The 71,733-nt window shown below is 44.8% G+C and overlaps 7 protein-coding genes across 7 annotated transcripts in view; 6 read left to right on the forward strand and 1 right to left on the reverse strand.

Moving 5' to 3' along the window:
- The window catches only part of MYCGRDRAFT_83209 (uncharacterized protein), a gene marked incomplete at both ends in the record, with an annotated part of 628 nt that extends 235 nt beyond the window's left edge, over positions 1-393 (forward strand). The window contains one exon of the mRNA XM_003847052.1: positions 1-393. This exon is cut by the window's left edge and continues 235 nt beyond it. Within this exon, the coding sequence (XP_003847100.1) occupies positions 1-131 (131 nt within the window).
- A 2,110-nt stretch (positions 394-2,503) lies between these two features.
- On the forward strand, positions 2,504-3,427 carry MYCGRDRAFT_97901 (uncharacterized protein; the record flags this gene model as incomplete). The annotated part of the gene is made up of 3 exons (XM_003847053.1): positions 2,504-2,547; positions 2,709-2,995; positions 3,075-3,427. The coding sequence occupies 3 exons, from the start codon at positions 2,504-2,506 to the stop codon at positions 3,425-3,427; spliced, it is 684 nt and encodes a 227-aa protein (XP_003847101.1).
- A 23,696-nt stretch (positions 3,428-27,123) lies between these two features.
- Positions 27,124-27,303, forward strand: MYCGRDRAFT_19703 (uncharacterized protein; the record flags this gene model as incomplete). The annotated part of the gene is made up of 1 exon (XM_003847054.1): positions 27,124-27,303. A coding segment is annotated over one exon (180 nt), but the record flags the coding sequence as incomplete, so codon positions are not given.
- A 5,570-nt stretch (positions 27,304-32,873) lies between these two features.
- On the forward strand, positions 32,874-33,602 carry MYCGRDRAFT_97902 (uncharacterized protein; the record flags this gene model as incomplete). Its single annotated transcript, XM_003847055.1, has 1 exon — positions 32,874-33,602. One exon carries the CDS (start codon positions 32,874-32,876, stop codon positions 33,600-33,602), a length of 729 nt encoding a protein of 242 aa, XP_003847103.1.
- A 1,318-nt stretch (positions 33,603-34,920) lies between these two features.
- MYCGRDRAFT_97903 (uncharacterized protein) lies at positions 34,921-35,535 on the forward strand (the record flags this gene model as incomplete). The annotated part of the gene is made up of 1 exon (XM_003847056.1): positions 34,921-35,535. One exon carries the CDS (start codon positions 34,921-34,923, stop codon positions 35,533-35,535), a length of 615 nt encoding a protein of 204 aa, XP_003847104.1.
- Positions 35,536-39,216: 3,681 nt separating this feature from the next.
- MYCGRDRAFT_97904 (uncharacterized protein) lies at positions 39,217-40,678 on the forward strand (the record flags this gene model as incomplete). Its single annotated transcript, XM_003847057.1, has 4 exons — positions 39,217-39,245; positions 39,751-39,790; positions 39,853-39,968; positions 40,039-40,678. The coding sequence occupies 4 exons, from the start codon at positions 39,217-39,219 to the stop codon at positions 40,676-40,678; spliced, it is 825 nt and encodes a 274-aa protein (XP_003847105.1).
- A 10,943-nt stretch (positions 40,679-51,621) lies between these two features.
- Positions 51,622-52,348, reverse strand: MYCGRDRAFT_97905 (uncharacterized protein; the record flags this gene model as incomplete). Its single annotated transcript, XM_003847065.1, has 3 exons — positions 51,622-51,635; positions 51,837-52,052; positions 52,267-52,348. 3 exons carry the CDS (start codon positions 52,346-52,348, stop codon positions 51,622-51,624), a joined length of 312 nt encoding a protein of 103 aa, XP_003847113.1.
- Between the last annotated feature and the right edge of the window lie 19,385 nt (positions 52,349-71,733).

The raw sequence follows: 71,733 nt of genomic DNA on the forward strand, positions 1-71,733 counted from the left end.
TTCCTCTCACCGCCAACTGCAATAATTTCTGTGCTCGCATTGCGATCCCTCTCACCGCCAGCTGCAGTGAGTTCTGTGCTCGCATTGCCGTCACCTTGACTTCCACCCGTTGTCGAAGCCCTTCTCGCTGAAGTAATCTCGTCATGCCCATGAGTCTGGTCCGAAGTGGCAACGGCAGAAATTGCGCGGTCCCTTGGATTGTTGCCCACGCTTCCTGCATCCTCGCCTCCCTCACCTCCTACACTGGCCACCCCTCTCCTTCCAGCTTTCCAGCGCTTTGTTGCCTTTGTGCGTATCTCCCATTCTCTCCGCTTCTTCCCACAAATCGTTGCAAGCGCCCCTCGCACATCCCAAGCTGTGAAAGGCGCCGTCTTGCTTAGCCTTGGAAGCACCACTCCCGACCTCTTCCTCTTGCAGGATCGAATCTCCGCCATCGCGACCGCAAAGTCCGGCGCGTGTACGTCCAACGCCAGCACCCGCAATGCGTCCAGAGCGAGTGAACTTTTGCTCATGTCTGAGCCAAAGAGCACGAATACGTCCAAGACGTCCAGATCCTACGCCACTCCTTTCGACATGGCTCTAGCGTGCGTCTGGGCCTTGTCGGACATGGTGTGGATGCAGGCATTGAGGAGGATCGAGTGTGCGTTGACCTTGTCGCGTGGGTAGTTTGTATTGATAGACGATGTGTCGGACGACGCGTCGGTGCTGAGGGAGCGCCATAGCGTGCCATATAGCGCGAGCGAGTGGTCGAGGCGGGCGTCGGAGTTGAGCAGGCTGTCAATTTGTTGCGCGAGGTCTGCGGTGGGCGCTGCCACGGCACGCACGTTTGATTTACCCGGGCGGAGTCGGACCATGGTGAATCGGAGGCACGAAAGTGGAAAGTGAAGCATAGCAGTGTGTCGTGTCAGAGGTGGTGGCCACCACTGACGTAGGTGTACTAGCTGACGTAAGCAGGACCCGCTTGTCAAAACTTGGGAGGGAAACTCCCAGATTTCGACATCACGTGACGCCGTCCATTTGACACGCAACAGCTTCACCGCACGTCACCTCGTCTAGCCGCCTCCATCTCTTCCTTCCATCGATCTTACCCGATCACCACCATCGTCGTCGGATCATCATTGCCAAGAAGAAACCTGCATGATCTGTACCGAGTCCGTCTCCTCCTCCTCCGCGTCGAGCGAGAAGAAGGTCTGCTTCCAGTGCAACAACGTCGTCCACCGGGAGTGCTTCAATCGAAGTCGCGAATCGATATCGCGACTTCGAGGACTTGAATCAAGAGGCCACACGAACTACGGAGCATTCGGTCCTCAACCTTCCCTGCATCTACTGTCGATGCATTGTGCTTTCTGTGCCGCGCAGTCCGGCGGGGAAGGCGAGTTGGTCGGACAGACGGAAAGCCCCTGAGCGTGCGGACTTGGAGTTTGCGAGCTCGTTGGCGTATGGGGAGGAGGCAGGGGCAGACGATGATGGAGAGCCGTTGGTAGTGCATGATCCGGAGGTTGAGCTCGATGACTGGCTTTGGGAAGAGCGCGTGTAGAATCTTGTATGGGCACTATTTCCTCACGATCATGGGCTGGGTTGGGTTGGGAGGTTAGGTTTGGTTTGGTTTACGGAGGCAGGCTTGCTTGGATGCTTGTGGAATCATCGGTTGTTGGACGGTCCTGCCAGACGACTATATCTCTCGATATGCCCTATATCATTACTTGCTTGTTGACTTTCTTCTTCAATCCTCAACCTACCTCGGCTGTGAACGTACACTTTCCGCTTTGATGCTGGAATGTTTTCTCGAGCTCCTCTCTCTCTCCCGCGGCGGAGGTCCTCCTTCCACTCGGTCGGTGGGTGATGCACGTGAAGTCTTCTCATTCCTATGAAATGTCCACCGAGTATCCTGGTGTTGAAGGCAAGGACTGAAAGGCAATGACTGGACATCTGCTGGGGCCACCTGCCCTGCCCCTTCAAACGAATGCGAGGTCTTGCGAGTGTCCGTGTTGCCATGCCTCGAGAGGGCAGCCGTGTGCAGTCTGCACGGTGTGGCTTGTGCTTGTGCAGACTGCACGGTGTCAGCGGATAATCCCGAAGGGTCTCTGAAGGGACAACAAGTTGTACAAGAACAAGCGGGCCCGAAGTTGCGGACTTCGCGAGTTGACGAGCAGACGACGACGCAACGAGGGAAGTGAGTATTACTCCTAGTACTCACCGCTTGCGAGGACAGGACGGCGTGTTTCTTCGGACCCACTCCGGGAGACTTTCGAATCGCCCAAGTTTCCTACCTCCTACCACCACACCTCAATCTATTCCAAGCCCAACAAGACTGACTTCAGCGACTCCGCCGAGCTGTCATCTTCCCGACTCCGACCAATATGTGGTTAGATCTGACCGAGCTGTGGTTAGATCCGACTAGTCGCCAGCCCAACTACTTTGTAATCTTTCGGCCCGCAGAATCTAGCATCACCACGAATTTGACTGCTGATCTCCCGAGTTCCTACTCGCGCGGATGAAGAAGATGGCACCTTCGGTCGCCAGCGCACAGGCGCACACAGGCGGGCGGTAAGTTCGACGAGCTCGCCCAGCTGGCACAGAAGCTGGCGAACAAGGCTAACCTACGGATAAACTGCTACAAGAGCGAGCGCAACGCAGAGAAGCTTAAGGTCGAGGATCTTAAGCATAGGCTCGCTCAACTAACAGCAGCGACGACCTCACCACCACAGCGCATCCAAAACCGAGCGCATCAAACACGAGCACCAGCACGAGCTCCTCAACCGCACCACTCGCACTGTCAAAAGCGAGCCCACCGACCGCATCAAAACCGAGCGTTCCGATGGCATCACTCGCAGCGTCAAACTTGAGATCCTCGAGCCGCAACAACGCAGTCGCTACACTCGCTACAAGCGCAATCCCTTCATCGCACCACCGCCATTCTCAGGACAAGGCAAGAGCAGTGATACAGATGAGCTGCCCTACTCGGATTGGAAGAGCCAGATGAGCACGTACCTCAGTCACGAGAAGCCTCACGACCACGTTGCTCTTGTGGTCAACAACACCTGCTCTTGTGGTCAACAACACCACCGGCACAGCGTACGACCGCCTCATCCCCGATATGGGTCGCTTCACGAGCAGCGCAGAGGTTTTCACCGCGATGGACGACTCGTGGGGTGACCACTTCCTTCGTCAGCGGAAGAGGAGCGAGTTTGGTGCACTGCAACAGGACGACAACGAGGGCTTCAGCGACTTCTGCGCTACGTTCGACGCCTACCTGCCATACCTCGACCTGAAGGACGACCGCAAGAAGGAGGAATTGCGCGACAAGCTGAATGCCACCTGCGCAGCAGAGATCCGAGGCAAGCGATTCAACACCCTCAATGAGATGCGTGACCAGCTCCGTGTCTTCGAGGTGGAACACCGTGAGAAGCACCAGCATCAGCACTAGTACCAGCTCCGCCATATTGTTTTTATGCTTTGGTTGTGCAGTAACACCCACTGCACACATCAATTCTGCCTCGGGCCGTCAAGCAATCTCATCAATAGAACTGCCTTAATTATGTACTTCTGCTCCAACTACTGTTTCTGTTTCGCCACTATGCATCATGCAGTCCATTTTTGTTACACCGACGGTCACATTCATTGTTGATCTGTCCGTACACATTTGAGCAGGCGTACACATTTGTGCAGGCGTCCACATTTCAACAGGCGTGCACATTTCAGCAGGCGTACACATTTCAACGACTTGAATGATCTTGCTCTTGACCGCCTGATTTTCAGCTGTTTACGTGTCAATTTATTTAAGCTGCCAAGGTTGATGAAGAAGATGGAGGTAGAGTTCCGATTTCGACAAAGGCGGGCCGGCGCAAAGGGCTTGTTTCCCAAACCGCCTTCTCTCTTAACGAATTGTGTTCCAGAAGGGAGGGAAAGGTAAGAGGCATGCACGTGTCTCCGTCGGAAAATGAGTAAGTAGGCGGGAGTTGGGAGAGGCTGAGCGCTTGGCGGACAGGAAGGGTTTCCCTCCTCGTCTGATTGGCGCTGAACTTTGGAGGAGACCTTATGTGGCGAGTAAAGAAGAACATCTCGCGAAGCTGTGCAGACAATCAATACATTATCGGCCATGGCAGCATTGCAGACGCCTCTGCTTCTATTACGACAACCGGCGAATGGAAATGGATGGGCGAATGGAGTGCTGCATGCCGGGAATGGTGGGCTCTTCTGCGGTGACCTCTGGGTTGGCTGAGGGTGGTTTTTGATCGAGGAGTCAACCAATCAAGCGGGAGAGGTGTTGTCTCGGAATCTGCGATGGTTCTGTTCATCGTTCTCGCCGTATCTCACCCTACACTCTTGACACTGACGTTGACCATGCACTGTGCACTGTACACTACCGAGTGTCGTTGCGGAGGAGGCGGAGAGTGTTGGTGGTAGTAGTACTACGCCTGCCACCTCCTCATCGTCGCCGAGTGTTACGAATAGTGGGGCTTGTTTGGTGAATGGGACGATTACGAGGTGTGCGATGCCGAATAAGGGGTATTGGGGGTAATGTTGACAATTTGAGGATTGAGATTAAGGTTGAAGGGGATCCCTAGGAGGTTGGAGGTGTTGGATCGTAGAGATATTAGAGGGTGGAGGAAGAGGGTAGAGGGAGAGGGTAGAGGGAGAATAAGGTGAGGTCAATCTTGGTTCATCGAGGGGTTGCAACCTGAGGCTGCATCCTGCAAGGGGACTGAACTAAGGTACCTTACACTCCTGGAATGTGCAATCAATCAATTCCATCAATTGACATCAAATTCTTTGTCCGTCCAACATCAGACGCATCCGACAAGAAACATGCTAACTGCAATAATATGCCCATCGACTCACCGACCCAACTTCCGACTTGGACACCACCACCAACCACCTCCGCCAGACGACATGACATGACCCCAGTCGCAGTCTCCTGACATGTCCGCCAGCACTTCTTCCTCGTCCCATTCGTCCTCGTCCCACTCGTCCTCCTCCTCGGATGCAGACTGGAGCCCAAGCTCGAGCACATCCTCCGACTCCGACTCCGACTCCGACCCTCGTCAGATCCGCATCTCGCCCTCGGAACTGCGCCTCTTAAGGAGAGATGAGTTGTACTTTTCCAGGCTTGCCTCGAGGCCGCCACCACCGGCACCCAACTAGGACAAACGCGGGGATGCCCGGGATATGGCTATAACAAACCTTCGGCAATGCCCCCCAGGGTAGGAACCTCCGGAGGATCCACCGTCCGTGCCCTCACCAATATCGCGTGTGTGTCGCGACGCGCTGCTACTGCCGTGTCCACACCATGCAGTGTTGTTCAAACTCTAAACGATAGTAATAGTAATAGTAATAGTAAGCTAGTTAGTCCAAAAACGGCAAAGTGATTATGTATAGTAATAGTTAGTCTCCTAAATATACGGTAGTAATAGTAATAGTAATAGTAATAAACCTTAAGTAATAGTAATAGTACTAGTAATAGTAAGGCTATTAGTTACTACTAGAGTAACTATACCTATTAGATCTCTTATATATAGAATGTATAGACTTAGATCTAAGTATATATAGAATTTCCTCTCTAGATCTAATATATTACTTCCGTAATTAAAGATTCTAATATATAACAAACATTTAATTTATAGTACATATATAGCTTACTAAAGTAGTTTATCTAGTTATTAATAAGCTCTTTATATAGGGTATATAATATATAAATTACATATATAAATAATAGTTATAAAGTCTAAATATTATAATATTTAGATATAGGTACCTTTAAAAAGCGTTTACCTTTATTATAGAATAACTACTTATACTTATAAGCTATAATTTTATATACGTTATGTAGAGCCCTTATAGTATATTACATAAAAAAAAAAGCACTATAGCTAGACGTACGGTTTTACTATCGTCTAAGTTTAAAGGCGCATTTAACACGCATAAAGTACTTTTACTTATAACTTTCTTATTTCTAGCTGTATAAAGCTATAAATTTAAAATCTAATAGACTATAGACTTATCTTTCTACGTAGAAATATTTTATAGCTTATAGCTTATAAAGGATAATATTATAGCTGTTTAAAGTATAGAGTATAGTATAGCTTCTTTTAGAGCTCTTTTTACTATTTTTTTAGGTAAAGACTATAACTTAAATTCTTGCGCAGCTTAGATATAAGTATTTACCTATGCCCCGACGTCCTTATCGTCCTTTTGCTATACCCGAATACTTCTATAGCTCGAAAAATCAAAAATCTCGAATTTGAAAAAACAAAAAAATGCCGGCATAATTCGATCTCGACCCGGATATTATTTGGATGCCCGACGGGGGCGCGAACCCTGTTAATCCGAGGCACAACGACCGCCGCCACCTCCTCCGCAAGCCGATGCACTTGCGTACCCCGCCGAAGAACAAGTAAGAAGAAAGAAGAATTCCGAAATTTTGTCCCTTACCCTTCCGTAGGACAACGCACCGTCGCGACTTCGATGCCCTTGTCGAGCATATCGCCGTTGTGCAAGACCTCCGCGAGACAATTGCGCGCCTCGAGGCGACAATTACGGAGCTGCGTGCCGAGGTCGAGGTCCTAAACGCGAGTATGTCCGAGGAAATCCTTTCTTTTCCGGCCTTTTCTAACTTCTTTTCGAGTCTTGTTTCCCGTGCAGCCTACCCCGGCTCCGCCGACTCCCGAGCAGAACCTCGATATCGAGAACTTCGATTTCGGTACCTTCGATATTGCGGGGTAGGACTGTAAGTACCTTTACTAATACTAAAAAGCTCGAAAAACTAACTTATATATAGTTTGTAACCTGTCTCTTAATGAGTAACTAGTACTTATTTAAGTACTATATGTACTTTTAACAAGTACAATTTAGGCTATATATAGCATAGATATACTATAAATACTCTCGTTAGTTGTAGGTTAGCTAAAACCTTCTAAAAAATCTAATTTCCGACTTTTTTCCTTTTTACTTTTATAAAATACTTTTATACTAATCTATACCGGACTCTAGGATACTATTCTATATATATTTCTAGGTCTAATTTACCCGTAGAATCGATCCCCGGTCTTAGTTTTTCTTTAAATTGTTCTATAGAAGAGATATACTAGGTTATATATCTAGTATTATATTTATATCGGCCTAGTAAGTCTATTACTAATAAGGCCTATCTAACATCTTTTTTATAATAAGTTTATACTTAGAATCAATCCTTAGCCTTAGATTTATAGTAGAACGTCTTACTAAAGAGATATAATAGGTATTACTTCTATTAGTCTATTTATATTTTTATAGCTTAGAATTTAGTAATTGGCCTCTTATTTAGGATTAACGAGGCAAGCTACGCTAATTTCGAGCGCGGGAATCGATTCTACGGGTAAAATCTAGTTAAAAACATATCCTATATGTCTCTATTAGTCGTACTCGATTTAATACCTACGCTTGCTCGGCTAGATAGCTCGTCTAGCGAACGCCTTCGGATCCCGGGCTAACGAGCTAACCTACGCTAATCTCGAGCGCGGGAATCGATTCTACGGGTAAAATCTAGTTAAAAACATATCCTATATGTCTCTATTAGTCGTACTCGATTTAATACCTACGCTTACTCGGCTAGATAGCTCGTCTAGCGAACGCCTTCGAATCCCGGGCTAACGAGCTAACCTACGCTAATTTCGAGCGCGGGAATCGATTCTACGGGTAAAATCTAGTTAAAAACATATTCTATATGTCTCTACTAGCCGTACTCGATTTAATACCTACGCTTGCTCGGCTAGGTAGTAAACGCCTTCGAATTCTAAGCTTATAAGGTAAGCTACGCTAATTCTAAGAACGCGATTTAATTCTAGAGGTAAAGCTTATAATATATAATATTTAGATCTTAATAAAGCGGTCCTATTAGCGTATACTATCCCGCTCCTAAGGTCTATAAAATAAGCCTTTTAAAGTAGATATTTTTAAATTAAACAAATAGAGACTTTGCTAAGGCTCGTAAATTATACTAGGCTACTATACTAAAGTAGCTTTATAGTATTAAAGCCCTTATATAATTATTCCTTATTAGACTAATAATAGTTTATAATAGATATTATTAATTAACCTAGATCCTATATCTAGGTTAATTCTCTTAACTAATAGACTACTAGATAGTACTAAGTACTAGCTAGATCTAGGTAGCTTAAGCTACGATAGTCGAGCGGAACCTCTCTATCTAGATCTATATCCCTATCCCGATCTAAATCTAAATCTAAGTCCCGATCTAGATCTAGATCTAGATCCCGGTTCCGGTCCCGGTCTAGGTCTTCGTCTCGATTAAGATCTAGATCTAGATCTCGGTCTAGCTCTAGCTCTCTCGTAGAGTCCTCGATCTCTCTTATACTACTAGTATAAGGAGAGGATAGAATATCCTCTACTATACTAGTAGTAATAGAAGATAGCTCGGCTATTGTTGCCAAACTAATATACCGATTAAGGATCCTTTTATCGTCCTCGTTATAGGCCCGGTTAAACATATTAAGCTTCCCTAAGTAGAAGAGGTCGTCCGTAATATCCCGGAAGTAATAAGTAAACTTATCTCGGAAGAGATAAGCCTTATAGGTCTTATAGTCCGTATTTGTAAGGATCTCCTTATTTAGGAACGTCTTAATAAGAGCTATACTATTATTAGTAGTACTCTAATATTTAAGTATAGTAAAACTTACTTAGGTCTCGGAAGTATAAAGAGTATCTTACTAAGTAGGAGTTAATACTCCTAAATAGCCGATCTCTTGTCGTATTACGTCCGGTATAAAAGGTAATATAGCTCTTTATATCGAGATCGATAGTATTCCGATAGGTAGTATTTTCTCCGGAATAAAGAAGCTCTACAATCTATTAGTAATATTCTTATTAGTTTAGTTTAATAACGTACTAATATATTCCTTATATTTCCCGAAATTGTAGTACTTAAGTCTCTTAATAAAGTAGATAATTCGTACTTTATTAAGATACTCTACTATAATCGGAGTAGTATTATTAGCTCTATTACTTCTATAAGTATTAATAATAGCCTTAATTGTTTTGTCTATTTTAGTAGACTTAACAAAAGAACTATTATTAATAAACTTATTAATAAAAGTAATAGAGCTAAGGGTCGTTGTAGTAGTAGACATTCTCTAGTAAATAAAAGTTAGTTTAGTTTTTATCTTATAGAGATAGTACTTACTCTTAAAAGAATAGTAGTAGTAGTAGAAGTAGTAGTAGTACTAGTAGTAGTAGTAATAGTAGTAGTAGTAGTAGTAGTAGTAGTAGTAGTTGTTGTAGTAGTTGTTGTTGTTGTTATAAAAAAAAAAGATAGTAAAGAGGGGAAAGAGCCGTCTATATATCTCTAAGATAATTAAGGTTTAGATAGTAATCTATTAATATATTAATAGATTAGTATATTAATATACTAATATACTAATATACTATATACTAATATATTAATATATTAGTATACAAACCTTAAATAATAACAAAAATAGATAAGAAGATTTTACTAAGAAGGGTCTAAAAAGATTTATATATAGCTATAGACCGGATAGCTATATAATAGTGTCCTTTTATTTGCGAGTTATCCGGAACGTATCCTTTGTTGTATAGTCTATAAAAGACCCGGAAGACGGAAGCCTAGATTCTAATTAGTATAAAATTAAAGTTTACTAATAATAACTTACTTAAAAGTCGATTCCTTCCAGACCGGCTTCTTTATAATAGGAGTAGTAAAACAGCGCTTTACTATCTTCTTCCGAGGTATAAAGATCGAAACCTCGCGTTTGCGCTTCTTAAAAAAGGTCGAGGCGCCTTTATAAGACGGAAGATCGCGGCATCCGAAACCGAGCCTTTTTATCTCTTCTAGTTAATATATATTAGTAAAGTATATTAATAGTATATAGATATACTTACTCCCGTCCGAAAGAACAATCGTCTTCTCTTTAATAAGAGGTAGGTCCGTAGTAGAACTCTTAGAAAGAGTAGAAGACATAGTAAACTAAAATTTTATTAGTAAAATACTACTATATTTAAATAGTAGAGTTACTTACTAGAGTGAATACTATATAGATATAGTAATAACGTCCGTACTAGTAGGTAGTAATAAGAGTAAAGTATAGATAGTACGTAAGAGGAAGTAGTAGTAGTTATTAAAATTTCTAAAGAGGGGGAATTTCCTCTATTATTAAAGACGTTATAATTAAGGTTTGACCTAATATATATTAATATATATATATACTAATATACATTTTTTATATATATACTATATACTAATATATTAATATATTAGTATATTAATATATAAAAAATGTACTAGACTCATCGCCGAATTCTTAACTTCTTAGAAGAATATAATTAAAGTATTAGAGCTTTTATTAGACTAACCTATACTAGTATTAGTAGTATTCGTAATAGGGACGTACTTACTAAGCGTATAGTTAGTATAGAATATAAGAAAGTAGTAAATAATTAAAGTAAAAAGATTTTCGTTCAAAGAGAAAAGGACTATCTATATATTTAGTAAATAATTAAGGTTTGTATACTAATATATTAATATATTAGTATATAGTATATAAGTATATTAGTATATTAATATGCTAATCTATTAATATATTAATAGATTACTATCTAAACCTTAATTATCTTAGAGATATATAGACGGCTCTTTCCCCTCTTTACTATCTTTTTTTTTATAATAACAATAATAACAACTACTACTACTACTACTACTACTACTACTACTACTACTACTACTACTACTCTACTACTCTTATAGCTACTATAACTAATATATAAAATCTAATAAACTGTCTTAATAGTATATCTATTAATACCTAGTTCGTATTATAAATATATTAGACTAATAATATGTCTAATACGCCTAGGTTTATAAAGTTTGATAAAACAAATCCTAAAGCTCTTTTACCTACTCGGGAAAACGCCCCGGGTCTTATTAAAGACCGTTTTTTTAGCTGGTCTTTATTACCGTTTAATAAGGATAAAGGCGAGCATATTATTAAAGTAGATTGCGAGCAGCCTAAATGCAAATATAGTACTAACGTAACTTGGCCTATTAATAGCGGAAACTTAAGAAATCATCTTCTTAGTAAACACCGGGAATTACTACTCGATAACTCTAGCGAGCCTAATAATAACTTAGCTAGTAGTAGCTCTAATACTATACAAAGTTATCTAAATGTTACTACCGATACTAGTATTAAGAAACGTAAAAGCTCGGAGAATATACGCGGTTTTTTTAATAAAGATAGATTTAACGATCTTATTCTTAATCTAATAATAGCTAATAATCTACCGTTTAGTATAGTAAATAGTAGTTCGTTTCGAGCTCTTTTAGACTACTTACGAGACGATCTCCCGCACCCTAGTCGGCAGATTATTAAACGTAAGTTTAATACTATTGTGAGGGGGGAACTTCCAAAGGTTCCGATCTCCCGCGGATAGTAGCAGTGCGGACGTACGAGGTAGCATAGGGGGCAAAAAGGGCGGTAAACTGTACAATTAGAGTGAAAGGTAGGGGGGGGCAAAGGAGGTAGTATTAAGAGCTCTGTACTGTTGGGCCTCGTGTGCGTAGGGTAGTGTCTCTATAGGTCGATGTCTTAATAATCCCTCGACCTGCATACGAAGCTGAAGCTAGATACAGACCGCACGTGACAGTGCGATATTCCCTACTACATCCGTCCCCCTCCTGTAGTGTCTGACCTAGACACTATAAGAACCTAAACTATACTATTGTGCACGCTTAAAGCGTAAAAACCCTCTAGATCTAGCACTAGCGTCGTCCTTTTTAACTTGTTGCTAACGTAGACTGTCCCCATCCTCGGGTTTTGCACCCACTACGCATATCCATCGCATGCATTACAGCCAAAACAAAAGAAACAAAACAAAAGAAACAACAAAAAGAAAAAAGAACCTTAAAACAAGCGCTAGTGCAGAAAACAGCCGCTCCTTATGTCCTGTTCGCACCAAATGTTTCCCAGACCCGATGCGGATTTTGGTCTAGGAAACATTGTAAACCTATCGCTAAGTACCGTCCTCCTACTACATGTCGCGTCTAGGTACGCGCTTGCTATCCTTGCCGATAAGTAAGTCGGGGACTTCCTAGGGTACTGCGATGTCCGTATCTCCCTGCCTAAGCAGCTTATGTTCCCTGTCGTCTACATCGTTAGGAGCGACTTCAGCTAGTAGAGGTTAGTACTTCTAGAAGTCGGTCGGGTGCTTGTCCTTAGCGTTGTAGTACGATCGGTTGCCAAACGTATTCCTCTCCGCATACTTAATGTCCTTATAGTTTGCCTTTACTCGAGCTACAGTCGCATCCCGCTACTTCTTAATCTATGCTCTTAGATCGACAACATTAAGGCGTATAAGCTTCTTTAGTTCGACGACGACTCTAGGGCTCTCCTACTTCTCGTAAGCAACAAGTGCAGCAGCGATGTAGTTGTTAGGTGTTAAAGACACAGCCGTAGGGAAGGCGTAAGGAATCTTGCCGTACTTGTTAATAAGCCCGGAGGGTGTCTTATTAGGGGCGGTCAGGTCTATGTAAGCTTTGCGCAGCATCTCCTAGTTACTAGCTTCGGCATATTCGAGAGAACTATCTGTATATATAGCTACGAACTAGGGAAGAATCGTTCGACGTTCGGTCTCTGCCTTAGTATCGACACTATGTAGCAGATGCGGAACCGTAATGCGAACATTAAATGCCTTGCAAGGAACGTGTTCCTACTTAAGCTTATAGCGATCTAGGAAGTGTTGCGGCAACACCGTATTATTAATCTTCTGTACTGCTCCGTCTACGCAGTTGTTAGCCCTTATCTACTAGTACTATTCCTGAAAGATCTCCTTCTCGTGCATCCTCTTAACGAGCACCGTGTAGTCCTTCTTGCCCTCGTCTGTTAAGGAGACCGTACCTTAAATCTAGTTAATACCGCGATTCTCCTCGACTATGCAGCTAACCGTAAGGTCGATGTGCTTAAAGGTAGTGTTGTCGCCCTTCTTAGTGCTTTTAGCGTAGTATAGGTATAATACTAGCCGGTGCTTATAGTTACCTCGCAGAAGAACATATAGCAGCTAGTATAAGATGTCCTAGCGGATAAGCTGCTAGATCTGAGAGTAGCACATCGTGCGAAGCTATCCGTAGTTAGGCTAGCTATTAATTTCGCGCTAATGCCACAAGTACATGTCTATTTCCTTATTAATAATCTTGCAAAGGGCCTTGTCCTGTCCGATCTACGCGAAGAGGGGAATGTTAAGCGTGCCACTTCTCTTAAACTCGTTCTCCTAACCGGCCGTTAAGTACATCGCTTAGCGAGCCTTGTCAAAGAAGCCGTTAAAGTTAAGCTAGCCGAGTTCTCTACGTAGGACGTTATTATCGAAGCGGTACGGCCTAAGGAAGTCCGATAGTCGAGCCGGACGAGCATCCTTAAACTACATCTTGTACGTCTTGGAACCTGTCTTCAGCTAGCTAAGCTTATACGTATCGTACTTAAGGGTAGTAAGTCTAAAGAGCGTGTTGTTCTTTGCTATTACATTCCCGGCCTTTACCTTGATTCCGAAGTATCGAAGTAGGTCCCTCGCATGATTGTAGCACAGGAACGTACACTCCTCCTTTAGCTTCGTACTGTCCGGATATAGCAGCTACAGGCATCGAAACAGCTAGTTCGGGGTAGCAAGACGTTGCGAAAGCGGAAGCTTCCTTAGGCTATTAATCATAGCGATAATTTAAGGTAAGGCGTCCTTACAATTACAGGTCGTGTTCGTAGGTTCCGTAATAGGCATGCCGAGAGCGATCTGTGTTTTAGTTACTGCCTAACTTACTAAGCGAGCCCTTCCCGTAGTACGAACAACAGGACTCGCGTAGATACTCCCTCCGAGACTAGGGCTAGAAATGGATCTGCCGGAGTAGGGTGTTTAGGGGCGGCCGGAGCTACTCTCGGAAGGGGTACCGCGGATAGGGAGACTGCCGAGATTAGCTAGCTTTTCCTTAGTTTTGGACCGCGTGCTTATGGCGGGAGGTGCTTTAATCTGCTTCTAAGTGTTAGATCCAGACGCAATTTCCTTCTCCTTTCCCTTAGGCTTATAGGGCACTATCTACCCACGACTATCCATGTGCCGGTTGTATGTGTTACGTACGATGTTAATCTGCTCCTATGTAGGGCGATCGATTCCTCCTGGTTTAGCGACTATAAAGAAGTCCTTAGTAGTGTACTTAGTCCCTCTCGGATCTATATGTCCCTGTCTAGCGCCCTAACTGTACTGACGAATGTATTCTCGTGAAACAAGTATAGCTACTGTCGTACCCTTATCGGACTACGTCTTGTACTTCGAAGACAGCTTTCGAATCTCTTTTGCTATGTTCTCGGATTTGTACACGTATTACCTTAGTTCCGGGTTTGCATCCATTACGTCCTGTCCCTATTCTTTTGTAAGGGCGTCGTAAATGCCCTTCTTGTAGTTGCGGGTCCTCCTACTATCCGTAGCTGCCGCTACCAGCCTCGGATAAGCAGCTGCAATACTGTCCTGTCTAGTAATCCTCCCGGTTCCTAAGGTAATAGGGACCCGGTTTATCCGCACGAAATCCTATATGCCTGCTACAAACTCTACTGCTTTTTCCAATCCTAATTCCAAGGTATTAACGATGTCTGACACTACTCGCTCGCGGTCCGCGTCTGGCATACTCTTAAGGAGACTCTCGAGTTTTCCTAGCTCTCTAGTGTTCTACGCAGTCGAGAAGGCTATACGCATTTCTTTATTGTTTGTTAAGGATGCGCTCCGGAGGCGAGCTAGGATGTTGTCTATGTCAGTAGTAGTATGCGCAGTTGCGCTCGTTATTAGGGTGTGTTGTGTGCGCTCGGTGCGCTCGTATCGTTTCGAAGGTGTTGTTTTTGCGCTGATACGCTCGGTTAGTATGTGTGTTGTATGCGCTCGGCGCGCTCGGTATTGTTTTGTACTGATGCGCTCGGTTAGTAAGTGTGTCGAGGGGGGGCTCGTAGAGGGTAATTAATTAGGTCGAAGGTCTGCGAGGACGCAGATAAGGTTCGTCCAGGAGGAAAAGGAGTCGTTAAGGGAGGTGCAAGGAGATAGGAAAGAAAGAAGATGTAGTAGATATTATAGGGAAGTCGGAGGTGTAGAGAAGATTAAGGCTTTTAAGTAGGGCGAGCAGGCAGAAAGCGGTTCCCTTGCTTATTCGTAAATTGTATACGCGCTCGTACTCGTAATTATTAGAAGAGCTCGTAATTATTAGGAAAGGCCTATAATTGTTATGTCGGTAATTGTTATGTTAGTAATTGTTAATTCGTAAATTATGTGCGTACTTGTGCTTATAATTGTTAGAAGAGCTCGTAATTGTTAGGAAAGGCCTGTAATTGTTGTGTCGGTAATTGTTGTGTTAGTAAATGTTTCGCATTAGCAGTCTCGTAATTGTAGCAGAATGTGCATAATTGTCTAGAAAAAGGCAGCCTAGCCCCTAAATGTCCGAAAGGGTAACTAAGCTTCGTAAATTATAACTCCCTCCCCTTTAGGGTAGAGAATGTGTGTTTAGTACGCTCTAAACAATAGTAGATCAGTCGTAGCTAGCAGAGACACCTAGGCAATGTCCTATCCCTCGCAAATGTTTACTAGACCCCTTTCCCTAAATAGTCTAGCAAACAACTAGGCCCATCCGGCAGCACTAGCCTTTAAAAGATGTCCGCCGGCAGGAGGCAACAATAACAGCTGCTCGCTCGTAATTATGTGTGTAAATTTGCTCGTAATTGTTCTTTGTAAATGCGCTAGTAATTATAGTGCGGAAGAGTTTAGCGGTGTCGGTCTATTAGATAGATAGCGGCGAGGACGGAGATAAGGTCGTACCGGGGGTCTTGTTATAAGCGAAAGAGCTTACTTTAACACAAAGAAATGTGTATATCTCTTTAGGTAATAATGATATTTGCCCGAGAGAGCAAGCGGAGCCTTTGCTAGACTACTAGTCTAGGAATTAACTATAGTAAGCCGAGAGCAACCGTTGCTATATTTGCTAGACCCTTAGTCTAGGAAACATTTTAATGCGAATTATAGCCGCACTTAGATTCTTAGGTACTATAATCGTTCTTCCGGGGACAGCGAGGATTCCCTTACCCCCTACACGATGTTCGGAGGTCCGGGAGCCGGTTCTCTATACTGTTTAGCGGTAGGGTCGTCGCCCTAAGGTAATGCCGGCTCTTTATCCTTACTCTTAACACTTGTAAGCTATTTAGGGTTCAAGTCGCCGCGTGTTAGCTCTTCGAGCTTATTAACATGCTCGAGGTAGTCTGCAGGGACCACCCGAAGCATGTCCCTAGACTATATGCCTTAGAGCTCTGCCTCGTCTAGCTCTGCAATCTTGTAGGTACCGGTGTCTAGGCTTATACTTGTTACTCGGTAGGGTCCCTTCTATCGAAAGGACAGCTTCTCGTAGGTAGACTTTCGCTCGCCTCTTTTTAATAGCACGAGCTGCCCCTTCTTAAGCGGCTTATTGTCGACATTATAGTTTATATCCTAGTACTCCTTCTAGGCATCTCGTAGCCTGCGCTATAGGGCGGTAACTTCTCTAACATCCTTCTTAGAGCAGAAGATCTGCCTTACTCGAGCGGCTAGCAAGTCTTCGGTCGTACGCACTATCTTCTAGTTAATCGTTTTCTAAGTGTCGTACCGCAGCTTAATAGGTAGGACAACATTAAATGCATAGAAAAGACTTGCCGGCGTACATCCCGTAGATCTGCGAATAGTAGTACGGTCTACCTATAGTACTACGTAGAAAAAGGATCTCCAGCCCTTTAGCTTGCCCTACGTGCACTTTAAGAGGACGTCTAGGATGTTAGGATGTCTATGCTCGACTAGACTGTTCGCTTTAGGGTAGTAGGCGGACACATAACTAAGGTTTGTATCTATTTAAGCTAGCAGTTAAGGCACATCGCCGTAGTTCTTAGGCCCTCTATTAAAGAAGATCCGGTTACAGGCTCTAGTGCGTAAAAAGACGTCTTTAAAAAGAAACTTCGCGACCTGCCTTAAGCTCATACCTTAATTCTGCCCCTTGTTTACGATCCTTCCTTCCGGCTATCTAGAGAGAGACTCCCTAGCTATAATAATGCTTCCGGAGCTATCGACATAAACGACGTCTACATACTACGACTCGCTAACATAGCTGTTGTATCTTAGGTGCAGTTCCGACACACTTACTAGTCCGGACGATTAAAGAAGACACTCGGGGCACTTCCCGACGAAATCTCGGACCTGCTTATACAGTCCCTACTAGTAATACCGACAAGCGATCTTTATGTAGGTCCCTTTACGCCCTCTGTAGCCGGAGGTAGGGTCCCTATAGAGGGTACGGATAATCGACTTCTGCTTAGACTCCTTGTCGATAACTCTGCATAGCGGCTTATTAATTCTTTTCTAATACTACAGGCAGCGCTCCCTAACTAGGTAGCGAGATGCCTGTTTCTTAAAGGCATACTAGCTGTTCCTGTTTACTCCTACCGGTCGTCGAAAGATTAGGAGGTAGTATATCACATCGCGGTAGAAGTCCAAGAGGAAGCTGTTAATACTGTTCCGAACAAGTTCCTCTTCTAGATTAGGGGTAATCTCTTTGGCCTTAACACGATTCGCGTACACTACATACAGTGTGCTGTTAATTATTTCTTCGTAGTCCTGCTTATGCTCCTCGTTAATGCTATCGGACTAAGTACGCGGTTGTCGAGACAGCGCATCTACAGCAGTGTACAGTCGGCCGGGAACATACTTTACATCGAAATCAAACAGTCGTATCTATAAAAGCTACCTTGTTATTACTACGTTAGGCAAGTCGGTCGGTAGTCGGTTTAACTAATAGACCAGAGTATTCGCATCTAGCTTAAGCAGGAAGTAAATACCGTAGAGATAGTGCTTTAGTTTCTTTAATGCCTTCAAAATACTGAGATACTTAAGTTTCCTAGTATCGAACTTTCGCTCGTTCGGCTTCCAGATGCCGCTTTTATACCGAGATAGGTATCTTATCTTATAGTTGTCGACATCTCGTTACATAAGGACTGCTCCGAACCTATCTCCGGATGCGTTAACAGCAAGGATAATCTGTCCTCCCGAAACGTAGTCTATAGTCTTAAGAGCTGGTGCAGTAACGAGAGCCTTCTTCAATTTCTCTATCGATGCGTTATGCTTAGCAGTCCAACACTAGCAAACATTAGGCTTTAGTAGATTATATAGCGGAGCTAACACCTATACATACTTCTTAATCTAGATGCGGAAGTACACGACTACGCCTAGGAATACTCGAACCTCCTTAGGGTTGTCTAGAGCAGGCTACTCGGTAATCTTAACGACTCGTTTGTTTGTTTGTTTGTTTGTTTGTTTGTTCCATTTACGTCCTTTCTGAGTCCAAGACTATGTAGGACGGCCTTGCCCTAAGGGCAAGGCAGTAGATCTATTTACAATCAAATTCTTCGGTATTCTTTAACCTTAGGGGAAACCCCGTGCCTAAGGCAATGCTAAAGGACTTTAAAACAGCGCAAGACAAAGGAAATCAAACGAGTGTCGTTGTCTACAGCCGGGGCTGCAGAATTTTCGCGCCAAGCTTTTTGCAGAATTTTCAGCGGATCCTTCCGCTTCGCACGCACGCTACAAATTCGAAACGTAGTGCAAAAGCAGTGCAAAAGCAGCTGTCCAACTCGCTGCCTTCTCTTATCCTCAATATGCCTTTGTAGAACTGTATGCCGCTTCCAAACGTATACAGCTACGCAGGTTAATCGCAGAGTTGTGGGTTCCACCGAGTTCCAGCTCTTTGAAGTGCATGTGCTTCCTTTCGAGGGCGACGACGTCTCTAGGGACATGCGATTTCGATTCGGATTTCGAGGAGGTGCGCGTATAGGATAGAGTGGACTGCTTCTTCTCGTTCGTAACGTAGGGGGCTGTTCGTTCGAATCGTGCCGTTGTTCTGTTGTAGCTTGTATTTCGATGGGAGGCGTACCTCCAGGTCGTGTTGTTGTTGTAAGGGAAGAGGGATCGACGGCCTCTCCAATCCTTCGGAGGAAACTTGGCTCTGCAACGACGGTATCGTCGCAGGTTCGTAGCCGGCACCACGTACAGGTGTTCCTCGTCGCCGACCTTAACGACTCGTACTTTATTAGGGTAACGGCTATACACATTACAAACGTACCCGACAATTAGTACCCCTATCGAGAACCATCGCGACTTAAGAGCTGATATAGTAAGTCCGGCTCTCTTAATGTCGGCAAGGACTACGTTAAGGTTCGTAACATGTTTAGTAACCTAACGTCGGATGCCGGGCTCGGTTTCCTCGTCATCGTACGTAGTACGTAGACCTTTAACTCTAATGTCGTCTAGAAAAGGGCGAGCTTAGTAATTTATGTGCTCCTAGAGGATAGTAGTTATAATCCTTTAGAACTAAGCGACCGAATTCGTTCCGCCTATAGGAATCCCTATATGCCTAAACAGCCCGAGAGGTGTATGAAAGGAGGTAAGGTCCCGATAGTGTTCGGCTAGGGGTATTTGGTTATATCTAGAGAAGAGGTCTATAAGCGAGGTAGTAGTGCAGCCTACGAAGTCTGCGGAAAAGGAGTCTGCGTCTGGTAGCATGTTAGCATCCCTTAGCGTAATACGGTTTACTTCTGTCGCTAAGTTAATAAGTCGGTACTTCTTCTCCTCCTTCTTTTCCTAGACACTCTCCCCTTCCGGCATAGGGTCCTTAGCTTTTAGTAGCTTTAGGTTGTCTAGCTTCTTTTGCACGATAAACCAGGGGTTCCGGTATGTACCACAGGATAGCTCGATTACTCTATTACGGGCTCGCTTACTAACTATCTATATTACTACCTTCTCGAGGGCTGCGGGGATAGGGAAGTTCTTGCACTACCAGGCCTTGTGCGGAATCGTGCGGATCTCTACTAGTAGGGAAACATCCTCGTTAAGGCGACCGACATATAAGAAATCCTAAGCAAGAGACTTCTCTCGTCGGAAGAGACAGGCATAAAAAAGCTTAAGTTCTTTCGGCTTTAGCTCGATCGTGGTCTTAAAGCTGTTTATGCGTTTAGGGGTAAGTCTCGAACCCTTCTCGATGTCGGAAAACTTAGGGATAAGGTACTTGTTGTCCTAGGGGTGCGTGCTCGGTGTAAGTTTGGCCTTATTTTTAAGACATCTCTGCTACTAGTTAAAAGTACTACTAGGGGGCTTGCTACCAGTGTCGTAAATACTACTATTAACGGGTCTGATCTTATCCGCCTTGCGTTTGTACATAGTATATACATTCGGAGCGGATCCTGCCTCCTATTCCGTTTTTCGCTAGAGGTAATCTAACTAGAGAATATCCGCCTACTTAATAAGCAGCGACGCTACTCGAGCTTGTGAGGTGGTTTCCTAGACTATATCCGAGGGATTAATAGTATATTTTGTCGAGGTAATGATCCGGAACTCGTCCTAAGCCCTTACTTTATCCTAGGTGCTAAGGAAATGTTTGCCAGACCCGGGGTCTAGGAAAGGTTTCGGGTCGACTTCGACTAGTAGTCTCGTTCCGGACGACTGTAAGTAATCCTCCGGATAGTTAAATAATGCTACCGCGTTACCGGGGTGTCGGCAGCCTACTCGTTTCCCGACTCCTTAGGCTTGGTTGTATAAAATGCCTCGGTCGGACCGTACCTATCTCCGTATCCCTTAACTCTAGTGAAGGTAATCGTTGTTCTATCCGGTATCGCGATTGTATACTCGAGGGACCTGTCGTCGCAGTTTACAGATCTGAGCCGTACCTGTCTAGTCTATAGTCGGCCGAGAAGGAAAGGCGCAGTCCGTGCAACAAGAAACGACGAGTAGGTAAGAACTCCTATAACCTCGATTAGTACCCGCTCCGCAATACCTAGGAAATCCGCACAGCTACTAACCGTATTTATCTGTATTGGCTAGCAGGTGCGTATGCTAACACCTGCTCGCTTTACTGCCGACTAGCTTATAATGTTCCCTTTAGATCCCTCGTTAATTATAGCACGATGCTCCCTGTGTCGTTTTGGACCGACAATACATTCCACAACGGGCGAGGGTATAATAACATAGTCTCGGTCGTTAAAGGACAACCTCGCGTCCTTAGGGTCTTCGTACAGGTCCTGCATTAGTCTTAGGGGCATCGTAACATATAGCTCCTTAATTATAGGACCGAGGAAAGCAGGGTTATCGTCTTCTATCTCTTCTACGAACCTATTACGTACATAAAATCCAGAGGGCAGGATATGCTTAGCAGTAGCACTACTAAGTTCAAACTCGACTCGCACCCCGTAAGAACGAAGCGGCTCGTCTATATCGTACTAGTATGCTGCAGTAGCAGCAATGTTGTCCTCCTTAACGATAATTAACAGCCCGGCTTCCTTAGCAGCTATTGCGAAGTCTTCTTAGTTCCGAGCACAGCGCTTAAGAAGTCCCCTAGCTACGGCAGGCGAGGCAGCGAGAAGCTCCCTAACAGGGATATTAGACGGCTACGCTAGTATCCTGTCGAGCAGCACTTTTTCTATGTTAAGCCGCTCTCGAAGGTAAATATCCCTTCTCTACGCACCCTTTCTAGTCGTAGCAGGCTTCTAGTTCTTCTTTTTCTTTAGCAGCGGGGGGTTAACGAAGCCCTAAGAAGGAGGGGTAGGATCTAGATCTATGCTTCTAGTAGGGTCCTAGGTCTGGCTATCGTTTGCGGACTGCGGCTGGTCACCGGTGTTAAATGCACTATTACTAGTAAGAGTGCCCTGTGTCGACTGCGAGCCTTCTTCGACTACCTTTATGTACTCTTCCGTGTTAGGGATCTTGCAGGCATCGATCTTAATAGATACTATCTTCTTTGGCTTTATAACACGACTGGTATTATTACTCGGCTTGGCGGCTAGCTCCTTTCCCTTAGCCGTGCTCGTTAGCCTAGTCGCAGCGTTCGCAGACAGAGAGTTAGTACGGATCTAATTCACATAGGGAGCACGAGGGTCTCGCTTATTAATATATACTAGATTATTAGGAACCGTACTTCCAGCGACGATGTTGCACTAGTTTCTATTTATGTTCGTCGCTAGTGCGGGTCCTACAGGGGAACCTAAGCCTTAGCCTAGGTAACTAGGTTAAGCTAGTAACGAGGGTGCAGGTTTTAAGGTCGGTGGAACAGGGCTAGGAACAAGTGCCGGGTTAAGAGGTATACTCGGTACATATGTCCGAGGAGCAAAGGCAGCTGTAGGTAGTTCATAAGCTAGCTAGTACTTCTTAGCATCCTCGATATTCGCATCGGTAGGCCAGGTAATAGCCCTTCCCTATGCTTTCTCGATAGCGGGAGCCATTATCCGGAGCTTAGGCTAATCCGGCCAGTTCCTGAACTGCACCTTTCGTCTGTTAATATTACCTTCTCGTCCGATATACTACTTCTTTTTACTGTCGCGGTGTGTCTAGCCCGCACTTAGGAGGTAGTTTATGTACTTGCATTCGTGAACACTATAACCGGGTTCAAAGCAATAAAAGCATATATACTTAGAGGCTTCCTAGTAGAAGGGGTTCGAGCTGCTAGACAACTAATAGGGCACTAGTCCAGGTCTAGCGATATTGTACGAGTAGTACTCGGGAGAATTAGGGGTGTTATCGGTATGCAGCGTAGCTATATAAGACTTCGGAAAGTCTCCAGGTGGATTAACAGCTATACGTACACTTCTCTTAGCTCTCGCACGCTTAATCTTAGCAATAGTTATCTTAGAAAGCTTTTTAGACAGGTCCTCTATGTCCGGCAGCTTCTCTTTTAGTACGCGTAACGACCAGACTCTATCGTTCGATGCATCTAGCTTCGGATACCTCTTCTTAGTCTAGTTAACAAGCTAGCTAGTAACCTGGCTCTTACCCTTGCCGTACAACTCCTAGTAAGCTATGCGGCTTGTGACGTACTTAAGTGTCGCATCGTACAATAGAGGAAGCTAAGTACAGGAGGCTAGGTTCGAGACGTCTACTTCGAGCTTGTTTATAATTTCCTGTCCCACCTCGGAGGGCAAGCCTTTAAGGAAGAGGTAGTATCGAGCGACTTTGTTGCACTGTTTAAGAGGTATCCTTTTCGAGACCGCTTTAAACGTTATAACGTACTAACGCAGGTTATCCTTCTATCCGGAGACATCCTAGACTCTTTCCTTTGCGCACAGCTCCTCGAGGAAAGGGAGGCTATACTTATACACCTAGCTATTATAGTACCGATAGTAGGAAAGAGCCTCTTCCTTAAAAGCTTCGTAGTTTTCGCTGTTAAAGCCTAAAAGACTCTCGAGCTAAGCTCGAACATCCGGTACCGAGTGTCGAGTAGCAAGTCGGATCCTTTCCCTATTAGGAGTGCGTAATCCTTTAAAGTACGAATCGAAGAAGTCGGCTATAGTCTAGAAGAAAGTCGAGGCATCCTTGCTGTCGAAGGATAGAGTACTAGGCTCTCTAGGGAAGGGTACGCGACTACGGTAAGCAGGGGCTCTGTTGTTGCGAGTAGCTACGGTAAGGGCAGTAACAAGATCTGCGATGTTTATGTTAGCAGGCTAGGGAGCGGGAACTATACTATAGGTCGCTGCAGCAGCAATCCCTTCGGCTTAAAGGAGAGCCTTATTAGTCGACCCTTTAGTCGAATTAGTCGCAAAGCGAGCTAATAGAATCCTATTACTATCGCGGAAGGCGCGAGCATCGGAAGGTACCCAGATAGGGCTATTAGTTCCGGAAGCCTCGCCGGTACTTAGGGTATTGCGGAGAATCTCCGAGGGAGTATTAAGATAGCTACGACGGGAGGGTCCGTCCGGGCTGTTGTTAAGAGTGTTATTAGAAGACATCGTAATAGCGATGTGCAGCTTGGTGTCGCAAATAGGGAAATAGGAAGTAAGGAGTGCGAATGCGTGTTCGGAAGGTGTATAGGAAAAGGTTAGCAAGTCGTTATCGATACTAGGGTGGCAGGAGTAGGCTATTTAAAGCTCTCGAGGGTTTGCTAGACTATTAGTCTAGGAAATATTGTTACTACTAGTAGTGCACTACAGCTGATTATGCTGTTTACACATAGTCCAGGACTATATTCGATAGTCTCCTTAATGCGGGCAGGGTGTAATCGTACGTTCCGGGCACGTAGGACGGCTAAGTATCCAGAAACTCGAGAATAAGGCGGGATCGCTTCTTATGCGGTGTAGAAGAGTCCAGGGTAGGGAAATAAGGACTAGGGATGCGTCTAGGGTCCGTAGCTCGGTATTATTTGTTTACTAGACCCTCTTCCTAATTTGGTCTAGGAAATATTACATCCTCGAAAGGTCGCACCTCTTAGACTATTCTAGCTAGCTAGAGCCGAGAACTACACATCGCATTCTCGTACCGAGAACCTAGTGTCGGTAGATCTAGGCAGGGCTTATGTACTCCCTAGTTCCAGTGCCGGGCTCGTAGCGATATTATCTACTATTACCTCGGAAAGCAATACCGAGGAGCAGTCGGACGATCGGTACGATAGGGCGACGTTTCTTAGGGTATTCGCGACGCCTACGCTATAATGGCTGGTTAGTCTCGTTTCTTATAGCCATTCCATCGAGAGCACGGGACGGCTTACGTGACCGAGTATTCTCTAATGTCTAGCATGTCCATTATAGCTACTACGGCGGTCGGTGAAGTTTTCTAGGTACTTAAGGGCTCTTTTTCCACCCTATTTCTCTTTCTTTTCTTCACGAACGCTACGCATAGGCTGTGCTGCACGCCTGGCCTACCTGCCTCGGCAGGTGGTCGGGCATGGGAAAAGCCATGGCAGTACGATTTTGGGCCTAGGAGGCTTCTTTTTACCCCAAATCGCGTCTATTGTGGTCGATATGCTCTCCGCTATAGCGTCGCGCTTTAAGGGCGTACATCCGAGTCCGGTAGCGCGGTTGCATGCATTAGTGCGAGAGCGCTTTACACCGAGCCTCTATACGATGTTAGTGTCCCTTTTTTATATACTCTTTTGCTCCCTCGGCTTCTTCCTTCTCCTTCTTGCGCTGTATCGACGAGCTGCTCGGCGTAGGGTGTGCAGCTCGGTGTCTGTATGTTCGTGTATTTAGGGTGTATTCGGTAGTAGATCCAGCAATGTGCACACAGCGATTTGTGCATTAAGGTAGGGTGTATTCGGTAGTAGATCTAGCAATGTGCACATAGCGATTTGTGCATTAAGGTACTTTGTATTTTGAACTTGGACTTTAATCTTAGGTACTTAAGCCTACTGCCCTAGCTAAGGGGCAGAGGTATATCGTGATCCTTTCTTCGAGGGAGGGTATTCGTCGTATGCGTCGTAAGTACTCGTAAGGCGACCGGCGCTGTTGTCGAGGTCGTAGCTGCTCCGCACTTCCGCACTACTGCCTACCCTTTATATATCCTCCTTCTCCGCTTTCGCGAAGGAAGGAGTCTTACATCGTCCACCAAAATGTAAGGGGGGAACTTCTAAAGGTTCCGATCTCCCGCGGATAGTAGTAGTGCGGACGTACGAGGTAGCATAGGGGGCAAAAAGGGCGGTAAACTGTACAATTAGAGTGAAAGGTAGGGGGGGGCAAAGGAGGTAGTATTAAGAGCTCTGTACTGTTGGGCCTCGTGTGCGTAGGGTGGTGTCTCTGTAGGTCGATGTCTTGATAATCCCTCGACCTGCACACGAAGCTGAAGCTAGATACAGACCGCACGTGACAGTGCGATATTCCCCACTACACTATATATTTAGAAGCGTTAGAAGCTTTAACTATTAAACTTAATAAGAACTCTAGTATGTTTTCGCTTACTTTTGACGAGTGGAAGTCGGGTAATAATAAAGACTTTCTAGCTATTACTATTCATTTTAATAGTAGCTTTAATATAGAGCACTATTTAATAGGATTCGAACCTCTAAATAACGAGGTATCTTATACGGGACCCGTATTATATAAAGCACTCGATAAACTATTAGCAAACTTCCGTATACGTAATAGAATTCTAGGAGTAGCTAGAGATAATGCTAGTCCTTGTACTAATTTAGTAGCCGAGCTTAAAAAGAATTATAAGCTTAATTTTGGCTTAGATATAATAGATATAAGATGCGTAGATCATATTATTAATATTATAACTAACGTAATATTACGCTATCTATTCTTTGTTAAAGAGGGAAAGTCTACCGATAAATTTAAGAAGCATATTAAGGATATTATATCTACTTACGGCGAACAAGCCGAGGCTCTTTACCGCATACTTAAAGACTTTCCGGGTAGTCTAAGAGAGCTTATTAATAGCGTTAGAAATAACCACTTCCTTAAGAACAATTTTACTAAGCTAGTAATTAATAAAAATAAAAGTATCCCTAATAATAAACCTAAACCCGAGGTATTATTAGGAGATAATGCTACGAGGTGGCTTTCTACCGATAAAATGCTTACTCGTATCGAGTATTTCGAGCCCGAATTAGAAGTACTTGCCGAACAAGTTGCTAATCTACCTAATAATAAGAAGGCTAATAAGAATCTTTCGACGTTTACTTTAACTAAAGAGAATTTTATTTATATTAGAAAGATTATAGAAGTTCTAGCTATATTTAAGAAACCTAGGCTTACATTTCAAGCTACGGATTACGAGACTATATCTAAAACTATATTATATATAGAACGTATCTATAAGCAACTCGAAGCTTTTAAGAACGACGAGTATATTAAAGCGAATCCGTTCTTTTTATTTGCTATAGAACAGGGTATTATTAAACTATTAGACTACTATCCTGTTAAAGATACATTAACATTAGATAAAGATAATAATAATACCTACTTAAGACATAATACTATAACGTTTAATAGACTAAAAGACTTACTTATAACGACTATTCTAAACCCTAAATATAAACTAGAGATCTTAAATAAGATAGGATTTAGTACTCGACTATTAGACGAAGTAACTATATATTTTAAGGAGCTTTATAAAAGATATAAGGAGAAGAGTAATCCTATTATAGCTAACGAGTCGCAAATTACTGTTACTACTAGCTTTCAAAATACTACATACGAGAAAGATAGCGACGAAGAGTTCTATACTTCCGACGACGGACTCGGAAATAATAAAGTAGCTATAGACGAAGTAGAAGTCTATCTTAAAGAACAACGAGCTAGTAAAAAAACAAGTATTATAGATTATTATAAAGGAAATAAGGATAGGTTTCCTATACTATTTCTAATTGCCCGAGACTATCTAGGGCTACCTCCCGGTTCGGCGGCATCCGAAACAGAATTTTCTAAAGGAGCCGATATTGTTACTAAGAAACGTAATAGATTATTACCGGAGACTATTAAGCAAACGATATTACTTAAGAGTTGGGGCAAGATTAAAGACGAGGAAGATATTATAAACGATAATATAGAAGATATAAACGACCCTATACTAGATACTAGTAATACTACTACTATAAATACTACTACTAAAGGAAAAGAGCGGGCTATCGATCTAGACGGCGATATAAGTCTATTAGAACCCGAGGATATGTTTAATAATGCTTGGGCCTACTTAAACGACCCTAATAACGATAATATAAACTCTACTTTAGACGAATTAGCTAAAGAAGCTCTCGAAGCCGAAGAGGATTCTACTAGTAACTCTAGCGAAGAAGACTACGATAATAAAGATCTAACAGAGGAAGACGATATATAATAAGTATATAGCTATATATTAAAGACTATAATACTACTTAAATAGACTGCCTATTAATACTAATAGGTATATAAAAATATTACGTCTTTATTTTACTTTAGATTAAGAAGATAGTCTATAGATATCTTAACTATATATTAGCTTTTATTATATTATACTACGCTTATAATTCTTTATCTAGTATATTTAAAATATATTAGATATATATTTAACCCTTAATTTTATTTATAGTAGTACTTTAATATAAAGAGTAGTAAAACATTTGTTTTTTAGAAGTAACTATATATATAGAAATTCTACTAAATATATATATTAATTGTGTAAGTCTACTCAGTCTATATATATATATAACTAAGTCCTTATATATATAGCGTATAGTAGATTAAAGTAATAATTTAGATATAGTTAAATTAATTCTAGACTATTACCCTAGTAAATACTATTATATAGCTATATATTTAAAGGCTTACGGTATATATATTATATATAAAGCAATTGCCTCTCCGTAGTTAGATTTTTATAGACTATTACTACTATAGTAACTAATAGTTAGTCTAAAAACGGTAATAGTAATTAGTAATAGTAATAGTTAGTCTTCTAGAATCTTAATAGTAATAGTAATAGTTATAGTAATAGTAAGTATTACGTAAGCTAACTAACAACTACTAATAGTTCTTTTACTATTACTTTCACCAAGGTTTGAACAACACTGACACCATGGGATACCTCGCCGTCGCCGTCGCCGTCGCTGTCGCCGTCGTCGTCGTTTTGAGGGTAGTAGATAGAAAGTTAAAGGAGTTTCTCGCGCTCTTATTGGCTACACGTTTGACACCGGCAATGACGTTTTTAGCTTCTGTACGAGTCGTTTGCGTAAGTAAGAGATGTGCGCAGAGCGTGCTAGTAAATATCTACCTTTAGACTACAACTATCGTTCGTTTATTAACATTGCCGACCGTTTTGTTTATTATGTTATATCTACTATATCTATACTGCCCTTACTAGCCGGCGCTATCGCCGCCGTTACTCCTACCTTCCGTCGTTTCTTTAGTAGGCCTATTACTATAGAGGGCCTAGCTTCCGGGTTATGTTGCCCTCCTTACGCTAACGGTAGAGGTTAGTATAGATCGATTGTCGTCGTTGTTATCGTTACCGTCGTTGTTACCGTCTTCTTCTTCTTTATAGTCGTCTTAGTAGTAGTTATAGAGCTTCCTACCGTTGCTACTACTTCCTTCTTCTTCCTCGCTAGCCGTTTCTTCTTCGTTAGTAATAAAGCTACCGGTATAGGCTCTAAGGGTGTTATTAGTGCCGCGGAGTCGGTAGATTCGAGCGTAAGATCGATATAAGGCCTACCCTCGATAGGCTCTAATTTGACGTAGAACTAGCTTAAGGGGAAGCCCTTATCGAGTAGTCGTTACGTAAGCTATAGTAGAGGTATTTTATTAGGAAGTTCTTAATTAAAGTGCTCTCGCATAGCGAGTTTTGCTACTTCCTTACGCACTAATCCGGCTATATAGTTTAGCGTATTAATCTACCGCTTCTATGTACGTACCTTCTTATCGTAAGAGGCGTTACGTCGCTCGAGCCTAACCTTAATATTATATATAGCTTGTTTAATGTCGTACGTAGCCTCTCGTACGGTTAGTCGGTAAGCTTATAGAGCGCCGCCGGTATCGTCGTTCATGTCGTACGTAATGTAGTGCGTTAACGCTATGTCGAATACCTCTATACCCTCGAAGTTACCGCCGCTCGTAAACATATAAAGCTAGCGTTCCTTATGCTCGTCTTTAATATAGTTAAGGAGCATATACTAGTACTAGATGTACGTATACGGAAGGTTGCTCTTACGGTACGCCTTATACGTACATATAAGGTCGTTAGTTAATAGCATTAGCGTAAATCTATCCTGCCTTAAGAGCTATATTTGAGCGCTAATCTGCTACTAAATACGCTATAGAAACTGTAGTAGCTAGTTACTTAGCTAGTGTAAAGGATCTTTAGTTATAATTAGATAGACTCGGTAACCTTCGCGCTTACGCTCGTTCTTAGTCCTTTAGTCGAATTGAAGGTGCTTCTGCTCGCAATATATAGCCGTACTAACGAACGTAAAGTCGGCGGCTATCTAGAGTTTAGTATCTGTCTTATATAAATTGTATACGCCTTCGAGGGGATTAGTCGATAGCACCTAAAGTAACAGAAGTAAATGTATGCGGTAACAAAGGGCCTAGAGCTTTATGTTATCCTTTAGCTCCTTCTTAATATAGTTGCGGCTCTTAGTGTCGTCGTCCGGTAGTAGGTTAAGTGCCTCTTTAATAGAAGAACGACAACCGGCTACTAACTACCTCGCTATAACCGCCGAGAAGAGCTTTTAACGTACCTTCTCGTAAGCAACGCTACTAAACTTCCGCTTTATCGTCCGCTATATATAGACATAGTAGAGTAGGTAGACGACGATATAAAGGCTAAAGTTACTAGCGTCTTCGTCCTTACTATCCTTAGCTAGACCGTCTTCCTTATCGCTAAACGCTAGCTTAACCGTACGTCGTTTAGTAGCTAAGTCGTTAGTTATAAAGTAATGCGGACGCTAGCCTCTACGACCGCCTAACTACCGGATAATTCGCTTTAGACATATAGCAATAATATCGCCGTCTTTAGACTTCGTAAGGAACTAAGTATAAGGACGCTAGTAGCCGAACTTATCGCGAACAATAAGGGTAAAGAGAAACTAGCCTAAGTAGTTAGTTTTGTACGTTAAGTCTATAAGGGTAAGATATCCGCGGCGTATAAGGAGTTAGACGCGTTTCGGATAAGCCTATACGATGCTATAAGCGGTCTCGCCGTCTAGCTCGCGTATAGCCCTAATCTTAGAGCATTTTATACTAACTATAAGTAGAGAGAAGTTAGTAAGTGTTGTTTAAAGCTCGAATTTCTCGGATGTTTTAAGAAATAGTTAAAGTTCTACTAGCGTAGACTAGCGTAAAATTCGCTAGTATTGTCGAATTTATAATTAGCTTAAATTTGCGGCCCGCGCGCGGCCCGCCTCCGAGCCGAAATTCTAGGGTCCTCTTAGCGACACCTTAAAACTTCTAAGAATTGCTAGCTTTAAAACTAAAGCTCGGAATCCTCTTCTAAACGACTCGAATTCGAGCGCGTTTAAACATTAGTAGTCGTAAGGTAACGTCGAGAGTTATAATAGCCTAATTAGGTAGGTAACCTTCCGTATTAGGGCATTACTAGGAGCTCCCGTTACTAAGTAATCTAAATTTGACACTAATCTTTAACTTCTTAACTTCTCGTTTTCTCGTCCGTAAAAACTTACTACCTTTATACTACTCCTTTAGCTCCTACTACTACGCCGTCTAGTCCGTAATAGTGCCGCCGAGGCGTAGGTTAGGGAACTTCTTCCGGTAGATCGTACCTACGTTCTAGACGTCCTTACGAGTTATATAGAGTCTACTAGCTGCCTTAAAGATATCTCGAGCTTCCGGATCGCGCTATGCTTAAATACTATTCTATACGGTAGCTAGTCGGTAGCCCTTATAATACTAATAGCTAGCTGCCTTAGTAAGGGTAGAGTAGCGCCGGAATAGATCGAATTAACGTACGGTATAGTACTCGGTATACTTAATACGCCCTCCTCGTTTAGTGCGGCGCATTATAACGCGGTATAGTCGTACGACGCCGTCGTCCTTAAGACGCTCTTCGAACGACGCCTTTATCTTTACCGGACAGCTATATCTACGCTTTATCTTCTTAGGGTTTGCCTTCTTACCCTCTCCTTACGTTGCGACTAGCGCGTTCGAGAAGTAACACTTATACTTCTATACGAGTATACTATCTACTTCTCGTACATAGTTCTTACGAGTCTAGAAGTTGTCGAAGAATAACTCTAGCTCTTAAAACCGCTCTATCGACATAGCTATTAGAGCGTCTATTATAACGTACTACTCTCGAATAACCCTTAAGTCGACACCTTAAGGGACTGCTAACATAGCGTAGCCGGCAGCAACGCTATTAATAATCCGCCTCTTTATACGCCGCCGTCGGCGGACGGTTAGTCGGTTAGCTCGCTCGTCTATACTCGATTTAACAACATTAAGCTTAATGCTATTACGCGTTAAGGGCTCTTCTATATATGCGATAACGTCCGGCAATAGTAACGTAGTAGGAAGGAAGTTAGCGGCATTAAACGCCTAAAGTAGACCGATGTCGGCGTCGTCTATAGCGGCGAGGGCGGCGAGGGTAAGGGCGGCGACGACGACGACGGTGAGGTGTGAGATAACGCGACGGTGAGACGCGTGTGAACAACAACAACACCATTGCCAAGTGACGCTATATGAACATGACTAATGCCGGAGGGTTCACAGCCGAAGGTTTGTTATAGCCACGACCGATGCCCGGAGTCTGACGCTGCTCGTGGCCTTTTTTCTCGCCGCCTGGGTCTGGTGCGGAATCACCTGCCCTCCACAGCAGCAGCAGCAGCAGGTGGTGCGCGTCCCACTCGAGCAAAATTTCACCTTCATAGTTCGACTAGCGACACCTTTGCAATGCGCAAGGTCGCCTTTTATCTGCCGTCAAAGTGGACCGAGTGGATTACTCGCCCTCCTCTCGGAATGGTATACTAGAAGGGAACGGCAGGGAGCGGCGATTAGGAAGGAGGGGAGGCGCGACGGGGTCTTGAGGCGCGACAAGGGCTTTCGGCGCTGCAGACTTGCGTCCGTACTGTAGATAAAAGAGGAGACTATCGCGATGCAAGACGGACATCATAGGTCGGAGCGTTTAAGGACATTAGCACGTGGTTGGAGCGAAGGGAGGAATGCAGCTTACGGCCAACGTCGTAGTTAGACCTGTTACTTAGCTCGGCCGCGGATCGAGATTGCAAAGCGCTACTTTATAAAGCGACGGGGATAAAGCAGCTCAGGGAAGTAATTAACGATATCCTCGACCATATCGTACAATACGAGCTCCGGATTCTGGACAAGTGCTTCCTCCCCGCCTTCTCCGGTCTTTCCAACGCATCGGAAGCGCGGAGTCGTAAAATTAACCGGGAGATTTACGACCTCGCCGTCGAAGCGGCCGGAAGACGACTCACCCCTGTCCCGCCCGTCTAGTCGGAGGAGGAGGAGAACACATCGTTGTTGCTCCTCCTCTCCGACTCGGAGAAATCGCGCATTGCCCGCGCTCGAGGGCAATACGGCATCCTCACGTTTTTAGCACTGGTCTCCTACGCTTTGCCGCCTGCAATGCAAGAGCAGAAGGAGGACATTCTCGTGTTAAAGGTCCGAGTCGAAGCATTAAAGGAGGAATTGGCGGCGGAATCCTCGAATTGTACCGATTCTCTCAACAATAGACCAGGCTGCGGGATGACGACGGTGGTGAGGAACGTGTTTCACCGCTTGCCGACCGTGGCGGAACTAGACGCCATCCTCCGGGAGAAAGCTCTCCGCGCCTCGACCATTCGAAGAATCGCCCTCGAATGGATGGAAACGCACACTCTCGCGCGAGGAACGGAGCAGCAGCAGCAGCACCACCACCACCACGACCGCTCCCATCCGCAAACCTCCACCTCCACCTCGACGACAACACCACCACCAGCTTCATGCATCCCACCACCACCTCCGCGCTCCCGCCGCTTTCCTCCAACGACCACCCCATCCCCCCACGACCACCTCGCCGCAACCGCCCAGCGCATCCACCGCCTCATCTGGACCCATCCCAAACTCGGCGCCGCAAGCTGGCACTGGGAGGGCTCCAGCCCTCCGCCCCGATCCGCCGTCTCCCTCGGCGCCGCCTCCGCCGACCTCGAATCCGCCCTCCTCTTCGCGGGCCTCGACGACCGCGCCGCAGCAGCAGCCGCAGCAGCAGCGGCAGCAGCGGACAACGACGTCGTGCTGGGCGTCGGCGAGACTTGGGAGGACTTTCGATATCGCATGCTGCCGCGGGGAGACCGGGCGGATCTGCGACTCTGTTAGCCGGAGAGATATGGCGGCATGCAGGACTGTGCGAGTGTAGATGAGTTTTTGAAGCGGCATAGTTTGGTGATGAGGTGATGAGGTAATGAGGTGATGAGGTGATGAGGTGATAAGGTGATGAGGTAATAAGGTAATGAGGTTGGATTCGATCGGTTGGGGGTAGAGGTTGGATCGGAGTTTTTGTTTTCGGTCTTATATGTTGTTGTTGTCTCTTCATCTTCAATTTGTTATCAACGTATTACGGCAGAATGATGCGCTGCTTCTTTTTTTTCTTCTCTCTCTCTCTCTCTCTCCTGCCTGCCTGCCTGCCTATCTGCCTACTCTCGTACAATTATTATTGTATTGATCCCTACTAACCCTTACTACCCCATCTATCTATCCATCTATCCATCTATCCTCCGCCGATCTCAGCCATCGTGTCGAATAGTCAAACCACCCTCGCACTCCTCGCCACCCCTCGCGCTCCTCGCACTCCCCTCCACCGCCGGCGGTAAAGGAAAGCGGAGGAGTCTGCTCCTTCTCCTCCTGCCTCTTAGCCTCCTCCTTCTCCTACCTCCCCCTCCTCCGACAAGGACGACGACGAAGACGAAGACGACGAAGACTCCTCACCCTCGACACTGTCCGTCGGCGGCGTGGAGGAAAGTAGTGCACCGCCGCCGCCGCCGGTCGTCGTCGTCGATGAGTCGGGAGATGATGGGACGGGTCGCTGTTGTAGCAGTAGCGAATAGTGTGGCTCCTCCTGCTGTAACACATCCGTTGTGGCGCTAGTGTTTGTTGGGTTAGAAGATCCGGTGTGAGGAGAAGAAGAAGAAGAAGAAGCAGCAGCATCGGCGGCGCTGGGAGCTGTGGTTTCTGCACTAGGAAACGTCGATTTATTCTACGGGAAGAAGAGGGGTTAGAAATGGTCGCCTGGTCGCTAGACAACGGGTAGAGGCTACGAGAAGATGTCGTATAAGGCCATGGTATCATCGGTGGCGGTGTTGACTAGGCGAGCTAGCTTCGCCGCCGAGGGAGACTCGGGGTCGGTCGACACCGTCGGGTCTGCAAAGGGGATGTCGACATCTAGGAACAGTTTATAAAAGAGGTCGTCGAAGTCGTTGCTACTATTGAATTAATAGTTGTCGGCGGGAGGCATCGAATCGTTGCTACCATTAAATGGATAGTTGTCGACGGGAGGCATCACGTCGTTGCCACCATTGAATGGATTGGTTTCTTCTGGTAGGAAACAGTCCTGCCGAAGGGATGTTAGGTTAGACGACGTAGATGGGTCGAGGCCGGCGGCGGCGGCACCATAAACAACACGGTTATTAACATCCTGATGTCCTCCAAAGATGTCTCCCTGGGTCTAGCCGGCGGCGTTGAAGGTAGTCCAGAGGGAATTACTCTACGGCGGGATGCGGTTTCTATAGCTCGCACCATCCGAGGAAACCCGAGTTCGCTTGGGTATACGCGACGGGACCTCGTCCTCATTATTATCATCATCCACCTCGCGAACCCGCTTGGTCGTCCTGTCGGGAGTCCGAGGAGCGAACGCCTACATAGCTTGCGGGATCCACCCAAAGTCACGATCGTCGCGTCCCGGATCCTAGGAACGGAAAACCGGGCACGCTCGAGCTTTGCCGCAGATGCTGACGAATCGCCTTTCCACTTCTGCGTCGTGCTTGTCCGGTTCGTGCCGGGCGTAAAAGATGGACTTGGCGATGGATTTGGCGACACGCACGATGCAGGCCACGGCGTGCGAGTTGTCGGAATGTTCCATCTGAGACTTGTGAAAGTGCAGATCTTCGAGGAGGTGTATGATGCGATTGGTGTTGGGAAGCCCAATCGGGCACTTGCATTCGACCAGCCGCTCTTTGATCAAGATACTGACCGGGCAGGCGTTCGCTTTGGTGGATTTCAGAGCAGCCGGGATATCCAACACATCGCCATATGAAAATCTTCCAAGACGATGCTCGACATGAGAACGTTCCGCGGGAAGAGGATGTTCGAATCGATGGGTGTATGGCGCAGTCTGATGCGAAGGTTGGACGGTCGATTTGGCTGAGAGTTTGGCGGGGTTGGTGGAGACGATGGTTAAGAAAGGTGTAGAAGGGCAAGAAGTATCTTAAGTCTGTAGTAGCCGAGAAGTAAAGACCACATTGATGTCTCTCGCTGGGCGTCCAGATCTCTGCCGCCGTCTCGAAAACCAAGGGGACGTTCACGGAAAGGTGCAGATACCGGATGGTATGTGGAGGAAAAAGGAGATTGCACGCGATAACGATGACGAGGAAGAATGAAAGAGGTGGAAGGAAAGACTCAGCCTGAGACGAGTTGACTCTTGCATGCCCGACATTTGGAAGATTGACGGGATGGAGGCGGAGGCGGGAGCGAGTAGGTTCGCAGACGCTGAAGTTGGAGTGGAAACGGGAACGGGAACGGGAACGGGAAGATGAGGATTATTGCAATGAGATGGGGGAGTGCTACTTGCTGCAGGTGGCCGTGAGGTGGTAAGGTGAGGAGGGCGGAGGGAGGTGGTGAGATAAGGAAGGCGGAGGGAGGTGGTGAGATGAGGAGGGCGGAGGGAGGTGGTGAGATGAGGAGGGCGGAGGGAGGTGGTGAGATAAGGAGGGCGGAGGGAGGTGGTGAGATAAGGAGGGCGGAGGGAGGTGGTGAGATGAGGAGGGCGGAGGGAGGTGGTAAGACGAGGAGGGCGGAGGGAGGTAGCTTGAGGTGGGTGAGGAGGCGTACAGCGTGTTCGTGTTGGCACATCGGAGGGATCACATTGACCGCTGAGTTCACGCATGTAGAAGATGGAAGATGTGGAAGAAGATCGGATGTTACATGTCCACCCGGCGGATCGTTTCAACTTTCCGGGAAGCAGGGACGGGACGGACGGGACGGACGGGACGGGAGCTTTGAGCACGTGCACCGTGACTCCTCACCCCGCCAGTTCATGGACAGGGACAGGGCAGACAGACATCTCGCAGGAGGGGTCGTCGTCGTCGTCGTCGTCATTGTCATTGTTGATATCTTATCTTTCCGCTGACACCTCCATGTGTAGAACTAAGGTACCTTCACCTTCCAATTCTGGTCTGGCGACTGCAATGGTCGGATCTGACCACGGCTCGGTCAGATCTGACCACATATTGGTCAGATCTGACTCCAAACGTATGAGGGGAGCACATACTAGTACCTCCGTTCTTCCGCTCAAAGTGCCCCACTACGTCATATGTTTACTCTCAGAGTCTGTGACAACAACAATTTAGATGATTAATTACACCACCACCACACCATTTAATTCAACGAGGGCAATTACGAACGAGACTCAAGAAGCATCTGCTTCACTCCTGCTATCCTCACCTTTGCCGAGAAAGGTGCTGCTCTCACGCTCCACGGAGCTGGCTTGTCAGACCGAGATATTGGAACGAGACTGAAGAAGGATTACCGCACCATTGCACGCAACTTGAAGGCCATCTTCGCACAGTGCCCAGGCCTTACGTGGCAGGAGATATTAATCAAAACGAAAGCAGACCGAACCCTCCAATGCACCAAACTCGATCCTCGAACACCGGCTCCAAAACGAGGACTTCCAGCACGAGCTAAGCATGGCTCCTCGCTCTCGCGAATCGTTCGCGAGGCTGTGAACGACATCTACCCTCGTCTTGAGCCGACCGTTGCGGCTAACAGATGTATTCAGGACGCGATAAACAAGGGCAGGATCTCAAGAGCAGTGGTGCTAAAGAACAAGGTCCCTCATGGCTATGGCCGGCTGCCACGAGCGCGCCAGCCTCTTGGTGAAATCGATGGCAATGTGAGACCTCGGTATCTATCAGTGCAGCAGGTGCTCAACATCCTCCGCGACAAGCGACACGTTCAGAACGACATAGAGCGCCGGCAGAAGAAGATCGTTCGCAGACGGTCATTAAGGAAGCAGGAGCTCACACGCTCGAACAAGGACGACCGCCTCGACTGGCACGAATACCTCACCGTCACGCTCGCGCAGCTGCCTCTCCCTGCATTGTTCATCACCGTGGATGAGAAGAAGACGAGCATTGGCGGCTCACCAAACACGCACATCTCGGAAAGCACAGTCGGGATTTCTGTCGGCGTAGATTACGTCCTGCCTGCGTATAATTCTAAAGCAGCGTCTTCGGACAAGACGCGAGACACGCGAGGGACAGCCGACTTCGTTTTTGGCTGACCACCGGGCATCTAACTTACCAACTTTGCACGACCTCCGTACGAGCAGCTGATCCCGCACTTTCGCACACAGATATCACCACCCCCGTTACCTACCGACACTTCCACCCGATCTCCGGCGAACATGGCCTCAACGGCGCCGGCGAGTACGCAGAAATGGGACATGCACGAAATCAACACCGAATCCGTCGCTTGCTGCGAGGCCTCGGGAGCGGCAGATTCCCTACAGCAACACCTTAGAGCTCGGCGGTCTTGACGGGCGAGCGCGAGACGACCGAGTTGGAGCAAGAATGCAAGGACTTCCACAAGACACTGGACTAGGTCACGCTAGGGAACAACCACCACACATTTGAGAGATGCAGCCACAATCAAGCAGGTTCGGCCAGAAACAAGACAGTCGGAAGGACGAGAGGAAGAAGAGGACACTGCCGTGGGGATGATTTCATCGTCAGAATATTGGGACAGCGGGAAGAAGCACTTTGCGAAGGCGAAGTGGGCGGAGAACATTTTACCTGTTCTTCCCGACGTGTTGAACGCAGCATTGGGAGCCATTGTTTGCTCCGAAGATTAACGTGCTAGAGGATGTAAGATGAGACGGCGCACGTCCTTATGGAAATGAAGGACTGCCTGCTGCCTCCGGCCTCCCTCCACCTGCCGCGTTCGACGACCTCTTCAGCGTGGGACAAAACCACACCAGCACCATCACCCGATCTTCGTCGCCTCCCTCGCTACCACCATCACCACCACTACGGCCGCCTCTTCTCCCTCCACAAGTTCCGCCTCCGGCCCAATAACAACAGCAGCAACAATCCTAACGTGGCGGTGGTCAGCGCGCTCGCACCGCAGAGCTGTACTAGCCGAATGACGTTCGCAGTTGTTCGTTGCGGTGGTCCCTTCCTATGCCCGAAGAGATAACAGCTCTTCACAGGTGGCGATGTAGACGACTGAGGACAGGAGAGAGCAGAATATCGCAGAGATGTATACGGCATGGCAGCACCTAGATAAGAATGAGGAGCACTTGTTGCGATGATGGCGGCCATGTCGTAGCTCGGGAGGATCAGAATCATTGGAAGAATGAGAATCCTCGGGAGAACAATCGACGAAAGATGGGATGGTAAGAATGAGCCATCTGATAGTGATGATGATGATGATGTTGTTGAGCCACAATGCAAGGCGACTCTCCTGGGTGGTTCTGATGATTTCCTCTCTGTCGACTCGCTCGACTTCTTCTTGGCCACTGCCATCGCCCCCGGGAGAGAGGGATCTTGGACTGCATATGCACCAATGCATACACCGAGGCACTCGGGCGCATTCGCATCTCATGCCAGATACAGACGACGACGACGACGACGACGACATGAATTCAATCTTAAGCTGCCACACGCTGTTACCCGTGGGTGAATGCCAAGCAACGTGACGTGTCAATACACAAACGATGGCGGTTTGCTCCAACAAGACAATGCAGTAAGTGTCTCGCTCCTTCTCCTCTACAGCTCTCTCTCCATTTCTTTCCACCCTCTTCTCGTCTATCCTCTCCTTCCTGCCCGCCACAATCCTACCCAAAAAAAACTCACACGTCGTCCTCTTGGTGGTCCTACCTGCGGAACGGCTGCGGCCTCGTCCTCGTCGCCGGCATCCACAAGGCCTGCGACCAAAATCCCGTGCTCCGCCTCATCGAGCTGCTGCTCTTCTATTGCGCCGCATCTTCCATCGTCTACACAGACCGCTATCTCGACCCCTGCGACCCGGTCGTCGTTTTCCGCCCATTTCTCCTACGGTGTATCCGCTTCTCGGTCCTGCTTAGTACCCTCTGCAGCGCCGGCTGGCCGAATCGTCTTCGTCGCGGACCCTACTAGCTTCAAGCGCTGGGCTGGGTGCTGCTCTCGGCTGGTCTGCACCTCTACCTGCTGCCATTCGGAGAAGAATGGCTGCTAGTCCACTCGCCATACACAGCCCTGGACTCCTCCAGTGGCCTGTACGCACATTGTCCTCAACATCTCGTCCCGCAGGTGAGTTTCCCACTCGATCAAAACTTCCCGCATCGCTCTCAGATAACTTACGGACCTCGTAGACCGATGGCGTACCTTTCTTCAACCTGAGCCAACGCGGTGACCTCCGCGTTGACGAAAGGGACGATTCCCTGGCCCTTGCACTGTACGTCGGTTATCGTGCGGTGCAGCAAATCGCGTAAGTCCCTCTAATCGGCATCTCTCTCAATTAATCCAGCCAGCGACTGACCCGCATGTGTGACACACAGTCGACCGGCCATGGAAGCAGATTTCTGCAACGCCGAACGCGCGCTCGACCTTCTCGCGCATCATTTCCATCCTTGGGCTCCCCTTTTGTACGACGCTGGTCCCCGCACCTCGCCTATGCTAGAACGAGTCCGTGGGCTGCTTACATGTCCTCCCGAACGTACCAACACCACCTCCCACGTTCGACAACCCAACGAGAAGCTCTTCAACGAAATCTACAGGCCACTCGTCGACCACCGTGATGCCATCGCTACACAGCTCGAGACCTACGCCACCGTCCTCCTTCCGATCTACGACTCCTGGTTTTCCGACCTGACCATTATCCACGACAGTCTCTCCTCCTGGTCAATAACTAACCAAACCCCTCCCTTCTCATCCTCCTCTTGGTCCACATCCGACCAAACCCTCTCCTCCTCATCCTCTCCTTTCGAATCCAAAGCTCGCCTTCCCAACGCCGTGTCCTCTCCCTGCAGCTCTGCCTGGCCCAATTCACCCGCATCTGTCCTCAGCCTCGCCATCTCCCTCCCCTGTTGCCTCTTCAGCCCTACTACTCTCCCATGGGTCCAGATATGCCACGCCCAAGACTTCTGGTCCCTGCGCGCCATCGTCCTTCCTCGACTCGCCAACAACCTCCGCACATAGTCGACCCGGCTCCCCGCGAGTCTGAACCACATCTCCCTACCCCACCAGCCCCTCTCCCGTCTACCGACCGACATTTACTATCAACGCGCATTCAACGCCACCGTCGAGGAATGCGCCCGCTACAACTTCCTCATGGACAAGTACTTCGCTTCCTATAACCATGACTATTCCGGCTTTCATCCCGGCTTCGTCGACGGAGCGATTTAAGAAGTTAAGGACGTCCTTCCGTGTGTGGCATAGCTGATCGAGGATCACGCGCAAGGCGTCCGACTCCCCACCACTCCGTGGACCAAGCCGACGCGGAAGAGACTAGACGCGAAGAGGGAAATGGCGGAGAGGGCCTTGCTAGGCGGCTAGAGGGCGACGATAGATTCGAGGCCGGTAGTAGATAAGAGGGGAGGAGGAAGCGTCATTATCGCGGAGTGGATCGCGGAGTGGATAGCGAGGAACTAGTTCGAACCTATCCTAGACTAGGCCGAGAGTGTCGGGAGGAAGGTGCTCGAGATTGTGATATAGGTAGAGTTGAAATAGATCCTATCCCGCGGTCGGCTGGAGTCCATCTGGACGGTTTTCATCCCATGGGCGAACGAAGGTGTACGAAACCTCAAAGCGATGGACTAGGCGGAGACGGCGAAAGGGATGTGGGAGGTGTGCTGGGAGACCATCGTCGTCCGGTGCTGGCCTTGGGTGGAGGAATCGTTCATCCAGCAGGCGATGAACTGGGTTGGATGGATGAAAGGGATCTGGGACGTGTGCTAGGAGGATATCTTCGTCCCATCCTGGACGCGGATCGCAGAAGTGTGCTGGGAGGAAATCTTCGTCCCATCCTGGACGCGGATCGCAGAAGTGTGCTGGGAGGAAATCATCGCCCTATCCTGGACGTGGATCGCAGAAGAGTCGCGCAAGACGCAGTGTTCGATCAAGAACACTCCTGGCGTAATTAGAGGGTAGTGGGTGGAAGCTTAATAGAGCCCAGAACGGCAGTATGTCACGGATGAAGTCTTCAGAACAAATGCACCCGGCTTCTAAGTGATCAAAAAGCGGAAAAAGAATGATACTGATTTATGAGGGCGAAGGCCCTCAAGCTATATAGACTAACTGAAACGAGCGAGTTATGTGATAATGACGAGCCTTCAAGTGAAACGGTGCCTGAGGCTTTAAGGGTTCAAGTAAACCTGAGCGAGGTTTTTTGGTGTTTTTGAACATCCTCCCCTTTAGTGAATGCGTAACCTTAAGCGTTCGTGACAACCTTAATTAAAGGCTTAGGTCATATGCTAATGCTCTTAAGTAGGTATGCGTAATCTCGAATGAACGAGCGTAATCTAGGAGGTCCGTGATTGCTCAGAAGGTAAGGGCTTAAGTGCAATCGACTAGCTAATTCTAGTAGGTGAATAATCTAATTTACGTACTATCACAAGCCTTAAGCTAGTAACTGCTAGTACGTAGTCGAATTCACTAGCAGGTCGCCCCTTTAAGGGCACAAAAGCGACTACGTTCTTCTTTTTAAACCCTCTCTCTTTTATTAACTTCCGCAACCCTTTCCTTCCCTTTTCCTTAGACCTTTATATAGTCTACGATTACTATACCTTACAACCTTACAACACACCTTAAGTAATAGTCGCTATAGCGAAGGGTAACGAAGACAAGCGTAAGAAAGACGATAAGAGCAAGGACGACAAGGTCGACAAGTAGCTCCGCCGATCTCCTCGCAAACTACCTCCTAAGTTCCCTCCTACGAAGGCTGTTTAAAGTGCTATTAAGATAGTCAAGCGCGGATACTTAGATGTAAGGATATTAACTTAAGCATTTAGCTCGGTCTCAAGCAGCAAGAAACAGCCGTCACGAGCTGCTGCTACCTAGGAATTAATAGACAAGTTCGCTTTAAGGAAACTCTACGTCCAGCCTAATGTTATGTCTCGGCGTAACCACATAGAGTATACCAAATTCGGGTATAAGCAAGCTACCGGTTACAAGTCGGCATACGATGCTTATCGCGATAGGCTTAACATGTCTGCCTTAAGCCTTAGGTCCAAGCTACTAGGTATACGCGCCCCTACAAGCAACAATTACGAAATCCCTTAGCGCAACCCTTAACTAGCGAACTAGGGCCGTAGCTTAAGGAGTCGCACTGCCGCACAAGGTTAGGACCCTACAATGCCTCGCAACGTCCTTAACCGCTCTCCGGATCTTCGTAGCTTGTACCCTAAGCTAGATCGCTTCGACCCTTAAAGAAACATTAATAGCACTACTATGTACGCCTCTGTCGGCGCTCGACTTGAAGCTCTCCTTACTCCTAGCCTAGCCTCTAATCGTATCGCGGTTACGGACGTATAGATAAGGGAAGTAATGTATTATCTAATCATAGTGTCGAATGCGCCTATCAAGTACCTTCGGCAATTTCTAGCTGCCTTTACGATTTCCTAACTTAATGCCTTAATCGATAGACTTCAAGCGTTCGAGCTAGGCGATCTGCGCAGCTTAGATTGGCGTAAATCGGACGGTTACCTTATTAGGGCCTACAAGCAATAGCGTCTAGTCTCTCTTTTCACTTAAGCTCTCGGTAGCAGCCCTTAAGAAGGCAACTGTAGCTGCGAGTCCGGAAAGCGCAAGGCTAGTCCCTTCAAGTTATGCCGCAGTAGTAGAGGCTGCTTTAGCTGCTATGCTAACTACAGCTACACTAACTACTACGATCGCTATTCGGTTAGAGATTCTGAACTCTAGGGAAAGACTAGGACTAAGAAGAGGAACCCGAAGGCTAAGGAAGGTAATAACGATATAGAGGACGAGTAGGTAGACTTTAAGGAGGAAGTCTTAATTCCGCTCCTAGAAGAGCCTATCTAAGTGCCCTTAAGCCCGCCGCCTTCTAGCCCTAGACCTTTCGATTCTAGATCCGGTAGAGTTACGCAGCTGCTTAACCTATTCCTTACTAGTTAGACGAATATCGCCGACATAGAGGACATTAACTTAATAGCTGTCGCAGCTCGTTCCCCTAACTTAAGGGGTCCTTTGTCTGCTCGTGAGGAGATGGACACTACTCCTTCGCGGCTAGAGCGTCCTTACTTAGATCCTTTAAGGGGGTTCGGTAGATCTCCGGGTACTAGGCCTTTGTCCTTCTAGCTTCCTAAGAACTACGCCTAAGGAATGCCTATAACTATAGATAACATGTATCGCCGCGACAACCCTTAAGCTGGGCGTACGACCTGTCCGGCTAACGCACCTCTACTCTTCCGCACAGGGCAACAAGGCTCCTCTAAGCCTGGCCCCGCCCTCTTCCCGACAGGCGATCGTCAAGGCACTCTAGCGCTAGGGCCCCTAGGTTTAAGTACTCGTCGGGGCCCGCCTCCTCGGCCGAGCACTATGCCCGCTCCCGTTCAAGCTCCGGTTCGAAACGCACTAGCTCTAGCTCGTTAATCTCTAAGCCCACCGTTCTATAATGCAGCGGAGGATTTCGTAGATCTAATGCACGAAGGAGAGAGGCTCTTATACGCTATCGATCAGACCTTAATACTAGCACGGACCGGCTTAACAGATAATTACGACCTAATTCCAACCTTCTCCGGCCGCCTTGTACACGAGCTAGTGCTCCCCTTAAGCGGTTTCGCCACCTAGGGGAACCTGTTTTTTAGCACGGCTCCTCGGGCTAATAATAGGCGTTAAGCATACGGCGTAGAGGGCCTAACAGTTCCTCTAGGAAGCTAATGCACGCGCGTGTACACGGAGCACATCGAGCAGCTCTACCGCAACCGCTTTAATAAGCGCTACTCCGTGTATTAAGTTGTCTAGATAGCTCTCTCGCAGGCTTAAGTGCGTCTTAGGGCTAATTAAGGCATTACTCCTTAGATGCTGCACTTGCAGGCGGTAATATTAGCCCTTAAGACGCAGCTTATTACCAAGAAGGAAGAAGATGCTAAGAGGGAGCAGGCTAAGAAGGGTTAATTCGGGTCTAAGTAGGATCGGTGGAAAATTCGTAGGCTTAAGCAGGAGCACTAAAAGCGTTGTTTTTCTTGTTTTTCTTTTTTCTAAGCCCCCTTATCTGCTAGGCTGTGTATGCGATGCAATGCGATACGACGCTAGAAAGCTAGCGCGAAATGAATGTATGATAGCACTTAAGGACTAGCCTTAAGTATAAAAAATATAAAATAAAAACCCTCCGGGGGATCTATTAAACTTAGGCCCTCGCATTAACCTTTCGTTTGGACTTAAAGGTTAGCTTCCTTCGTAGCTGCACCGCAGGATTACGAGGAGCTTCCCTTGTGTTCTAGGGTAGTAGTTAACAGGGAATAACTATAATAGTGTCCTCGTTATCACCCGACTCCCCTTAGGGTTTAAGTGGAGTCTCCTAGAGCTCGGAAGGGATTATAAGTAGTTCCTCTTCCGTTTCTTCTACAACAGGCTCCGTAGGGACAGGAACAGTTGCTGCAATAGGGTTAACTTAAGCGTCTTCCCTTAATGTTGCTGCTGCATTTACCGGATGTATAACCGGCTGACTTAAGGGTACTAACTTCTTCAGCTCCCTAAGACGTTTCTTTTCGAGAGTAGCCTTAAGTTTCTCTACCTCCTTAGCATTGTCTCGATTCGCGCGTGAAACATCTCTATACTTCCTTCGGATCTTATTAGTAGCGAGTTTAAGCTTGTGTTAAAACTTTAGCTAATCGTCAGTTTTTAAGGAATCTAAAGGTTTGCCCTCCCCTAAAAGGAATCGAAGGGCTCCTAACCGTTTAAGCTGCTGTAAAGATAACTTGTCCTACTTCTGTTTGGGAATAGTCGCTAGAGTAGAGAAACTTAAGCGTAGATTAAGTGTAAGATTATTACGCAAGGAGTCCTTAAACTCCTGGCTAGCGGCCTTAAGTGAAATCTCCTGCCTACAGCGCTTCTGCCAGTCCCTAAAACTAGTGCAGTTAGCGCGGATCAGGCGATTACTATGCACTTAATGCTTAACTACAGACCCGTCGTAGGACTCTAAGGTATACGTACTAAGCCAGCTTCGCTTAATTACCTTAAAGGGACCTACGAAGGTCGGCTAGAGCTTCGTCTTAGTCTTATTTAAGACAAGAACAAAGTCTCCCTCGATAAACTTGCTATTAGTTTCCTTAAAGGTGTGTCTACTAATAGCGCCGGCTCTTACTGCTTTCGTAAGCAGCTTTTCTGCGGCAATCGTCCTAGCGTTCTATATTACTTAATGCCTGGATTTAGGATCCTCGGGCTTAAGCTGCATTAGACGCAGGTACGGATAATCCTTAAGTATTCGGGGTTGCTGGCCGAACAAGAGGAAGAAGGGGCTGTATCCACAACCGGACTAGGCCCGGATTCGGCTTGAATACAGCGCCTTAGGAAGGTACAAGTCCTAAGCGTGCACGCTTTTACCATAGCACATCTTAGAGAGGATCCGGCCGAGAACACCGTTTAAGGCCTCAACCTTCCTGTTCGTGCGGGGATAGTAGGGCGTCGTTAGCCTGTAGTTGGCTTGAAGGGTATCTATGAGGATATCAAACGCCTTGCTTATAAAGTTAGATCTATTATTACTAAGGACTTCCCTTAGGGGTCCAAAGTTCGTATAGATCTCTTCTTAAACAAAACGAGCGACTGTCTCGGTTTCTTAATTCGAGGTGGCCCTTACAACCGGCCAACTAGTAGCATAATCTACGGCTGTGATAATGTACTTGTTACTATTAAGTATAACAGGCATTAGACCGACAACATCAATCGCCTAGCGCTTAAATAGCTTAAGCTTGGAATTAGTTTGGTAGAATCGCGGCTCCTACAGGGGACTCCGGGACTTCTTCTTCGTAGCTTAATACTAAGGGCAAGTGGAAGCGTAGTTATGAACATCCTATTTAAGTAACTACTACTAGCCCCTCGCTCGAAGAATGCTACAGACGCCGGGCAATACGAAGTACCCGTAGTTATTATAGCAGCGTTTAAGGAAGTCCCACCGGAATTCCGGATCTACGTAGGGTATAAGGCTTCTATTAGCCTCGCGATAATACAGGAGGTCGTCCTTAAGGACAAGATCTAACACCTTCTTTTTAATTAAGCGGCTTAGCTTCTTGTTCTCGGGCATCTCCCCTATGGTTTTGAAATAGATTACCCTATTAACTACCTTACGCTCGGAGAATCCTCGAATAATCGTTCCCCTTGTAGCATTTTCCTTAAAGGAGCGAGGCAAGGCAGTTAAGAAATCCGCAGGCTTAAGTAATTAATCCCCTGCCTATACAGAACCCTCCCCTGCTATGTTAGCTAGGGTCGCTTCTATTAAGTCCGGCCGGCGGGAGAGGGCATTAGGAACGATAGCCTCACTCCCCTTGCGGTAGCGGATGTCGATGTCGTAAGCTTAAAACTCCTTAATCTAACATGCAAGTCGCTTAGTTAGAGTTTTGGAGGTTTTTAGGTACTGCAGGCTATAGTAATCCGTAATTACTTAAGTCTTGGTCCTATTGTCGATGTAGTAGTTCCATTTTCGAAGGGCTTCCTTAATAGCAAGGAGCTCCTTCTTGTGCACTAGATAGTTCAGTTCTGCCCCTTGCAGCTTGCGGCCCTCGAAAGCAACTAGATGCAATTTCCTATTGGAGTCAGCTTAATGCAGGACTGTACTAAGCGCCTACTTACTTGCGTCCGTTTTAATAATAAAGGGCTTCTTAGTGTCTAGCATAATTAGCACTAGCTCGCTATACAAGGCTTCCTTAAGCTTCGCAAAAGCGATAGTGCACTAGGCAGTCCACTTAATAGGGCGCTTCTTCTTAGCACGCAGCAGCAAGTCATCTTCCTTAAGGAGGTCTAATAGTAGAGCAGCGTGCCTAGCAAAGTCTCTAACGTACTTACGGTAGAAGGAAGCTAGCCTAATAAACTGCCGCACTTCTTAAGCGTTAGTCGGCTGTAGCTAGTCTCGGACAATAGAGATCTTGTCTTCTATAGGCCTAACTTAATTGTAGCTTACTCGGTGCCTACAGAAGTCGAATTCCTTAACCCTAATGTAGCATTTCTTAGGGGAGTAATATAGCTCTTGTGATCGCAGGATATCTAGGACTTCCTTTAAGTGGACTTCGTGCTCCTCCAAAGTCTCGGAGAAGATTACGATGTCGTCTAAGTAAACTACATACGTCTTGTAAAGGTACTTTCTTAGGGCTTCGTTTATTAAGCTCTAGAAGCTTGCCGGTGTATTGCACAAGCCAAAAGGCATTACCTTAAAGTAGTATTTGCCCTAGCGAGTGTTAAATGCTATCTTGTGCTAGTCCTCTTCCTTTACTTTTAATTACTAGAACCCGGAGGTTAAGTTAATCTTGGTAAAGTACCTTAAACTATAAAATGCATCTAAGCAGTCGGAAATCCGAGGAAGGGGGAATCGATCCTTAACGGTAGCGTTGTTCAGAGCCCTGAAATTAACGCACATTCGCTATTTCCCTCCTAGCTTAGGTACAAGTAACATAGGGCTTCCCTAAGCCGATTAGGATTTGTTAATTAACCTACGCTTCCAGAGTTCCTTAATTTAAGACTCCTGTTTAAGCGATTAGGCATAAGACAGCTAGTAAGGCTATTAATTAATCGGCTTGTAGTCCCCGGTGTCGATTGAATGCATAATAAACCGGTCCTTTAGTAGCTTGTTAGGCAAGGAAGATCTAAACAGATCCCTGTTGTTTAGGATAATGCGGCTTAAGCTGGGTTCCTCGCTTAAGGGAGGAGGAACGTCGTCTTCCTTAAGGGACATAGGGTCGTCCTTAGGATCGCGTTCCCTCTCCTGTTGCCGCTCCTAGTATTCATCTATGTTTAAGAGATATAAGGGCATGTCGGGATTAACGTTAAGTAAATCCTCTAGTTCCTTAAGGGAACAGAGGTCCTTATCTACCGGAACGCTCCTTAAGTTAGGAGCGTATCCAGAGCATAGTATAGCATACTTGACACCGTTGTTGTATAAGTACACCTTGTTCGTAAAGAAATTGATAGTCGGGCAGTACTGCCTAAACTATTTAAGGCCAAGGATTACCTCGTAATTAGCGAGATTAAGCACTCGGGCAGTAATTTCCCCCTTGAAGTTACGCAGCTAGTAAGGCAGCTTAACCCCAAGGGTTGTCTCTATTGCTGTGCCGTCAGGCAGAACTACGGTCTGGGAATCTATAGCTACTTAAGCCTCCGGAAACTAGTCCGCGATCGTTCGTGAGACGTATACACGCGTAGCCCTAGTGTCGAACAGGAACTTGGCCTTAACAGAATGCTCACTTAAACCTAAGCGTCTAGAGGTAACTAAAAGGTTTGGTCCTATAGCGTTAAGGTAGTTAAGTTAAGTATTAGGAGGGGTCCTAAGTAATAAGGGCGACGCGATAGACGACTTAGAATCCTTAGCATCTAAGTCGCTATCTATTTTTTTGTCGGCTTGCTTAAGCCCCCCTTACGTCTGTTGTAGTCGTCCTACTTCTTCTGCAAGTCTAGCTTAAGCTTCTTCTAACAGCGATACTAGGTGTGTCCGGCGACTCCGCAGTTATAGCACTTTAAGGAATACTCCTAAGCCGGTAGCTTAGAGCTATTGTCGTTAGCTATGTGTTTAAGGGCAGCGGTAACATACTCTACGGTAGTCTTGTTCACCTTTCTTAGTTTAAAAGCCTTCCTAGCAAGAGCATTGCGGTTTTCCTTAAAGGCAGGGGCATCTATTCTTAGGCCCCTTTAAGAATCTACGACCTCCTAGTTAGCTACGTCGATAGCTTAAGCCTAGTCCATAATCTCCTGTAGTCTAGCCTTTTAAGGGGTAAGCTTGTGTCGAATAAGCTCCGCTCGAATCGACAGCTTAAGCCTATTAAAGAAGATAGTAGCATTAGAGAAGTTATTAGGCCTTAGCTTAAGCATGCGAGCTACAGAGAGGATTTTGTAATAGAAGGTAATAACACCTCCTGTTTGCTTAAGAGCTCGGTATTGTCTTTAGAGCTTCTCTTAGTAATAATAATCTTAGAAATAGGAGACGAGGTTGCCGAGCATTAAGTTAAGGGTATAGGTTCCCTCGATAATCTTAAGCCTACAAGTCTCTTCCTGTTCCTCCTACTAAGCAAGGGCGTTACGCTGTATCTAGCTACCTACTAATTCGATAAGGTTAGCTTCGGATAGGCGGATACCCCTCTATCTTAGGGCAATCTAAGACCTTAAGTAACGCTCTATAGACCTAACCCAGATATTAGCAGCGTTGTTTCGAGTGTCTCCCTAGTATAGTTCTGGTGCCCGGACGGAAGCCTTGATAGAAGTATCTAAGGAATTAAGGGGAGTTGTATCCCTGCCTAGTGTTCCAGACGTATGGCGATAGGGACGACTTAGTCCCTTATCGTTACTTAAGCCGTATCTAGGGTTATCTCCTCGATATAGGGACGGCTTAAACCGTACGGCTCCTAGCTCGCTTGGTCCCCGGATAGGCCTGTTAGCAGATCCTGCTCGAACAGGCTCCTAGGACAAGCAGGCGTTCTCGGCCTAAAGTCGGACAGCGTCCTCTTTAAGTCGATTAATATGTTCCTCCATCTCCCTTAAGGCGGCTACATGCTCGCTAAAACGAGTGGGGCCTAAGCCTACATTCGCAGCAGCAGGTCGGCTTAGTTGAGTAGGAGTTCGGAAGGTAACATTAGCTCTAAGTAGAGCTAGGGGATCCGTCTAAGGATCTCCCTTAGGGAAGAGACGAGCAGTAGTAGATAGTGCCGCCCCTACATCGCTACCTCGTTCCTTAATGCGATTGAGTTCGCTAATTAGGCTTAGATAGCCTTGCCTATCTTCCTTAAGCCTTTCTCCTTTAGCGACTGTTAGGTTTAAGTCGTAGGAGGAAGGAAGCTCTGTAGTCCCTTCGGCTTAGCTAGTAACGGACATCTTGTCTTAGTAGGATAGGTTGTTAATCGAACTAAATTAAGTTGCTGTTATTGTTGCTTCCGGTAACTTAAAGGGTTATAACTTCCTCCTTGTAGTTCCTTAAGCGGCTAGGCAGCTCTAGCTATTGTCGTGTTTAAACATAGCGCGCTTTAAGCGTTTGGGTAACTAGTTTTAAGTGCGGTAATTCTACGCTTTAAGTCTTAAACTTGAGGCAAAACGAGTTTTGCATTAACGTTTAAGTAGAAGTTGGCAATCTAGCACACATAGCACCGCCGAGTGAATCGCTATATATAGGACCCCCTAGCTATAGAAAACCCGGTACTTCTAGTTAGGTGTACAGTCTAAGTAGAAAGTCCGGTATAGTCTATAGGTCTAAGGAGGTCTTAAACCAGAGTCGTTTTAAGCTAGTTTGATTAAATAGGCAATAAATCGAGCATCCGGCCAGCTCTAACCCTCAAGTAGCAGAGCCAGCCGGTAAGACGGCTAAGGAGCCGCCTTAAGTGCTCTTAGCTACTAGATGATCAAAAAGCGGAAAAAGAATGATACTAATTTATGAGGGCGAAGGCCCTTAAGCTATATAGACTAACTGAAACGAGCGAGTTATGTAATAATAACGAGCCTTCAAGTGAAACGGTGCCTGAGGCTTCAAGGGTTCAAGTAAACCTGAGCGAGGTTTTTTGGTGTTTTTGAACACAAGTTCATCATAATAAATCAAGGTCAGTGCGATCGGCCCACGGCAATCTATCTTTAAGTAGATTGACATCTTCGGACAGTTCTCTCCATTTGACTGAGTTCCATTACTTCCATTTAACACGTTGCATTGTCCTCAAGCGATACTATAGCCGGCCATCCGTAACATCGTGATGTGATGCGGGTGAAAGAGAAGGTGTGTGTGTGTGTGTCCCTAACAACTGTACACAGCAATGTAGCAGACCACCCGACAAAGGTCCTGCTTAACAACGCCTCCGTCAAACTACCCTAAGGAAGAAAAAACACCGATCCATTCGCAGTAGCGCGGCACATCTATGCTCCACATCCATCTTGCCAACCCCGTCAACTCCCTACTCCTCCTCCCAGTCGATCCATTACCATCACCATCACTTCCTAAACCCCTACTAAGCGCCGCAGCCTATTGACAGAAAAAACACTAGTGAATACCACGGCCGCTCATACCGCCACCATACCCTCTTAAGGTCCCCGCTGACCTCTACATCGTGGCCTCTCCGGCTCATCCTCCTCGGTAGATCCAGCGGTGCAGGATGATTGTTCGCAGGGTTCCGTAGAACGGAGCGATTGCCTAGAGGTGAAGGAGGAGGAGGAGACGACATACTAGTCTCGAGGCGGTACCTCCTCGCCAGGAGAGGGGTCGCGGCAGCGGCGTTGGTTGCAGCAGAGAGAAGTTTTCGCACGCCGGTGGCGATCCACGCGTTATCGCTCATGCTCTCGGCCTCTACGCCATGCTCGTTATTGTTGTCGTCTTGAATGTTTCCCTCGCGCACGACTCGTTGTAATTGCGCCTGTGCAACACGACCACGAGGAGGAGACCCTGTACAAAGTTTAGCTTAGTGTTCAACATGTTGATACTAGCCGATGGCAGGTATTGCTGCACGAGGAAAGGGAGGAGGAAAGAAAGGGGAAAAACTCACGCTGACACGCCCGGCAATTCTTATTCCACGTTACCCCGGCGCGGCCGCTACCGCTGTTCCTTCCGGACTATCTCTCGAAATCCTCCATCGGCTTAAGAAGGCGGCATCTCGGACATGTCCTATAGTTGTCGTCGTCGGAAGGTGTTGCTGCTGCAGGAGGTGCGGGTGCGGCTGCTTGCCCTGCTAGGTCCGACATTTCCCTTTTGAACTGCCGAATGTAGAGATCCTGTTCTGCTGTCGTCGGTATTAGCGGAGTTAAAAAGGACAGGAGAGGAGAGGGGTGGCAACGATGTTAATAAGAGCGCTTTAAATACAAAGAACAAACTAGAAACCTCCCCGAAAATGTCTGTCGCAGGGAGGCAATTACCTATGTCCGCGACAATCGATGTTCTAGAGAGACGATTTCTCTCCCAAAATCAAACCCTCTTAGGCGAGGCGCTCGAAGAGGTAAGTGCTCGCTGGCTAAGAGTAGTCTGTGCTTCTAAGACTAAGCGCAGGAACCGGCAGTCCTAATATTGCTCGCCCTCCTGTGGCTTACTTCGATCTGAACAGCCAAGAATCCGAGCCTAAGGAAGTCTCTCCGCCTCCCTACATTAAGCACTTCTCAGGCCACAACATAAGGCTGTTAATAAACGAGAAGTAGCAGAACGTAAGGCCAAACAACGCCGGCCCTGCGCTCGAAACCGACGACTTTATGCCGGACGAGAGCTAAGAGCTAACACCGGTGCCAAAGGGAAGGAAGCTGGCTAACGACCGCACTAAGGAGGCATTCATTGCCTCTAAGGGCATGTTTGGCAAGTTGTTAAGCGCTCACAAGTGCACCGACAGGCAATGTAGCACTAGCTCAAGCAAGACGTCGAACTAGCTAGGCTGTCTGCAGTTCCGTGGTCGACACTATAGCCTCAAGGCCAAGCACATCAATGACTAGTGCAACTGCATTAAAGCTAACACCGCTACTAGAGACAACATGCCTTAACACATTATAGAGGATGTGCTACAGATAAATAAGGACGCCACAAGGGGCAAGAAGAAGGTTGTAGAGCCGCCGTTGCTAACAGCACAACACCCTCCGCCGCCGCCGCCATATTGGATGATGCCTCCGTAGCTACAGCAGTCTGCCCCTACGACGCCTGCTGTCGATACGACACAACGGAGCAGTCCACCGATCCCCGCTACAAAAGAGGCTATAGATAGGACCGACAACGTTAATAAGTACTGCCTCTAGCTTGCGAAGAGGCAGCCGGCTATGTCCGAGAGGCTGAAGTCCATCGGCACTGAGCTTGTTAAGGGGTTTTGGACGCTCTACATGCTAAAGAAGGAGCCGGACGCAGTGTTAGCAGATGTAGTAAAAGAGACTAGTATTCGGAGGCAATTGCAGAACGCGGACAACATTAGCAAGTTTGTTACGCTGTTAGAGGCATATAAGGATAATCAGATAGGGTCTGGATAGGCTGCAGGGCCGGTGGAAGTGGTAGTAAGTTTGGTAGCGTTGTTGTTGGAATTCTTGCTGGTTTTGGCGCAATCCTCCCAGGCTGGTGCACGACCACCACATGTCGTATGGTTTTGATATCGCAGTATACTTTTGCTCGCATCTCACGCTCGCCACTCGATCAAAAATCATTGTAATTGGACGCATGGTTGCTGTGTTATTGCGCTGCACAGTCGGCTTGTGGTTTTGAAGTCTTCGAATTCGAGCTGACGCCAGCTCGGCGTGTGCTCGCAAGCCAGCTAGAGACGGAGCTTCAAATGGCCCACTCCGCCAAATTCGAAGGTTTTGCGAATTCGCAGAATCGAACACTCTATAGACTGTCGCCTTTTCGTATAGCGCGGCGCCCGACTGCCGGTCGCAGGCTCCCTAGGTCGCCGCGAGCTTTTATACAGTTTAGCCTGCCTCTAAAACTTAACTATTTATATTAGAGATGTCGGAAGACTACTTTCGCGATCTCGAAAGTAAGCAAAATTTAAACTTCGAGCTTCGAACTTCGGACAAGCCTACGACGACGAGGACAGTAGTATAGAAAGGTAACTTTATTTATATACCGAGACAATCGATATATATAGACAGCCTCGTAATATATATTATATATAGAAGAAATATAAGAGGCTCTGTTCCGTATATTATAGACGCTACCGTTCCTATAGATTCGGGAAAAGTTCGAATTTAGCGGGGTAGGCTATTTAAACCTCCCTACTAGAACGCTCGCAATATTAGGTAGCCTACTAGCTTCGGGGATTTCCGAGAGACGCGCTTACCTTAAATTACGTATAGAGTCCTCTATTACGTCTATTATTAGTACATCGTCCCTATATCTATTCTAAACGTATTTATAGTAAGGTGTTACTTATCTATATTGTTTATTACTACTATTTAACACGTATAGGATCTACTACTATTAAAACTACGTAGCGGCGTACGTCTACCGCTCTATATTTAGAATTAGCTCTATAAGGCCTTCGTATATACCGATATAAGTAGTCGTACTATTACTATACGATATAAGCTTAGCCGGCGGACGGTAGATCGTATACGGTTATCCTTTAAGTTATTTAGTACTACTTATCTACCTCCTTTAGTACGGCGCGGCCGTCTACTAGTATTAATAAGAGCTAAGGAACTAATAATCTTAGAGTACGTCTATTAATAGCCGGATACCTATCTCGATAAGCTAGCGTAGTTTATCTTTAATATAATAGGCTATATTATCTATAATAGAACGATATAGTCGGTGCTCTCGAAGTATAGTTTTAGTCGGAAGGTCGCGCGGCGGATTACTAGTAAACGTAACGAGGAGTTAAGGAGCTACTAGAGAGTAAAAGCGGTATATTAGTAAGTAGATAAACTAGTGTTTATCGACGAGTTAGTAGTAAATAAAAGGAATAGACTACGGAAGTACTTATAGGGCCCTATTAGCTATCCGGCGGATATACGGTTACCGTCGAAGTAGTCGGAGTTTGTTTGTTTTTGTTTTGTTTGTTTATTCCATTTACGTCCTTTTGGAGTCTATGACTATGTAGGACGGCCTTGCAAGCAAGGCAGTAGATCTATTTACAATCAAATTCTTTCGGTATTCTTTGACCTTAGGGAAACCCCGTGCCTAAGGCAGGACCTGCAAGCAGAATCTGCCGAAGGACTTCAAAACAGCGCAAGACAAAAAGGAAATCAAACGAGTGTCGTTGTCTACAGCCGGGGCTGCAGAATTTTCGCGCTAAGCTTTTGCAGAATTTTCAGCGGATCCTTCCGCTTCGCACACACACACACGCTGCAAATTCGAATGCAAAATTCGAATGCAAAGCAGCTGTCCAACTCGCTGTCTTCTCTTGTCCTCAATATGCCTTTGTGGTATCGTAGTAGCAGTTCTATCTACGACAACGCAGGTTGATCGCAGAGTTGTGGATTCCACCGACTGTTCCAGCTCTTTGAAGTGCTTCGGTTCGGATTTCGAGGAGGTGCGCGTATAGGACAGAGTGGACTGCCTCTTCTTCTTCTTCTTCTTCTTCTTCTTGTTCGTAGCGTAGAGAGCTATTCGTTCGAATCGTGCTGTTGTTCTGTAGCTTATGTTTCGAGGCGGATTTCGAGAAGGATTTCGGGCGGATTTCGAGAGGTTTTCGAGGAGGTTTCTTCGAGGAGGTTTCTTCCAGACTGTCTTGGTTTCCCTTCCAAGGAAGGTACTTACGACGGCCACCGCGTGAAGGTGCAGTCTGTTCGGCCGTCAAGTAGTCGGAGTAGTAGTCGTTAGTTCCTACGCTAACGATTAATAGTTATCTTAACCTACTACTACTTAAGTAAGGAGTAATTAAAGCGGAGGATATCCTTTAATAGCTCGAGTATATTGTACTTCCTTAGGTAGCTAGGGGATCGATTATTATAATAGATAATACTAGTATATACTATAAGGATAAGATAAAGGTAGTAGTATCGAACGCTAGCTATTTCCTCGAATACCTACCGCCGTATTCGCCTAATTATAATCCTATCGAGTAGTCGTTTAACGTATTAAAGGTATAGATTAAAAGGTATAGGGTAGAGGTCGCGGCATTTAATAATTTTAAGGCGTTCTTAAGATATATAGTACGTAAATAGAGGTTTAAGGCGACGGCGATAAAGCATTTTAAAAAGAGCGGATATCGGTAACGTTATATACGTCGAGCGCGGCTAGTCCCGTATATATATAAACGAGATTTTAAAGTAAATTAGCGAATTTAAGGATTTTAGATTAATACGATATTATAATAATAATACTATTAAAACAATTTATATTATATATACTTATACTCCTATAGCTAGTAAATAAGCTCGTTAAAAAAGCGTAACGATACGTTATAGTTATAGTATACTACGCTAATAGAGAGGTTTATAGCTAGCTTACCTCGCTATATTCCTTACTCGACGATAAGCCTCCTTAAATTTATCTACTAAACGCTCTAACCGTACCTTATAGCCGGCTAATAGGCCTTTATTAATCTATAACTCTATTAATATACCCTTTACGTTAATAATAGACTAATCTTCCGCCTCTATAAGGTCTTAGATACGACTAAGTGCCCTACGGCGTACCTCGCCGCTCTACTCCTTACGTTATCTATAATACTCGAAGAACGCCGGTATCTCGTCTTCTACCTCCGGCTAAGAGCTCGGTATCTCGTTATAAGGTAAACGACGGCGTTGTTTACTAGAATTAGTAGGGGTAGGCTATACCGATAGTAATAGTATAGTACCTCCGAGTCTATAAGCGGTAGCCCCTAGATATAGGTAGAAGTAAAGATCCTATATAAGGCTACTACTACTACTACTAGCGGCGCCGCTCCGTAGCCTCTACCTTATTACGTTTATATTACCGACTTCTTAAGTAGTAAGGCCTCTATTCTTCTTCTTAAGAAGCTCCCGGAAGATAGTAGTACTAGGATGTTTATTAGTAAGAGAGCTATTAGTAATGCTAGTAGCCTATGCTATAAGGTACGTCTAATAGATAGGGAAGTAGTTAGCCGGTTTATTAATACCGTCGACGAAGTACGTATAGCTATAGTTCTTATAGCTATTATTAGAGTATAGCTATCGTCTTATAATATCCTTATAACGATTACTAGAGGCTACGAGGCCCTCGCGAGCCTTAGCGATGTTACTAAGTTATATAGTAGTAGTAGTCCTACGGCTAGGCGTAGTAATAGTACTTATATTTAGTACCTCTACTTCGACAATAACGTCTACCTTTATATCCTTCTTATTATCTCGATTCTACTTATCGAGCTACTTAATAATACTACTCTAACTCTCTTCTAAACGCTATACTATATATACGAACGAGTATACCGGTAGCCCTTAATACGATACCGCGATCTTTATACGACTAAGAGCTACTCGAAGCTCTATAACCTACGTAGCTATCTAATCCTTTACTATAGGATAGTAAGAAGCTCGTCCTTATTACTAGAAGAGCTATATTAAGTATCTTAAAAGAGTACCGTCTTACCTTAGCGTATAGATAGTATAATACGATATTCGTATAGCTCGTAAGTAATAATACTATTAGACCGCGGCGGTAGCGGCGCCGGTAAGGACGTAATAATACTACCGCGAGTACTACTAATATAATAACGATAAACGCTAGATAGCGGTACGCTAGACGAGGGTACCTTACGACTCCGTTTCTTCGTCGCCGCTTTAATAATACGCCGAGTAGCGTACTTAGCGCGAGCCTATCGCTCTACCTCTTATATTATCGCTCTACGAGCGGCTTAATTAATAGCTTCTCTTACTAACCGCTTAGTTATAGCCTTATCTACCGCTCTATTATTAGACGTATCCTATCCTTTAATAACCGGCATCTTATAAAGGTCCGGCGTCGGCGGCTCCTTATCCTTATCGTCGTCCTTATCCTTCTAGAGCTACGCGAGCTACGCGCTTACGAACGCTTTAGCCTAAGACTTAGTCTCTATAATTGTCGGATACGAAGAGGGCTCTTCTAGTACTACCGATAGTGCTCTTATAATACCCTCCGCGCGACTACCTCTCGGATAAGGCTTTAGGGCTTTAATAGCCTCCTTACTATAGGTAGTAAGAGCTAGGGTACGAGTAGAGCGACGCGGTATCGGCGGTACTAAGGGTAGACTCGAGGGCGGTAGACTACTCGAAGGGGATAGTAAAAACGGTATAATAATACCTTTAAGGCGACAATAATATCTTAAAAGGATTTATACTATAAACATAAATAATATTAAAGGATCGAAGTATAATAAAGGACTCTATATACGATTTTTAGTAAGCGCGTCTCTCCGAGGCTTTAAAAGCCGACCGCGGGGTAGGCTACCTAATATTATAAGTATTCTAATTCTTACGAACGCGATTTCTCTACGGCGACATAAGTAATTAATACTATTCTTTTTATATACTTTACCGGCGATTATACTTTATAGCCTTACGTATACGGCGTAGTATATATAGAACTCTATTAATACGTAGTATAGACGTAAAGTCGAAAGAAGTTCGCCGCTACTAGTAAGGCGCTAGTTAGGGGACCCTAATTTTTAGCGTTAAATCTCCCTTAGTAGTAAATCTAATACTTTCCTCTACGATAGCGTAGTCGTATCCCCTAGGAGCTAGAGTAGAGATATACTATTATTAAGATCTAGTAGCGGAAACGTAGTTAAAGAAAGGAAGGGCGGAAATAGTAGCGAATTAGTAAAGATATATATATCCTTAGCTTTTATATATCGAGGGCTATCTCCGGTTTAGCCTACTAGATATCGCTTACTCGTGCCTCCTTCGGAGTCTCGCCCTACTTTTTCTAATTTTATACGCCTTTAATTTTAGCGCTAATCCTTATTAGGGTACTTTCTCGCTCGCTCTACCTAGCGGTCTAATAACTCTCCGTAGAAAATAGTCGGATTCCTAGTATACTAACTTAATATTAACAACTACCCCGATATATATTAATTTTATACGCGGGTCCGAAAGAGTAGGTAATTACGAGTTTAGCTATATATTTTTTATAATTACGCGACGTTACGTTATTAAGTTATTAAATTTTCTATAAAGCCCCTTAGTTAGCTATAGAGAGCTAGTAGACTACTAGCTTACTATATACTAATACTACTAACATCGACTATCTCGAATGTTCTATATAGTAGCTAGCTAAGGGTAAAGCGAGTCTTACGATTATTTTATTATATTATAAGTTTAACTAGATTTAACTCCTTTACTTCGATTCTACGTCTAAGGGCTAGCGATAGTAAGGTCGATATCTCGGATTTAAAAATTAAGTATACCGCTACGTATAGAATTATCTAGTAATTATATTATATACTAAACGTATCTCGCTACCGTATCTTATTCGATTAGTATTACGAATCTTCTCTAATTTACTAACATATTTACCTACGCTAAGTTTTAACGTTACTACGTATTCTCTATACGCCCTTAGTTTTCTTCTTTAGAAGCCCTTCTTTCTTCTTCCTACGTATAAATACCGGATCGAGTAAATACTATTAAAATCTCTCTTCTATACGCTATAGACGCCGCTAAATCGACTATTCTATATACTAAAGAATATATACTATATATACCGTTCCGGGTCTACTACTACTATATTAAACGAGGATACTCTAATAGGTAGGACTTTACTACTTATAGACCTACTATCTAATATCGACCTTCTATAGCCCGGCGTAGGTCTAGATCTCGGTCTAGTAGTAGGACGTAATAACGAAGATAAGGAAGAAGTAATCGCTACTCTAGAGAGGTAGATACGGCATATTTTAAGTAATATCGTTACTAATAAGGAGGTCTTAATATAGCGTAAGACTCGATCGGGTACGAGGTTATCTAGAAAAGAGGTAGAGTAATAGGTAAGGTAACGTTGTTAAGTAGGTCGTTAAGTAATAGTCGAGGAAGAAGAAAAGGAGTATAATTAGGAGAGGGAATCCGACGATAAGGAGGCGTAGAGGCGTCGTCGCCGTCGCGCGGAAGATAGTAATAAGAAGGAAGAAGTCGAGGGCGATAGTAATTAGTTAGATAAGCCGCTAGAGAATAATAATAATAATCCGAATCTTATATAAGACTAAGAAGACGACAACGTAGAGTAGCGCTACCGTTAGGCCCGTCGTACGTAGTAGGAGAAGCTCGATAAGATCTAGAAGGCTATTAACTATATATATATAAAGACTCCGGAGTTCGTAGCTAGTTAGCTAGGACGGCTAGAGTATCGTTCCTATCGTAACCGACTAAAGCTACTATAAAAGTAGTTAAAGTACGAGCGTCTAGTTAGTAGTCTAGTTATCCGTAAAGAGCTAAAGCATTTAGTCCGTAATAGTAAGCCCCTATTTAGTAACTATAATACTAAGAAGAGTATAGAGTAGTATAAGCTAGAGGAGCTCGACTAGATTATCTAGAAGCTAGCGCCGACGTAGTATAAGATAATTAAGGAGTCTATCTAGAACTAGAGGGTCTCTTAAGAGGATATTACTAAGGGCGAGTTATAAGAAGATAAGCTATATAAGAAGTAGAAGCGTATTACTATTATTACTCTCGTCGCTACTTAGTCCGTTACGTAGAAGTAGTCTAGTTAGTTCTCGAGGTCGCTCGGCGTATATCTTATCTACGCTAGTATATAACGCCGTATCGTAGATCTACTCGCTAATATAGGCTTATATACTAGCTTCCGTACCGTATAGCGGACAATAAAGGGTAATATAAAGGCTACGTATACTAAGTTCGCGGAGGTGTCGAAGACTATATAGATATACTTCTACTATAACAACCTCGTCCGGCTATAGAATATAAAGGCGTTAGTCGGTGTCGGTATAGCTATAGCGTAGAATTATATAACCTCTAACTACGTAGCTATAAATAAGCGTATACCGGAAGAAGGTCTACGTAAGGACATATTATATCTAGAAGTGCCTCTAGATCCGAACGAAGTTATCGCCGGCATCTTAACTAATCTATATCGTATCTAGTAATAGACGGATCTCTACTATATAGATAAGGCGATAGGTAAGCTGTTCCTAGGCTTAGAAGATATATTTAAGGACTTCTAGTTCGACTACCCTAATATAAAGAACTAGTATAGTATAGATATCTCGAACGGTATACGATCCTCTCGCGTCCTATAGAAGAAGCTAGATAAGATCCCTCCGGAGCTAGCTAAGGTATATCTAGGCCGGATCTTAAAGAACGATAAGTGTTAGCTTAAAGGCATATAAAAGGTACTAGAGAATATTATACTATATAACCCTAGCCTTATCGACGCCGACTTCGTATAGCGGTTAATTATTATAATCGGTAATTAGATAACTATCTCTCGTATCCGTAGTATTATCGAGGAGTATATTAAGAGCGAGCGTCCGTACGATCGTAAGGACTTCCTTCTACCGGTACTAGTACTCTTCTATACGTAGATAAACCGGTTATATACCCTATTAAGGATATACTTCGATATTAACGCCGATAAGGAGCTACTCGCTAGGCCGACTCTCGAGGAGGACGTATCTTTCTTCTACGTATCCTAGATTAAGAAGGATACGTTTAAGTTCTAGTATATCTACTAGCTCCTTATCCGCTCGTATCGCTCTCGACTTATCGCCCTCGTTAGCTAGGAGATACTCGATCGGAAGCTCTTATTATATAACTAAGAGAACGCTAATAAGAGCCGGTAAGAGGTTCTAGCTAAAGCTATATATACTCTTAGACCGGAGCGGTACCTCGAGGTAATATATATAGTACATTAGAAGTCGTTATCGAGGGCTACGTAGACTAGTAAGAATCTAGAGACTAGTAATATTAATAACCCTACCTTAACTAATATCTACCGGATAGTACGCGAGTTTAGTAATATACTTACTCTAGCGGCTACGGTTACGAAGATAGACGTCGGCTATATTCGATATAATATCGACTACTTAATTCTAGGCTTTCTTAGTACGAAGTAGAACAATTACGCTAAAGAGATAATTTAGTTTCGTACGCTATTAACGGATAGTATCTCGGATAAGGTATTATAGGAGAGTATCCTCGCCTATAGCGTAGTAAATATGTCTAGTATTTACGGTAAGGCTATCGTATCTAATACTCTAATTAAGATATATAATAAGGTATACTCGGAGGATATAGCGAGGAAGGGTAATTCGACGTATAATACGGACGCTACGATAATAAATAAGGCCGGTAATATAGTCGCTAGCCGCGTTATATAGAACATAATAGAGACTACTATTAGTATAAAGGGAACGACCTATTATACTAAGAAGAAGACTACTTATTAAGTCCTCGCGTACGTAGGTATAATCTAGTCCGAGGGCTTCGTCGATACGTATATTATACCGGTTACTAGTACTATCGAACTAGGTAATACCGTAGTCGAGCCTTTAGGTAATATCGTAGGTAATACTCTAGCTCTAGCTAGTAATAGTACGAGTAAGAAGAAGAAGAAGAAGGGCACTAGCCTTTCTAATAATATCGAGGCGATTAGTATAAAGCTCTTAGTCCCTACGATTAAAGCTACTAATGCCGCTAATAAAGCCTATATATAGCGTATTATACGTAATTACGAGGAAGCTAAGGTTAATAGTAAGGATACTCTCGATAGATATAATGCTCGACTAAGAGTAAGGACTTAGGCTAATAAGGATAACTTCCCTCTAATCGACGACTTACTCGACTCTAATTCCGACGGAGAGATTAAGACGCTTAATCTATTCGACGAGTAATAGCTAGTAGGTTCTATACGCCCTTAATAAGGATTCTATACGCCGATAGTAAGGTAGAAGGCTAAGTAAATAACTATAAGACTAATAATCCTTTCCTTTTTATATACGCTAGATAGCGAATAAAACGTCTATTTAATAATAGCGAGTAAAGTAAGGTTTTTATCGATAATAGGAAGAAAAGTAAGTCGTCCGGTATTAAAACTTCGTCCGGTCTATCGTCGTCTTATTCTTCTTCTTCCTCCTTACGTATAATAGTAGTAGCCGTAATATTACTATCGCTATTCTTCTCTCTTCTTTTCTTTAGCTCCGCCTATACCTATCGCTAGTACTATTATTATTATTATTATTAGTATCCGCCGCGCTACCGCTCTTACTATATTCCGTCTTCCTATCTATTAGGTACGCTAGCTTTTACTATTCGTCGGTAGCTCCGGTAGCCGTACTACCTCTAGTATCGATAAGTAAGTCCTAAGATCTAGTCTTAAGATCTAGTAGCTAACTATATATAGGCTCGATAAATCCTTCGTCCGCCGTACCGCCGCCCTCGCTCTCGCTATACGCCGTATACGTAACTCTCGGCGTAAGTATTACCTCCGCCTCGCTCGTATACGCGCTACTCGTCTAGCTACGAGCTACGTTATCTCTCCCTCGGTCTAGGCCTTCTCCTTTACTCCGACTATTATCCCCTCTTCCGATAATAATATTATCCTTAGCAACGATAACGAAGACGATAACGCTAGCTTCGCCGGCTTCGGTAGCGGCTCGCCTTCTCCCTCTCCCTCTCCGCCGGCCTAACTATAAGTCTTCCTCCTTAATAGCTTACTTTCTTAGAATAGTTACTAACTTTAATATAGCCTAGCTACTACTACTACTACCGCCTCGCCCTCCTCTACTCCGCGCCGTAAAGGCCTAAAGGGCCTAAGATTATCTACTTACTTACCGGTGCCGGCGCCTAGCGCCTTCTACGAGAGTATTATACCGTCGCTAGTAACCTAGTAGTATTAGCTACGGCTAGAGGCTCCTCGCTTAGAGAACGATTATATACGTTATCTAATATACGTCGGCCGTATCTACGAGACGAGCGCTAGGGCCTTAGAGGCAATACTATACCGTCCGTATTATATAAAGGGTACTCCGTACCTTAAGTATATATAGTAGGGGCGTAAGGAGTATAATAGGTTCGCCTATAGGAAGAATATATATAGTACTTACCGCTTCCGTAAGTACCTAGAGCTATACGAGTAGTTTAGTCGTTTAGTAGAATAAGAATAAGAATAAGAATAAGATTCGTATATATCTATAAATACTCTAGTTATCTATTATCGTCGTAAATATCTAAGTCTACTATCTTAAGCCTATTAATTCTTCTTCTCGAGTAGCGTATAAAATAGCTAGATAGCGCGTATAGAATAGTCCTCGAGTAAAGTTCTAGGCGTATAGAAATAGTAAGAGAGTAAAGTTTAATAATAAAGTACTATTATAGGGCAAATAGTACTAAATATAGTTTACGGTATAGCGTAGTTTTAGGTCTTAGCGATGTATAGTAGTCGGATTCTTCCTTTTTTTAAGGATCTAACAACAATATTACCGGTCGTCGGTAGCACTTAATGCACTTCATAGCTACTGCTCATTTCTTAATGTAATTCTACGCTCGATACCGCGCCCTTAAGGCACTTATGCACTTACCTCTTAGTGCCTTAGGTTAGTAGTAGTCGATTCTACCTACTACATTTTCTAGTAGACGATGTAAGACTCTTTACGGCTCCTTTATACGAAGGAAAGGGCATGCTCGGTAAGTATATAAGTCGTCTATATTATATATAACAGTTATAGGAAAACTCGGATCTACGGACGTACCCCTTAAGGACTCGGGTATATAGTACTAAGAAAGATACGTAGCATATAGAAGCTTTACTCGTACCGAAGACGGCAGTCGTACACTCGTTCGTACTATAGGCTATTAATAGGGCGAAGTAGAAGTACTTAAATTAAGGAAACCTAAGCGTATACCGAATCTATAGTATAGCTTATATAAGGTTACTAGAAACATAGCACATTTAAGAACACTAGGCGCATAGTTACTCGTATTATAGCTTATTTAAGGCTTAAGGAAACCTAAACGCACACCCGCTCGTAGTGTAGTTTATGTAAGGCTTATAGTTTACCTCTACTCTAAAGACGGCGTATATATACCCGCTCGTACTATAGTACGCTAACATAGAGTACGAGGTAATCTCTTAATGTTTAAGGTTACGGTTACTAAACGTATAGTCGCTTAAATTATAGTTTATTTAAAGTTAAGGCTTAAGGACACCTCTAATTTAAAGACGGTATACGTATACCCGCTCGTACTATAGTATATTACTATAAATTATAAGGTATAGACGGACGTATGCTCGTACGTAGTATAGTCTACTCGAGATTAAGGAATTAAGGAAACCTAAATGCGTACCGAATCTATAGCACGGTTTATACATTATAACTATTACTAGAAAACCTAAATGTACGTCTACTCGTAGCGTAGTTTATGTACGGCTTAAGAATTATAGGAATTACGGATTAATAGTATACCTCGAAGATACGAAGAAACTAGATAAAATCTAACTAGAATTACTAGATACCTAGAGCGTAGGTATACTAAAAACCCTAAAAACTAGATGCCTCGCGATCGATATAACACTTCTTCTCTAAGGAACCGGCGACTATAATCGTCGATTCCTATATTCCTCCGACACTTTCCGGCGATCGCTTATCGCTACACATTTTACTAGTAAGATCACTACTCGATCTATAATACCTCGTTTACTATTAAGGATCGAGTAGTCTAAGGGCCTAACTTAGTAAGAATATCGCTATTTAGAGCCGGCTCTTAATATTGCGGTTTATAGATTACCCTCCGAGTAGGGAACGTATCGACTATATTAAAGAATCTTATAGAACCGAGCATTCGTGCTTAAGTACCTCCTTATATATACCCGACATTTCGAGGAATTATCGCCTTCTACACTAATTAGTTAACGATACCTTAGCTCCCTTATTTCGTAGTTTATACCCCCCTCTTATTTTAAACCTTACCGATACTAATCGCTATATCTTTAGGCAATACTAGCGACCCTACTAAGGCTACGGCTTCTTCTACCGCTCGTACTAAAGCTAGCCCTTCCTTAAGTAAGGATAACTCGGAGTCTTCTTAAGGCACTAATCCGACTATACCTAGCTAAGATAGCCTAGATTCGACAAAGCTTACTAAAAGGACTAGCCCTAACTAGGTTATGCGTAAACCGAAGGGCGACGTTGCACTCTCGGACTCTACCGATAGGCTAGAGGTTACCTTCGAGAGTAGTAATATAGCCGACTATATACGTAAGCCTATAGCTGCCGGAAGACGCAACACCGTAGCACTATTCGTTCGTCTTGCCCCTTTAATACTAATGCCCGGAAGCACCGACGCTCCCCTCTTTAATAGTGCCGATATAACTACCTTCTTCGAGAATGTCGAAGACCTCTTTAAGGACTACTACGACCTGTCTAAACTACCGGATCGTAAGAAGATCCGTAAGACTATTAAGTACTATGTCCCTACGCTACGTTCGTAGTTTAAGTTATTCGACGCCTTTACTAATAGCGACTAGTCTACGTTTAAGATAGAGGCGCTTCTTACTTAGCGCTAGTTTAACTCTACGGCTAGAACTAAGGACCGGTCGTTTCTCGAATAGCTAGTAGCTCGATAATCTAGTCGTTACGAGACTACTAGTAACGAGGAGCTTCTTATATTCTATAGACACTTTAAAGCGATTACTAGATGTCTACGACCGAACTAGCTCGATAATGTCTCTCGCATAAAGATGTTCTTTAAGGGACTTCTAGCCCGAGTTTCTCGCTCTATTTATAGTCGCCTCGGTATTAACCTCCGTAATCCTACTACGTATACTAACTTTAGTACTATCTATAAGGCGGTTTTTACTAAGATTAAGGGTAAAGCTAGATTTAAGGAACTTAGCGGCGATGTAGAAGATAGCGTTGCGGCTAGTCTTATTAGGGCATAAGAAATATAGAAGCCGGTACCTATAGTAGAGCGTAGCTCGCATTCCCTATTTAGTCTATAGCGGCAATAAGAGCATAAACCGAGTACCGCGATTAATAAGCTTAATCGACGTATACGGGATCTTAAGATCTTTCGATCTTAGACTTAGTCTACATAGCAACCTTAAGTGCCCGTAAATCCTCCGATTAACGCACCTACTTACCGCGCCCCTATAGAAGACCTTAGTTTCTAGAGTTATATATATACGAACGCCGGTTTACTACCCCCTTAGCTTAGCCCTCCGGCACCCCGTCGTAATAGTATAGGAAGTGCTAGCGCGAATAGGTATAGAAGTAGTAGAGCCGGAACTAACCGTAACGAGCTTATACGCTAAGGTCGCTACCTTAACTATAGAATGCCTAGTTATGTAGCCCGTAACTACTATTTTATAAACTTCCTTCTTAACTAGGGTTAGGCGTACTAAGATGCCGCCTACTACTAGTATACTAGAAAACCCGGTAATCCGAACAAGAGACTACTATAGTTCCGAGGGATTAATTAGTAGCCGAGACTCTAGCTAATACTACCGAAGCTAGAAGACGTATATAATATAAGGATTCCTTAGCTAGCATCCTTTAACTTCCCCGCCGTAGAGAGATCTTAGAGCTCTCGTAATATAAGCTAGATTAGCGGTCCGATTACTAGTACTTGTAAACTCGGCTAGAAGCCTATTAGAACACTTAAGTATAGTCGCCCTTCTAAGCTAGATCCGGATACGGTTTCTTTAGCACCCCCGGTACCCGCGCCTACGACTAGCTCTAATACAACCCCGGTTAGTAGCCGCTAAGGACAGACTTCGAGCTCCTACTTTAATAACATCCTCTATATTAAAGAAGATAGGTGCCCTATTCTAGTGCCGGTTTATAATACCGAAGTTCCGGTAAATGCCGCGGTAGTTCCTAAGAAGGCGAATCTAGTAGTCGGTAGTATCTTAAAACTATATAATAAAAACTACCGCGTACTAAAAGAGCGAGTTATCGTAGACTAGTCTACGGCTAAGATTAAGACCCTAAAGTCTTATACCGTAGATGTAGTTCGTTCTTAGCCTACACTACCTACTAATAGCTAAACGATCTAAGGAACGAACTCGCTATTATCCGTTCGCTTCTTAGAACCGCCGGTAGAATCTATCGAGCGAGATTCTTAGCGCTAACTAGCTACTAAAGACTATATAGAAGACGTAGACTCGGATGCCGAAGTTAGGCTAGTAAACCCTCTAAAGGAGCTAGCTAAGAAGAGAAGGACCCCTCCTAAAACTTAGCGAGTAGATAACTATATCCGCGACAGGTTAGATAGTAACGAAGTACTAGTTAAGCGGATATAGAAGGCTCCGGTATCCCTTCTATTTAGCGAGCTTCTTAGACTCTCTAAGTTAATATCGTAGAAGCTCTTCGGTCGTATATAAAACACTCCGGTATTTATAGATAAGCTAAGAGGCGGGCCGGTAGGTCTACTACTATCCGATAACGTAGTAAAGCTAAACTCCGTTTAAGGGGATAATAAGGTCGAAGAGATACTAAGGGATAGCTTTACCGTAGAAGTCCGCTCCGGTATACCGTAATTTATAATAATAGCGTTTCGAGCCGACCTTATAGAAGAGGGTATAATACCTCTTTCCGACCTATACGAAGACCTAGCTAAAGCCCGGTTTATATTTAACGACTACGATTATATAACTATACCGTCGCTAAGAGTCTCGGCTATAATTGGCGATTTTGATTATAGAGAGCCTACCGCGGTAATTAATAAAGGCTCCGAGTCTTATATTATATCTACCGCGGTAGCTCGCCGTACTAGCGTCCCGATCGGTATAGGAATTAAAGTCTTAATAAAGACGGCTTCTAGTGTTCTACCTTTCCTTAGCCTATCTACTAGTATACGGGTATCGGTTTACGGTATTATAGTTTACGTTCCCTTCTTAGTTATAGACTCGGATGTACCGACTCTTCTTAGGCGACCGTAGTATCGTCGGGTCTACCTAACTTTAACTAACTACGATAATAGATCTTAGTAGGGTACGATTACGGCTATAAATAGTCGTACGATTAATTTTATTAGAGTTTAACTATACGGTCTAACGCACCGAGTCCTTATACCTACTAGCACTTCGGGAAAAGCCGAGTTAAGCCGCTAACTACCTCCTCGCTACTTAGTAGTCTATTAGAGGTCCTACTTCGAGCGATCTAGTACGTATTTCCGGAAGAGTTAAGTATAAAAAGGACTTCGAGTCGAGAATCCGTATTTAGTAGACTAGGTCGAAATAAAGCGGGCTGTCCCGAAAGTTCGGCCGCTCCCGAAAATCTTAGCGCCTCGGGTTACCCCTAGGGTTTTTACTTATCCCCGAAACTAGCTAATATCGCGATGTTTAACCTTACCTTATATCGATACTAAGCCCTAGCTCCCTTCTATTCGAACTTAATAGTATCGACAATAAATATAATAAGCTACTCGAGATCGCGGCTACCGCTTACTACCTCCGCTACTACGAAGAAAGAAAGAGATCGCTATACGGGGGGAGGAATTTATAGTTTTCCGAATTTTCCGTCGACTACTATATACTATATAAGAGGAAAGCGGACAAAGTTAAGCTAGTAGAAGCTTTAGTTTATAATACGAAGAGCGTTACTAATAAGGTAGGGAATTAGAAAGAAGCTAGCCTTAAGTTCGAAGCATCTTTACCGCGGTCGGATCGCTAGTAGGACAACAAATACCTAATTTAGAAGTTCTCCGAGCTTAAGAGGGGGACGAGATTAACACCGGAGAGAATTAAGATACTAAACATTAGGATGGATCTATTTAATAAAGAGCGTAAGCTTTTTATAGAATGCCTATATAATAGGGAGGCTACACTTTCCTTCGATTTCTCTAAATGCGGCCGCCTTAAACCCTTAGTCGCACCGCTATAACGAATACGAACTATACCTTATGTTCCCTAGTAATTAAAGAACTTCTATGTTACTTATAGCCTTCGAGATGTAGCATCTAAGATAATTAAGAAGCGACTAGATCGCGGAACCCTCGAACCCTACTATAGAGTATATAAGAATCCTTAGTTCTTAGTTAGTAAGAAGGATCTTAACGAGAAAGGACAAAAGTAGTACCGGCTTATTAATACGGTAATAGAAATTAACCGAGTTACTCTTAAAGACGTATATATGCCCCCGGATACTAATAGATTTTCTATAGACTTTGCGGGCCTTTAAGTTATAATACTAATTAACCTTTTCTCTAGCTACGACCAAATCCTACTAGACGAACGAGACCGAGATTTAACTAGATTCGATACGCCGATCGGCTACTTCCGCTAGACTAGCATTCTAATAGGAGCTACGAACTCGGTAGCATAGTTTTAGCGAATTATGTACCGAGTTCTTAAGGATTATATGTTCTACGCGGCTCGACCGTATCTAGATAATGTTAGTATTAAAGGCCCTCGGTCTCGGTATAATAATAAAGAGGCTAAACCTAGTATTCGTCGATTCGTACTCGAGTACATTTAGAACCTTAACGGGGTTCTTACGGACATAGAAAGAGTAGGGCTAACTATTAATCTAAGTAAGATATTCTAGTTCTCGACTAGCATAAACATTATTAGCTACGTCTACGACTCGGCTAGTCGCTACCCGGACACCGCTAAGGTTATTAAGATTACCGAGTAGGGACTACCTATAGATACTACCGAAGCCCGCTTATTTATTAAAGTTGTAGTATATTTCCGAATCTAGATTCCGGACTTCGCTATTCTGTCTCGCCCTATCTACGTAGTAGCTAAGCCGGGTAGTATCTTCGTCTAGACGCCGCTCGAACAGTATACGATAGATTAGCTTAAGGAGGTACTTATTACGGCACCGGCCCTTATTACAATCGATTACGTTAACGGAGGGACTATAATCGTAGTAGTAGATGTATCTAGTCTTAGCTAGGGAGTAGTACTTATATAGGTAGTAAAGGGCAATAACCGCCGTAAGCATCCGGTTCGATTTAAAAGTAGTTTATAGACTAAGGAAGAAGCTAAATACGATGCTAGTAAGCGAGAGTGTCGTAGTATACTCTATGCTCTTAAGAAGCTTAAAGTATATATATTCGGTATTTACTTCGTACTAGAAGTAGATACGAACACGCTAGTTTACTAACTTAATATGCCGGCGAACGATCTTCCGACCTTAGTTACGGCTCGATAGATTACTTAGATTCGGCTCTTCGACTTTACGGTTAAGCATGTGCCTAGCCGAAAGCATAGCGCCGCTAATAGCCTTTTATAGAAACCTTAGACTCCGTCTAATGCCGCGGACAAGGAATATAATATAGACCCGGATAATATAATTAACCGTAACTTCTTTTAGGTATAGGTACATACCGGTAATATTAACATTAAGGACATTATAGAAGGCGAGCTATCCGAATTCTACTAGAAGATTACGTACTACCTAGCTATACTTTTACGACCGCCCTCGGTAGATCTAACGGAGTTCTATACCCTTAAGAAGAAGTTAAGGCGGTATCTTATTCGCGATAGGATTCTATACCGCTAAAAGCGTATTAATGCGCTACTAGCTCGAGTAATCGATAATAAGGATAAGCGTAAGACTATACTTTTGTACTACTATAATTTCCCGGATACTAGTTACCGCGGTCGCGAAGTAGTGTTCTATAAGCTCTCTAGTAGGTACTTCTAGAAGGGTATATATAAGGACGTATTACGATATATTAAAGGGTACCCGTAGTATAACCTACGTAGTACGGGTAACTACGCGAATGCTCTACTATATGTACCTAATCCGGAGCCTAGTACGATC

This window comes from Zymoseptoria tritici, chromosome 18, assembly GCF_000219625.1.
Source record: "Zymoseptoria tritici IPO323 chromosome 18, whole genome shotgun sequence".
In the NCBI taxonomy this organism is placed as follows: Eukaryota; Fungi; Ascomycota; class Dothideomycetes; order Mycosphaerellales; family Mycosphaerellaceae; genus Zymoseptoria; species Zymoseptoria tritici.